The sequence below is a fragment of the Diabrotica undecimpunctata genome, chromosome 3 (genome assembly GCF_040954645.1).
Source record: "Diabrotica undecimpunctata isolate CICGRU chromosome 3, icDiaUnde3, whole genome shotgun sequence".
In the NCBI taxonomy this organism is placed as follows: domain Eukaryota; kingdom Metazoa; phylum Arthropoda; class Insecta; order Coleoptera; family Chrysomelidae; genus Diabrotica; species Diabrotica undecimpunctata.
This window is the reverse complement of record NC_092805.1, coordinates 107,760,683-107,815,326: the sequence shown is the minus strand read 5'-3', so window position 1 is coordinate 107,815,326 and position 54,644 is coordinate 107,760,683. Positions and strand designations below refer to the sequence as shown.

Sequence of the window (54,644 nt, the reverse complement as noted above, 5' to 3'; positions counted from 1 at the left end):
AATTAATAGCATCTCTCTTTACTGGTAGATTTACGTTTACATGTATTTTCTATATATATTGTGTATGTTGAAGGTATTTTTTTTTATCGATTTATTAGTTTATTTTATCGTCTATTTTTATATGTAGCCAATCAGGTGTTAATTGTTGGTACATTTTTTGTATTTTTTGATGCATTCAACCCTATATGTTGAAGCTAACAGTTTATCGTTTAATTTTTTTGTTTTGATTCAACCATTTGTTGAATTGTTGTTCAATATATTATTGTTTTTGTTTAACTAACGCATTTTATTTCTCTACTACCAACACGTTCCCTTTGCTATATTTCGACCAGATGGAAAGATCAGACTATATCAGTCTTATATGTAAGTGAGTGGACTATTTCCACTGAATATATTGTGCATTTATTATATAGTGTGTTGGCAATGTTTAACCAATAATTACACTTTCATATCTTTTACATATTTGGCCTTCAAAATATAGGTTGTTGGTTTTTATATTTCCTCGACATCTAAGGTTTCTTAGCTTTCCCCTTTTATTCACAAAAAGTTAAGTGGCGCCATTTTTCTATTTTTATATATGTACTACTTTTCTATGGTAACCTTTCATAATTTTTTTTCTATATATTTCTCTATCGATATATTTATCTATCCTATCTTATCGTATCTTTGATAATTTCTTCTGTTATACAACATACCGATATCAAAATCTAGTTTGAACCTACGACTCGCTCTCTACCAACAATCTGGCTGCCGTTCGCAGTATATCCATTGGTGACCTTTCTAACAACATCCAAAAAAGGTGACATATCCTATAAGAAAATGTAAAATTATAAATAACATTATATTTCATTGTACAAATGTATGCTTCTGTGTTGATTTTGATAAGAATGTATAAATACAATAAGTAAAATTATTAACAGAAAATGAAACATTTTTTTTAACTTGAACACACTGTATAGTTTTCCTCAGCAACATATTAATATTTGGTCCAATAATCATATTTTGGTCCAAATAACTTAATTCACCTTGCATAAGTTCGGATATTATAAATAAAGTAAAGCGTCCATATTACCAATGACTGGCCTAATTTAAATATCTCTTACCACTAAAATATCGACGTTAAAATACATTTATCCATTTACCTAGTCATCAGAAACAAGGCGGCAGGCGCACCGTTGTGTCGAGGTGTCCCCCACACAGACGCACTACGTCGTCCAACATGGCCGCCAACGACGTCGAAAGACGACGTCCTGAATAATAAAAATTGGAAACAGCTGTTTGTGTTGTATCGTGAGTATGGCGACCGATGGATGCAGTTTTACAGTGTTCGTGTTGTGCCAGGAAATAAGTGATTAGTTTTTTTTTGTTTTGGAAAAGACATGAGAAGGACACCGCAGAGTCAATCACAGGGACAATTGGAAAATAATGAAGAAGAATGTCCCAACACATCGTCACCGGTAAACTACCCGATTTTTTTACATATTTATATTATCGTTTTAATTTACTTTTACCCTAAATGTAGAGTAAAAAATATCAATATAAATAAATCAGTTTGCACAGATAAAACCAACAAAATCCTTTGTAATTAATTCCTGTTATTAAAATTTTATCTATGGTCTCCTTTAAATTTGCATTTCGGCTATCATTCTGCTATACGAAGTTTTATATATTTGTAAATGTTCTACCTTTTTGCAAAGTTTTACAAAAGAAATTACAATTCTCAACCTAGGTATATCCTCTGTATCACCATTAGTGATTATGGCAACTAATTTGTTACACAGTACTTAGCTATAACTATTCTTTATGCTTCATTATTATAATACATAAAAAACACTGCTCGAATGCAAAACAATGGAAATTACTATTATGTTAAATTTGTATAAGGAGTGCATAATGCTGTTTCAATATTAACATTAAAATATTGAACTTCTGGTTAAGTACTTATGAATAACACATGCATCCACTTATGAATTTATCGTTTTGAGTTTGAGAAAAAGAAAAAAAAAAAAAAAAAGAATGTAAAGGGAAACCTAGCGAAGACACATCCATAACAAGTTCAGAAAAAAACAAAAATAAGGCAAGATATTAAAATTGGTTAATTAAAAAACTTAATTTAAATAAAACTTTGGAGAAAAATAAAAATAAAAAGGGTACCTAGTAGGAAATAATAGGAAGTAAGTAATAGTGTAAATATGAAAAAGACATTCGAAAAATGAATAAAAGAACAATAAGGACGAAAAAATACTGGGAAATACTCGGATATAAAAATAATTTTTAATCCTCGTAGATGAAGGTAGCTTTTGTAGAATTTGTATGTGTAACTAATAATTATGAAACTAGTGACGTAATGTAAATAAACTTTAGTGTTTGGTAAACTGGTTTGTATTAAAAAGTGAAAGGTCAAAGTATAAATTCTTAACAATACAGTACTTAGAAATAAATAAATACCAGGTTCACACGTTTTTCTATCAAAGTGTTTTAATCCAATTGTTGAATATTTACTGCTCACCTTAATCTAGTAACTTATAGTATAAGGTATATTACTTATATACGATTGTTTAATGAACGAAAATTTGAAAAAGATTCAGTCTTCTTTATGCAGAATCCTGTATCAAACTGTTATATCTCACAGCCACGAATGTTGTCTTCTTTCTGGACCTTTTCTTCCTTCTTCTTTATCCATTAAAATCAATCTCAAGATCTCATACTTCTAACATCTCATTATATGTCCCAAATACGAAGATTTTCGTTGTTTACCAATTTGTAACAATTCACGCTTGGTTCTAGTTCTTTTCACCTCTTCCTACCCTAATAGCACACGTACGTACAGTGGACGTCTATGGTACGTCCCTCACGGACTTTAAGGACGTCCCTCGAACGTCCTCTTTGGTCCCAAAAACGTCCTATATTGGTCCGAATGTCGCTGTGCTAAACGTCCTATGGATGTCCATTTAACGTTCCGAACGGACGTTCGTTGGATGTACAGGGACGTTAACTGGAGCTTAATCGAACGTCTATAATGCGTCCGGTGGACTTACTTAACGGACTTTTCTGATGCCTCTCGGACGTCTATTTTAGCGCTGAGGATGTAAATTAGACGTCAACGCCATTGTATAAAGTACTAAAAGTGGCGTCATCCTGTGCATATTAAGAATGTATTTTGGGCAATAAAACATAAATGTTTAAAGGAACTTACATTTATTTATATTTATTTAATATTAACAAACGGAACAAATCCACTGTTAAAATTATACAATTCATTATAGAAATATAAAGTAATTTTGAGTAATAAAACATAAATGTTTAAAGGAACTTACATTTAGTATTATATATATTTATATTTATTAATAATAAATGGAACAAATTCACTGTTAACATAATACTAAAATGCAACATTATAGAAATATACACAAAATTACAGATAAAAATAAAATATACATGAATAAAATAAATACGTACACATTTATAAAAAGTATCATTTTACATTTTAGTGCTTCAAATAGTACCTAAAGCTATTGATACAGAAGTTTCAGACCATACCTATAATTGAACCATAATTAGTTCTGCGGTAAGGATCATGGAAAAGTAAATTCTGGCGCAGTGAATGGGGACGAATATGAAAACAAACTAGCTGAAGCAATTCAGGAGATTGGTTATTTTATGAACAAGCTTAAAAAGAGACACAACAAAAGAACCCAGATTCAAGAAATTGATCATACCAGAATAAGAATATGGTTTACACAATTTACAAGAACAGTAAATGCTTGTAGACAAGTCAGTATAAATCTAATCGACATTAATTATGTTTTTTAATGCAATTATAACATAATTAGTGTAAATTAGTAAATGTTGAACGACCAGACAGGAAACCATGCTGACCAGTATGAAGCTGATTCTTTAGATTTACTATCATAAAATCAGTCAGTAAAGCCTCGAAAATTTTAGGAATAGCAGAAAGAATTATAATGGAATAATAATTAGAAATCAATGATTTAAGGATGAAATCAATAAATAAATTGTGATGGAAAGTGACCCTCAGTCAGAGATTTATTAAAAATAAGCCATAGAGGCCTACATAAAAAGAATGCACAATTTATTAAAAATAAGTTAGGATATTCCATCTGGACCAAGACCTTTATTGATATTAAGACAATGTAAGCATCCTAGAATGTCACAAATTTTAATAGTTATGTTAGTTTGTCTGTTTTATTTTAGCAGTAGATAAATGTTTAGGTACCTATTTTTAATAAATAAAAATGTCTTAAACATTGACTGCTTCTTTGTGTTCACCAACCACACAATTTAACCATTACATAATTAATCATATTTGCAAATGCAACACGCAAATTTAATTTTACTTATATTTTTATTTCAGCATCTGCCCACTCTTTAGATCTCTTCAGATATTTCATTATTAAGTTTCAATTTCCTTCCCCATGGCAGTACTGGTTTTGGAATTTTTCCAAGCAGCATCCGAAAAAAAAATTAATGTACATTCATAAATTGAACAAACTAATTTCGGATTTAATTTATTATACTTTTATTATTGTAAATAAATCATCATTCAAAAACGTAAAATTAAACATATGAATTTCAAGTGCTGTAGTTTTAATGAATTTCGCCTGAACTAGAACAATACCAACCCAACCATTGGTATTTATTTCTAATGACCAAATGAGCAGTAATTAGACTTTGATATTTAAAAAACAAAAATAACAGTGTATAAATAAAATATACGGCCAACAACAAACCTTCATCTCATATCTCTAGCTGTGGTTCTTAAATCAATCTCCTAGCCAGATCTGAATATTTGTAGAGTTGGTAAATTTTGCCATCGGCTGTATGTAGCCACTTAAGCGATAGTGTAAATTCTTAAATGTACCTTAAATTTATTTATGTTTACAAGTCACAAGGCTTTTAAAATCATAGCTGTATATGTGTCTTCGAAAGCTTTATATTACTTTTTCCATAGCCAACTATATTTTCCGTAAATTTTATTGCGGATCAGCTTCTTAAGGCTTCTCCTTACAAATTCGTTTATGGACTTCTCACCAATTTTGGAAAGCTCACTATCCTAAAATATAAATCAACATGTAACAGTATTCAAACTACCACACAATCTTAATCGTCCATGCTTAATTATTTAAGCTTAAACTATCTAATAAAAAACAGCCTCTGTTACGAAATCCAATCAAACATTCATTTGCAAATTTTGGTTTCTCATAACCATGGTAAATGCCTATTAAACCTACAATTTTTTGGATATATAAACAAATTACACACACTAGGATAAAACTGACCACTAGAACTCTTTTTTAGTGGAATTTCGTCAACATTTACACAAATTTCTATAACATTGTTTTTTTGCGAAGATAGAAACACCTTTGAAATTTCAATCATATGGATCAGAGTATTTTTTTTAGACCAAAGTAGAAATATTGTCCAAAGAAAACGTCCTTAAATTTAAGTTTTCTGGATGAAACAAGAAGGGTTCTAGCTTAGATCAGGAACTTCTTTATGAATGTTTAATAAATCACCTAGTATTTTAAAGGACAAAGTCCAGTTGAATAATTTATTAGAAAAATTGGTAATAACTCCGAAATTCCATCTTCGGTAAAAACATCTCGATAAGGTTCTCCAGAATTCTCATTACATGACCCTTTAGACCCTTCCTCAGTTTCATTGAAAGAAGAGCTTTGTAAAGGATCTAAACCAGACTGGTTGTCCACGTGGTCCATTTGGATTATTTTAGGTACTTAATGATCAATTAACATGATGTTGATAAAAAGTTTAAATCGGGAGTATTGTAATCTGAACTATTTGAACTGAAACTCTCATCAAAATGATCAGTTAGGGATTCCGAAGAAAGGTTTGAAGAAGATGGGGTACTAGTGTAGTAAGGCGGAACGATGTCTGAGGAGATGAAACTTATATAAATGAATTCGGCTTCACTTACTGATGATTGTACAATGATTTTTATTCTCTGGAAAACGTTCTTTTTTATGTAATTTTCATTTAAAATATGTCTTATTTTTAAAAGCCACGTGTTCATCTTCGAAAAGATGTCTTCAAGATTCATCTTGTTGATAAAAGTTATATTTTCGCATTTAATTCTTTTATTACCGTAAATAATTTTTTATTCTATTAAAATATTTGTTATTTGATCCCATGATTGGTAAATGTTGGACGTCCAGAAAACGTCCGAGTACGGACGTCCAGAAAACGTCCATATTTAGTCCATCCGAAGTACGTCCCACTTCGTACGTCCCAAGTACGTTCGTTTAATGTCCAGGGACGTCAGGACCAAACCTGGACGTATTTTGGACGTCCGGAGAACGTCGTGTGTTACTAGGATAGTTTGTCATATGATCAACCCATGAGATACGCATTAGTTTAGGAACTGTAATTAATTTAAATGCTTCTATTCGATTGATTGATTTTAATTTGAGGGACCATGTTTCAGCCCTGTATGTTATTAAGGACCATATAGTAATATTTTACCATGCGGAGTCGTAATAAGTTAATTTTGCTAAGAATGTCAATTTTGGGTCCAAAAAAATCCCCTAAAAACCCCCCGTAAGTGTGGAAAAATGGAAAAAATCAATTTACCAAGAATTTGTACGTCGTAGAAAAAAATGTTTCCAATAAAAAGTGTAGCTGAGATAATTTTCAAAAAAATTGTTTATTAGCTTTTTTTCTGTAGAATGAACCGTTCCCTTAGAAACAACGCTTGAAGTGACCGTTTCTCCATCCAGAAAATAGAAAAGTTGAATGCCAACTCTTTTCATTCAACTGCCAACTGGCAATTTGACAACAGTTGGCATTCAACTTTCCTATTATCTGGATGTAGAAACACTCGCTCAAGTAAGGGCTTATATTCCCAATTGGCAATCTAACAGCATCGAGATACTGCCATACAATTTAATACCTTCAAATATGGTTACATCCATTTAAATTCAACCACTGTTTGATTCTTGGTTTATTTAGCAAGTACTAAAAAGTACACTGAAGATGGACTGATAAGTCCAAAAATGTTTTGAATTTTAAAAATTTAATTTTAATTAAATATACCAATTACAACAGAAGTGTTTTACTTCAATGTTTGTGTTTTTTAACTATATAGTATACAGCCAACTCCAGGCAATTATCCCTTTTTAAGAAAAGGGTTTTTGTTTTAAACCACGTTGATTCCCTTTCGAGGGTAAGCTGTTTTGTAAAAAAATGCGACTAATTATTTGAATGTGATACTTGGAAACTTGAAGAACACCCTTAAATGCATTTTGAAATACGTGTTCTTTGATGTCTTTCGTTTCCTTTATTTTTACAAAGTACTTGATAGCTAACGACTTTTTAGATCAACCTGATTTTTTTGCTCAAGATCTTGAAGATACACCGACAGACATATATTTTAAAATAAAGTTGTCTTGCGCAGTCTTCATTTTCAGATAATAAAATAGGGCATGGAAAGCTTTAATATCTTGCATTGAACAGCCATGTGTTTTTTCCATTGTTTTCTACGTTTTTCTTCCATTTTGTAGGATCGCTGCCACGGTGTCTTCATTTGCCTTGTCTCACGGGTTAACAAAATGATTATCCATACTGTTATTAAATATTGAATATTTTTTGTCAAAGATGTGTTTAAATGTCAACAGAACAAAACGTTTTCAAGTTGTTCGTGTGATGGATTATAATAATTGTTTAGTGACGCGTACGAAATACAAATTCTGAGTTTCTATTGGTCGCCGGGACAAAGTGAGCTTTGGAATGATAGACGCGATGGATAAGGCAAGTTATGGAATGATGCTTGGATTTTCTTGGGAGTTCTGGCCAGTTTCAAGTGACTTAACGTATATGTCGTTATTAATAGATCTTAATCATCTGCATCCTATTTTTTTAACAATAAAAGACCAGTTTTGGAATGGAGCCCCTCATATATTATACATTTAAAGTAGATAACTTTAGAATTATACTGTCAATATTTTTGAGTTGCGTTCCAGGGACGACTTTATTGGAAGATAGTTCATGCGATGGCAGACAGAAAGTGGAACGACTTCAAGTATGGAACGTCACAATACAACATTGGAGACCTTATGTTGTGATGGTTTCGTGCTCGTTTATCTTGACACTTAGTGAAACATACTTTAAGAACAGAGATTTCGACAAATCTCAGATATGAAAATATGCCTAGGATAACGAGCACAAAGTACAATGGAAAGATGCATCAATAATCATGAAATAAACATACATGAAAAAGAGAACAGTCAAAGAAGCAGCTCTCATCTACTTCTCAGAGCTTAGGTAGTCTATTTAACATTGATTGGTTGGGTTCTGCGTTGTATAGTGGATGGCATTAATCGAAGTTTTGTTGTCGTTCTTTGGGTAGTGAGGGTACGTTCATAACGGAGACCATCGCATGGTATCCTCGCCTAGATCATAGCACTGACAGTAAAGTGAACGCTCGCATTTAAAATAATGCTCTTATTTTACCTGTGATCGATACGATGGTCGGAGCGAGGCTCGTTGGTCGGCGCCTCGTAGTGTCGATCGTAGAGTAGGATCGAGGGTCGAAAAAATACTAAGCTGGAATACTATGGTCCGATACCTGGCTCGAGGCTGGGCGCTGCACTTTGACGGTGCTATCCTATGGTCCAAGCGAGGATCGGCGCCTCGTTATGATCGCACACTGAGAAACCTGCGGCTGTTGTATTAAGTAGGAGATTAAGTAGGATAAATTTCATAGTCCGATTATGATTGTTTCTGGTGGCGACTGTTTGTCTTGTATTGAGACAATGGTGCTTATGTGTTAAAGACATGTCCAAAGTTAGTGCGAGGTATCTAATTTTTTTTATATACCTACCAATTTTTTACAATTTGGATACCAGTTTATTACTATTTTATTCTTCTAAATGTGCCTATATTCTAGAGATGTTGGCGGCCACATTGACCCATCTTATTCTATTCACAGCAGCTCACAGCACTATTTTATTACAAAAGTATTTAGCGTCTTATATTTTAGTAGTGACAGATCTTATCACATAAGTTTATAAGAGCTTTTGGTCTTTAAACTGAATGACAAATAGCCCACAACAATATTTCAGATTATCGTACTTTGGAATCACACTGTATAAATAATGGCTTTTAAAATTTTTCGTATTCGAATATTTTCCCAATCAATATTAATTGCAGAATAATTTAAAAATATTTTTCCACTATCTGTTTTTCCGTTTTGTAATTAACCATAATTACTAAATTTCTTATCTTTACTAGTAAGTATTTTCATTTCAAAATAAATTCTGCTTTTTTGTGGTAACAGTCTATACAAATACACAGTTATTTGCATTTTTATTTAACCTTGAGAATTATTAATTTATAATACCTACCAATAAAAAATTACGGACATATTTTTATAACCTAAATAATTCTGACTTTGAACAATATCCTTCAACGATATGAAATGCCAAATCGATTTACATATTTATCTGTCGGTTAGAAAAACCGGAATCTTGTTCGCAATTATTTAAACAAATATTTCATTTGTATTGCACGTGAACATTTTTACTATAAAGTAACGTAGAAGAAGGTTGTAGGAAATAATATAGTGACAATTAAAAACCGATTTTATATTTTAAAAAAATGGTAAATGGAAACAAATGAATAAGACCAATGGCAAGAAGTACAATAAAATTTATTGACAAAAAACGACAGAAAACCAAAAAAAATGTAATGGCTAAATTAACATTTGATAAAACCTTTCATAGGAGAAATTTCTTAACCCTTTCAGTGACGCTACAAGATTTTTTTTTTTGGTGTTTGATTTATGGAATGTCCTTTTACAAGGACAACGTTACTTTAGGTAGTCACAGTAAAATCGCAAGAAAAAAGTTAAAAGTTAAATATATTGAATTATCACAAATGGTAATACACAATTATATTATTTTCCATGATACATATGAAAGCCATTGTTTCGCAGAACGTACGATGCAACTACAGTGATCGCTACACTGTCCAAATGGCCAAGTTCCTCAAAGGGCCACTCTGGAATGCCAAAGGGCTAACTCAACATGCCCAAGAAGTTAAAGTCTTCATAATCAACAATAACACTGCATAATGCTGAAGCCCACTTTACCACCTGCAGTTATTTCAAATGTTCTAATTATGTACCTATACTGCCTACCTCGACATAATATAAACAAACAACAATTTACAAAGTTCTTTAGATCTCTGGAAACAGATTCTTGACAAGGGGAGACTACAACGCTAAACATACACACTGGGGATCTAGACTCCTTTCTCTAAAATGAAGACAACTTTATATGTGTATACAAGACAACAATATTATTACGGGATCAAATATATCCACGAGTGGACCTACCTACTGGTCTACCGACAGAAATAAAGTACCATATCTGGGTTTACCAAACAACCACATTTTCTGGGTTTCTTTTTGTTATAATCTATCTTCTGACAATTCTTCTGGTTTAATAGAAGTAAGTTCAGAAATCCCTCATTGAACACCATCCCTTATATTAACAAACCAACAAATCCACAAACTGGTAACAATTCAGAGAATTACTATCTAATAAATTAGAACTAAATATCTCACGAAAAGAAACCTGGAAATTGACAATGCCACAGAATACCTTAACCAATCCATACAAGAAGCTGGGAATCTTCATGGGAATCAACGACCTTACTAATAAACTGCCTTACTCATGAACTACCCAATAAAATCAAACAATAAATTATTGAGAAACGAGTGTTAAGACATAGAATGGCAGCTGACGAGAGCACTACAAGACAAGGCCAATCTGAATATAGCTGCAGCATAGTTAAAAACGTTATTAAATAACCACAAAAACAATGGTATACATTCTTATCTCAGACATCTTTTACCTACATAAGTTATCGAGTATTCACTCTGGAAAGCAATCAGGCAAATAGAACGTCCTCACTTCTTCAATCCTCCAATCCGGATTGAAGATCGTATTAGGAGTAAAAAGCAATAAATAGTATTAATATAGATAAGGAAATCCAAATTTATCTAGAATCTCCCTATCAACTTTAACCTCCCGTAAAAAAATTGCATTAAACGAAGTCAGTAATATTATTCATACTTAATTAAACTTCAAAAAGCCCCCAGGGTATGACCCAATTACCGTAAGAATCATCTTAAAATAATTACCAAGAAAATCCCTACTTTACCTTACACAACTGTATACCGCCGTGTTAAGAACAGGATATTTGCATCTAGTTTGGAAATTATCCCAAATAATCTTAATTCCAAAACGCTGAAAATCCTCGGAGGAAATAAAGTCCTACAGACCTATTAGCCTGCTTCCCATTACGTCTAAAATATTGGAAAAACTGCTGTTATCCAGTAAAGCGCCAATTTTGAGGAACAAAAATATAATACCTTATCACCAGTTTGGCTTTAGTCCACAGCACACAACCCTGAACAAATTCATCGGGTTTACTAGCAAATACACTAATCACTGGGAAACAGAAAATATTGCTCCGGAAGCTTCACAGATATCTCCCAGGTAATTGAACAAAGTCTGGCATTCTTCTTCTTAGGGCGCCTATCCGTTCCGAACGTTGGCGATCATTCTGGCTATGATGACTTTGTCGGTTGCTATACGGAATAGCTGTGTTGAGGTCTTTCTATACTATGCTCTCAGGTTAGCAAGCCAGGATATTCTTCTTCGTCCCGGGGCCCTTTTCCTTTAATTTTACCTATTGGAGTAGCTCATATCTGCCTTGATTTCTCATTATATGTCCCAAGTACTGGAGCTTACGGCCCTTCACGATGTTGACCAAATCCGCAGTTGTGTTCATCCTTCGTAGTACTTCTTCATTTGTGACTTTATCTGTCCATGGGATCTTCAGGATCCTTCTGTATAACCATAGCTCAAAAGCCTGAAGTTTTTTTATCTGGCATAATGGCTTTTATACAAAATCAAAAAATCCTTTCCCGACAACATATCGATCGCACAAAAAAAAATTGTAGTAAATCGCATGCGACAATTTCAGTACCGACCTTTTTATCAAAAAGTTGAATATGGCGAAGATATTAAGCCAAAACGGTTGTCCTTTAAATTCAAGATGACGAACGCAACGGCGTAATTCAGTCGCAATTTTAACATTACACTACTAGTGACCCCCTAAAGGTTAGAATAATAAAATTGGGGATATCCCACCATGCAAGGTCAAATGTCATCCCGACTGTACTATTAAGACAAAATTTTTCATACGTCTTTCAGATGACGTCACCTCTAACTCCATCGCAGTGCGGCGACGGCATCGCAGGTGCGACCATTCTGCTGATTATCGAACACTGTTTTTCTTCTTCCTTCTTCCGTATGTAGGCTTTAAAGCCTGTTTTTTCTTCAATATTAGCCTCCGAAATTGTTTAAATTGTCGCACCATCTTTTTCTTGGTCTGCCAATATTTCTTCGTCTATTTGGTGACTTATTTCGTGCTATTCGTACTATCCTATCCTTTGCCATCCTACTGATATGTTCGTTCCACTCCTGTTTCCGTTTTGTCACTCATCCATTTATGTCTTCTATATTGCATGCTCTTCTTATGTTTTCGCTTCTCTCTCTCTATCCAACAGACTTTTCCCTGATATTCGTCGTAGTATTTTCATTTCTGGCGTTTCTAGTAGTCGTCACGTTTTAGATGTGTCAGGTCTTGTCTCCGCCGTGTATGTTAATATAGGTCTAATTGCTGCTTTATAAATTCTTGTTTTTGTATCTTGTCTTAGGTGTTTGTTCTTCCAGATTGTGTCATTAAGAGATCCCGCCGCTTTACTTCCTTTTAAGCTTTGTTGTCTTACTCATTCTTCAACATCTACGTAACTAATTATATCTATTCCCAAATATCTAAACATTGCTTCCTGCTTTATTATTTTCCCATCAATTTCGATTTTACATCGTAGTGGGTATTTAGATGTTGTCATACATTTTGTTTTTTTCTGCTGATATTATCATCTTGTATTTCTTAGCTGTTGTATTGAAGATGTGTGTTAATCTTTGGAGCTCGTCTTCTGTCTCAGCGATTAATGCGGCGTCGTATGCATAATATAATATTTGGGTTTCTTTGATCCCCATTCTCTAGCCATGACCTTTACGTACTCCTTGTATTATTTCGTCCATTATTATATTAAAGAGAAGTGGGCTTAACGAGTCACCCCGTCTGACTCCGCTTTGTACTGGTATATACTGTGTTATTTTTCCATTTATCTTTGCCTGTATTCGATTGTGGAAGTAGATGTTTTCGATGGTTTGTATAATATTGATTGGTATGTTTCTTTTATACAGTAGGTGTAAGACGACTTCGACTTGGATGCGATCGAAAGCCTTTGTCAGGTCTATAAAACATAGATATGCTGGTTTATTGTACTCGATGGCCTTTTCTGTGATTTGTCTTAGTACAAATACGGCGTCTACGCAGGATCTTCCGGATCTGAATCCTTGTTGTTCATCTGAAAGTTGTTAGTTTATTGATTTTGTTGGTTAACCCACTTATTATGTCCAAGAGCATAATAAGCGGGTGTTATGGCCTATAACGCCCTATTGTTTATAAATATTGAAAGTACAATTTTTTAATAAGTGAATATAAATAAATGATATAAATCCAACTGACAACTACATAATATAATTAACAAACGTCAAACTATCAACAACTGTCATAGACTCCTCCAGTAAAGACGTCTCAATTTTAGTATGCCTGCACAGGCATAAACACAAAAAACATTTTGATAACTTCTTAATAAAATTTCATATTTTAATTTTTCAAAATATGGAATTAAATTATTATAACTACATAACATTCTTTTGTAGAATTCCCATAAAACTGACAAAGTCTGGGAAGATCCGGTGATAGATATTTGACATTTTAACTATTTAGGTTTGATAGCCGCAGATGTTCATTTATGGTACTACTCCACTATGATAAATTTTCTGAATTTTTAAAAATATTTAGATTGTGAATATGATAACAAACTAGTATCACATAGAAGTTTGTATACACCGTAGGCATCAATAGATGTGTATACCCTCTTGCTAATCGGGCCAGAGGCCCCCGGGTTTGTAAGATAGTCGTTCTCGGGCATAAACATCTACTTAATGCCCTTGGTATGTAAATAAATATTTTTTCTCGTATTATGTGTATAAACGGAATTTTATTCAGAAATACGAATGATGCGAGCTAATCCGGAATGATTTTTCCTTTACTTGTCCAAAATATGAGACAAATAGGGCCACAGAGAAAAAAAGTTATTTAACAAAATTTGTTAACATTTTAACACGATCTTTTATATGCACCCAAGTGAATTTGCTTTTAAAATTTGTGTTTATTTTTTAGTCTCAAATCTTAGAAAGGGTTCAATCAGATAGGGTTACCGTTACAAAACCAGAAGAAGACAGACGACGTAGAACAATAATAGTAGAAAAGAAAAATGGATCTTTCGGGTTTACTCTCCAAAGCTACGGCATTCACTATAAGAAGGAGAAAGAAATTGAAATGATCACTTATGTGGATTATGTAGATTACGATGGACCAGCCTATAGAGCGGGAATGAGAGAAGGTGACGTAATTTTGTCCATAAATGGAACAGATATGGAGAAAGCCGATCACAAAACACTAGTCACTTATATTAAGAATTGTGATAATAGAATGAGGATGGTCGTACTTTTCGAAGACTGCGTAAGAAAGGTATGCATTTATATTTTTTTAATTCAACAAAACAGAAGATTTACTCAGTTCGTCGCTATATGTTCCAAAACTTTCTTTATGTTTCTGTTAGTTTCGATCTAGATTTGTTCCGATCTACAACCTTTCATTTTACTTTTCATTTTTCTGGCTCTTCGGTCTAAGCATTAGGACATTATTACACAAAAACAGATGATTTCGCTAGTAGTCAGGTAAGTCATCTAATTTTTTGGATACCTTCGTCTTCTTCTAGTGCCGACTTCACTAATGAAGGTTGGCCATACCATTGCAAATTCTTCTTTATCTTCTGCTTTGCTTAAGAGTTTGTGTTTCTGTGTTTGTCTGTGTTTGTTAATCCGGTTTAATCACGAATGTTTTTCAGCCAGGATATTTGTCGTCTACCAGGACCCCTTTTTTTTGGGATTTTACCCTTCATAATCAGCTGCAACAACTCGAACTTCTCATTTCTGAGTATGTGCGCCAAATATGCTGTCTTTCTCCTTTTAATGGTGATCAAAAGTTCTCTGTCTCTTCCCATTCTCTGCAACACCATTTCGGTCGTAATATGATCGGTCCATGGTATTTTCAAAATTCTTCTAAAATTCTTCTAAAAGCCACATCTCAAAAGTTTCCAGCTTTCTCATTAAGTCAACATTAACTGTCCAAGCTTCGGCACCATAAAGACGAATAGACTGAATATAACATTTTACCAACTGATATCGGATTTGTAGAGTCTTTGGTTACTCTGACATTTCCTCATATTCAAAAAGCTGCTCTTGATTGCTCTATTCTTGATCGAATTTTTGATTGTGGATTGTGTCCACTTGTTCAATATCTTAATTTTTTATCTGGTTGCTTGTGATGACTTTATCCCTTTTACTGATAACCATGGTTTTTGTTTTCCTTATGTTTATTGTTAAACCAAACTGTTCCCCAGTCTCACAAATGGTGTTTAGTAGCGTTTGCAGATCTTTCTCACTTTCAGCGATAGTGACTATATCGTCGGCATAACGAATGGTATTTATATTTTCACCATATATCTTGATTCCTTTCTGTACAATTCCCAAGTGCTTGTATAAATCACTATTCGTAATATGTATTCAATAGTAATGGTGAAAGTACATAGTCTTGTCGCACTCCTCTACTTATCTGTTGCGTATCCGTGCTATTTCCATTTGTTACCACAGCCTGTTAGTTCCAATACAGATTTCTCACTATGTTAATATCATTTTTGTCGTGTCCTTTTCGCTTTAGACATTCCATGAGAATGTTATCTTTAACTTTGTCAAAAAGCTTTCTCATAGTCGATAAACGCGACGAAAAGATTTTTTTGTTGGTCTCGACATGTTTGAGCAAGAGTTGTTAAACTATAGAGAGCTTCTACTTCATTACGAAAGTCAAACTGTCTGTTACTCATATCCGCTCCTTGTAGATTCCTTGCCGATTGTAATTATTCTTACCAAGCTATCTCTTCCTCTAATGGAAAAATAATTCATCCCAGATACCTAAGGTATTTAAAGGATTGAGTTCTTTTCCTGATATCGATTGCTGCGTGACTTGGTATGCTAGAGTATCTCCCAAAAATGTTTTCCTACGCATCTAAGTCGCTTCGCGAGCAGTACCTGATTCTGCATTATATTATAGAGATGTTCACTAAGACTCAGTTGATTTTCTCTAAAAAGTGTTCATTAGAATGACAGTAGTAGCAGTAGATGACAATATGTATTGTCTGTTATATTTATTACACAGATTATTGTTGTTAGATATCGTCACATACATAAGTATTGTTTCTCTAGTTTGTTAATTAACTAGTATGAGATCCAACTATTAAGTGTCCATGCTTGGTCTGTGAGTACACTACGGTTTCAGTATAATTGCAGTTTTCTTTTTCTCAATATCCAAGACATATTTATCATAAAGGAGATTCATGTTGGCTTTTCAGTTTGTTGCCTAGTTCTATGGAGTATCTTTTCTACTAGAAGTCGCCGTTCTTTATAATCAGTTCCAACAAATGCCTGGCAGCTCACGGTAAAATGTTGGATAGTTTCTTGAGCTCTTTGTCATCATTATCATTAACAGTCATGCCTGCATTTGCCGTTTTGCACATAATTCACATAATTTCTGGGAACACCTATTTCAGGAAACATCTTTCCTGATATTATCCATTAGTTTGATGCTGTCTTGTCATAGTCTTGATTAACTTCTTTGAAATGACGCTCATGCAGAAATTTTCCAATCTAGGTACGCATTTTTTCTTCCTTAGATAGTTTGTGTGCATTTCTTCATCCTTTACTTTAACATAATATGTTATGTTATCTACTGCGGAAATTGCGCGATGTAAATATACAGTGATAAGTGTCTTAAGAACCGGCAAAATAACGCAAAAGATAGAAAACATAATACGTTGTGAAATAAAAAGAGATGAAAGTAGTAGAGGTGGGAAATTATCGATAGAAACATCTAATTTACATTACATTACATTAGGACTATCGATAGTTTCCCACCTTTAGACGTTAGCTTATGAGCTAGTTGACTTCAGTCATATTATATAATATAACATTAACATTTTTTAAATTTCTCATAAAATAAAAACTGATTGAAGTCAATAAAGCAAATGTAAATAAACAGTTTAATTAGTAGTAATTTGATAATTAATTCTGTGTTGACGAATACAGAATACCAAGCTATGATAATACTGTATTGAGAAGAGTGTATGCGACGTCTCAAATCATAGTTTATTATTGATCAATACTTAAATTTTGGATAAAAAAATACTCCTACTTGAACTGTTTTTACTTACATTACGTGATACGTATTACTATGACTGAAGTCAACCAGCTCATAAGCTAACGTCTAAAGGTTGGAAACTTTTGATAGTTCTAATGTAATGTAAAGTAAATTATAGGTTTATATCGATAATTTCTCACCTCTACTACTTTCATCTCTTTTTATTTCACAACGTATTATGTTTTCTATCTTTTGCGTTATTTTGCCGGTTCTTAAGGCACTCATGGCTGTATATCTTAGCGTGCTTCTGAAAATAAGTTCTTAAATTAGAAACCTGTCTTTTTAGTTGCTCACCTATATCTAACGTCCCCTTCTTCCTACATACTGCGCTAATGTTGTTATTATATAATAATTATATAATTATTATAATTATATTAATATATTATATTAAAGGTTTGGATTATTACTATGTTATTATTTGATGAATGATTACCGTTTTAACCAGAAATTTTACATTTTCATGTGTTTCCAGGTTCGAGAAAAGTATTTTGTTTTTTGTCTGTAATAATCTCAGTTTACTTCTTTTCTCCCTATACGTGACCGAAAGTTGGCTACCTTACGACAATAGAATAGAATAGAAATATGCTTTATTGTCACTGAAAATTGTACACTTTTATGGACAAAGCTTACAAAAAGTCAAAAAAATAACAATAACAATTAAAATTTAATAAAACAATTTAATAATCGTGTACAGTTTATAGCAGTAGATGTATATTCAAGCTGTTGGCCGATCTGGCATTTTCTTTTCGCGCTTGTAGTTTAATCATTTAATTATGATCGGTTGTTATTTAGATGCCTCTGTACTTATAAACTTTGGTATGAAGCCTATTTACTTGTACTAGGTGCGCAAAAGTAATCACTCTATTTAAAAACGCTAAAACTTTTAAAAATGGCGCCAAATATCAATTCGGTGTTGACATTTGTGAACTAAACAAATGTAAACAAATCAACAAGCCATGAATTGGTATACTCCTACTTACGCAAGAAAGCGGAATAAGTGTTTCCATTTTTTTGCGCAACAATTCGTCTGTTGTTTTGGCGCAGCGTGAATTTCGTCGTAGATTTTCTGGCTGTCCGACCTAACCTAACCAACTGGACAAACACTGCAGCGTTTGGCTACTCGCCTTGAAGAGACCGGGACATCACGAGATGCTCCCAAGGCTGGACTGCCCCGGAGCAGCGGTTCTGCTAAGAATATCGCTGTTGTTGCCCAAGATGTCGAAGAGAAGGCTGGAACATCGACAAGAAAACACGCGATGTGCCAAAAAATTAGGCATTAGCCGACAGTCCCTATATGTTCCATGTTACCTTACAAAGCGCTGTTAGTGTGGGCAGCTGTTAGCTGTCCACCGCCAAACAGCCAACTCGAGCTATCCTGAATCTTAACGAAGAGAAGGACAATTTATCATCGAAAATTATTATGAGCGATGAGGCTTATTTCCATCTTAGCAGTTACGTACATAAACTAAATTATCGTTTCTGGGGCACCAAAATTCCGTGTATTACCCACGAAGAGCCATTACATCCGCTCAAAGTTACTGCAAGGGGTGTTGTTTCTGCTGGAGGAGTCATTGGGCCGTTTTTCTTTAAGAAAGCCGCATGCCGAGCCATGATTACTGATATTTTTTTCCTTCCGCAATTGGGATGAATTATGACTGGAGAACATGTGGTTCCAAAAGGATGGTGCAACATCGCACATTGGTCGAGCCACAAGCGATATTCTGAAGGAAGCATTCCCAGATCGCTTAATCTCTCAGTTAGGTGATTTGCACTAGCTGGCCAGATACACGATTTAACTATCCCAGACTTCTTTTATGACGTTTTTTAAAGAAGTGGGCTTACGTCAACAACTCTCAGACTCTTGAAGCCCTTAAGGAGAATATTCTGTCGTCCGAAATTCTGGTAAGAGAGATGAAAAATGCCATAAAACGGCCCCGTTTTATGTAGTATGATAGTATTTTCTCGACTTAATGAAATAAATTCTAATGGATAAAATAAACAAATTTCACAAGCAGAATAAAAGTTCTTTATTAAAAAAAATTACCGTAAAAAGACATCGGGTAATTACTTTTGCCCCACCTTGTATAAAGAAATGCCAATCTTATGATTTAAATTTCATGGGACTGCTAAACATTTTGTCTTCCATGTAGTTATCTTTTATTTGTCTTCCGCCTGCCTTGTTTTAGTGTTTATTACTTCTTATAGCCTAATTTACTTTCACGTTCTACAGGTTGAACTGCACATGCGATATATCCAGTTGCAAAGAATTCTTCAAAACAAAATGGAAGAGCTAGAACGTTTATGCATACGCGAACGTCAGCTGTTAGAAGGAAAATGGAAAACACATAGTCTTCCTGCAAGGAAAAAAGCCTCTCAAGCTAGTAACGGTGGTCCACCGACTCCCACACAGACAACATATTCCTACTGTAGACCGACAGTATCGACTGAAGACGTGGCAAAAGTTGCGCAGCAACAGAAACAAGTTACCCCACCCTTAGCTTTTGCTTATCAGTACCTAGACTCGCGTTATAGGTAAGGACTGTAGAAACGCGATTACGCATGCCTCTATCGAGCTTATTTTCTATATTTTCTACTTATTTACAACAAAAGGACACTTGATCGCACTGTATATTTATATTTGTGTTTTGTGAAAAGTACTTCGCTTGAATTAGCAAACTTTAGATTATTGTGTAATTATGTGATGGATTATACAGAGTTGGAAGAAATGAACATAGACCTTATACAGCTTGCAATGCAAAAAATGTTGAATACTCTATAATATCTACTACAATAATTTATAGACGTAGACAATTTTTTAAAAAATATTTGTATTTTTTTTTAATTTTGAAGAAAAAAAATTTTTGCAACAAGTTGAGATGTGGATAAAAAAGTCATATACATATATATATATATATATATATATATATATATATATATATATATATATATATATATATATATATATATATATATATATATATATATATATATATATATATATATATATATAAATATATATATATATATGTATTAATATATATATATATATATATATATATATATATATATATAAATATATATATATATATATATATACATATATATATATATATATATATATATATATATATATATATATATATATATATATATATACAATGTATATACAGAGGGACCAAAAGTCTGGAAACGCCCAATCGTCCCAATACATTTTTTGACTCAAACTATGTGCAACTAAATTTGATCATAATAATTAAAAGTTTACTTCTTCTTCGACTTCTTGGAGATCTTTATGAAGCTGCCTCTGGTTAATTTCCTGGGAGGTAGATTGCCAACTATCCCTCCATCTTTTAGGTGGTCTTGAACCGGGCATGTTGTTTTCTAGGGCAATTTTTGGGAGTCTATTCTCATCCATTCGTCTTACGTGACTGTACCACATCCTTTTAAGCTGCCTGTCCCATCTTACAATATCTTGAATTTTGCACTGCTTTCTAACGTTTGTATTTCTCACCCTGTCTCTTCTTGTTTTGTTCACTATTGTTTTTAGGATTTTCATTTCGGCAACCCTTAGCATCTGTTTCATTTTGTTGGTATCTTCGCGCACTTCTATGCCATATATCATGATCGGTCGTAAGCAAGTCTTGTGCATCCCGACAAAGCGGACGCTTTGTTGATCTGACTCCTTAGCTCCTTTACTGGGTCGTGTCTGGTTGATATATCTATGCCCAGATATCTGAATTGCATCACCTGTTCTATGGGGTTGTTCTCAACCACTAACTTACATCTGAGCGGATCTTTTGCTATTGTCATACATTTAGTTTTGTAGGTAGAAATGGTCATATTTAGTTTACGGCTTATTTGAAAGAACTGAAACAGCTGTCTCTGAAGATCATCTTCTGATTCGGCAATAATTGCTGCATCATCTGCGTAACACAGCATACCAATTCTTCTACTCTAACTTTGGTTACATTGTTGTTATTTAGGTTATGGACTATCTTTGTTATGTTGGTCGGCGTTTTATTTTCTAATAATATATTTAGAATGTCTCCCAGACGAACCCTGTCAAACGCCTTCGTCAGATCAATGAAGCAAATATACGCTGGCATGCCGAACTCTATAGCTTTTTCTTTTATTTGTTTTATTAGGAATACTGTATCTGTTATAGACCGCCGTCTTGTAAAACCTTGTTGTTCTTCAGCATTAGTGATTTGCCTTTCCAATTTGTCCTTAAGAATACTTGTGAAAAGTTTCATAGTTGTATTTAAGAGGGTTATTTCTCTGTAGTTTTGTGGGCCTTTTTTAAATATGGGGATTATGATGCTCTTATGCCATTCCTCTGGTGTTTCTGTGCCGTTTAAGATTTTGTTAAATAGTTGTGACAGTTTACTTGCAAGTTCAGGCCTCCCTATTTTAAGAGTTCATTGGGTATACCATCTGTTTCAGATGATTTTCTGTTTTTTAGCTTCCTAATGCTTGCTTCTACCTCTTCGTCATTGATTGTAGCACTTATATCTGCTTCGTATTCGTTTATATTCAGCGTTTCTTCAGCATCATATAGCTCCTTAAAATGCTGTTGCCATGTCTCTATAGGTACTCCCTTGGTCTGCACGAACTCGTTAACTGGTTTTTTTCTGTTCCGAAGCATTTTCCATACTTTCTTTTGGGCGCCATCTAGGTCGTAGTCCATGTCGCTGGTGAATTTAGCCCAATGTTCTCTTTTGATTGATTTTATTCTTGCGTTTACTTCGTTTCTTACTTGGACATATTCTGCGAGAGCTTCTTCGGATTGTGTGCTTTTATATCTCAGTAGCATTTGCGTTTTAATTCAGAGAGTACTTACATCTTGACAAAACCACGGTTTGGTGTGGTTTATCGCCCTCGTGTTAATTTTCCGCTTTCCAATTGCTTCTTCTGCTGCTTGGATGATGCATTTCCTGATTTTTTCCCAAGTATCTTCTAATCCCCATTCTGGTTGTAACGCGATCTCTTTTAGTTTGGTGGTAATCCTGTTCTCATAAAGGAGTTTTGTACTCTCTGATGATAGCGACTCTATATTGTGTTTTTTGATAACCATTGGGGGTTTTCTGTTTTGTTGCGGACGTTCTAGTAGCATCTTGCATAAGACAAGGTTGTGATCAGTCCCCAGGTTAGCAGATGTTAGGGCTCTGACAACAAGTACTTGTGACGGTGTTATCACTAGATTTGTGATTATAAAATTTATCATTGATCGCTGGCCTCGATTATTGTTAAAAGTGTATTTATGTTGGTCTTTATGAGGAAAGTATGTATTGTTGATTCTTATTTCATTTCTAGCGCAAAAGTCTTCGTTGTACTTTTGTTTTATACCTGGTATGACATCGTTTCCAATCCGTGCATTAAGATTCCCGAATACGATAATTTTGTTTTAGCATTATGTTATCTACGGTGTTTTGTAGTTGTGATAGAAATTTTTAGTTTCTGCTGTGGGCTTAGATATGTCTGGGGCATATGTGCTTATCAGGTGTGTTGTGATGTTACGCATTTTTATAGAGATTTTTAATAACATATCGTTGATGTATTCGATATCTTCGATGCTTTGTGTGTATTTATCGTGCAGCAAAATTCCGACTTCAGAATGTGCTCTTTCTTGTTTAGCTTTTCCGTTGTATATGAGTATAAACTCTCCGTATTTTGATGTTCCTTCGCCTTTTTTCTTTGTTTCGGAGATTGCGCAGATGTCTATATTCTGTTTCTTTATTTCTTTTATGATCTCCTGGTCTCTTCCGTTCCACGACGTTATGTTCCAGCACGCGATTCGTGTGATGGGGTGTTTAGGTTTTTGTTTACCAATTCGTTTTTCCGTTGTCATAGAGCGTGTCGTCATCTGATAGTTCCGTCCGGTATCCGAGGCTGTTCTGTGAGCCAGTATGGATTGTTTACGCCAGGTAGGTACCTCACCTTAGGGACCCTCCTCCTTTATCCGGGCTTGGGACCGCCAGTGTCATCCAATGAGCTACTCAATCCAACCATCAGACAACTCAGGCGGAGTTTACTACATTGCTATATTATGTCTACCTAATCAGGTAGACCTAACCTAACCTAATCAGGTGTTTAAAATGTTCTCCGTTCTCAGTATCCTTAACGACACACACAGTGGTATTTTACATAAAAAGCTGGCCAAAACGAAAATTTCAAAAACTAGCATTTCTGACCGATTCTTGTCCGCCAAGCAGGTAGTTATATGTAACGTCATCTGGTCCTATCCCCTTTCCAAAAAACCTAACAAAACAAATTTGACAGCTGTCACTTCCTAACACGTTATGGCTGCGTTTAGTTTTGGGATTTTATTACACTGTTTTGTATGATTTGCGATTTATTTATTTTTATAATTCAAGTGATTTTTGTAAAGAGGCAGTTATGAATATGCGAGAGGAAAGTAAGTGCTGAATATTGAACCATTTTTCTAGAACAGTACATTTCATAAAACTTCAATCATATATTCATAATATAATTTTTTGTATAATTTCCAATATAAACTAATATTTTTAGTTGCTCTCTACTCATCGATACTGCATACGAGTTATTTCATAGTAAAGATTAGATTATCTACTGTCATAAATAGTCTTGACGAGTTTTTACAAAATTAAATACAAACGAAAATACTATGAGGACCCATGGTACAATGAATGTGTATTCATTGTACCATGGTGAGGACCTAGTACAAGCTGATTCATAAATTTGTTATTAAACGCCATGCATCCAAATATAAAAAATATTTGAAAAAAATAGCATTTATGTTTTTTGACCTACACTTTAAATCTGAAATACCTTTAACATTCTAGAATTTCCGTTTATACCGGAAGTAACCATTATATGGATTAATTTTAAGGTTCTTCAATAATTTTTTGATTTTTTATTGAAATTATTTTTTTGCATTTTTATTATTTGTTGAATTCGCATTAATTTCTATATTTATAATTAATGGCATGATATTTATATATTTATATATTAAATTCAATTTTATACCTGAAAATGATTGAATATCTACCTCTTCCACATAGTTTCAGTAATAAAACTTATTTTAATAATGTAATAATAAATTAATATTCCAGGTAGATATTCAATGATTTTCAAGTATAAAATTTAAATTATATACCGATATAAATAGCATCCCATTAGTTTTAAATATAGGAATTAATGCGAATTCAAGCAATAATAAAAGTGCAAACAAATAATTCCAATGAAAAATAGAAAAACAATTGAAGAACGTTAAAAGTAATTAATACAATAGTTACTTCAGCACACGGCACTGGAAATTTTATTAATTGATGTTTATCTTCAGGACAACCTTAAAAAGAATAATATAAAATAAATAAATAAAGGCTTTTGCCACCAAAAAAATCAAAAAATACTAACAAAAAGACAACAGCCATCAAAAAAAAATTACAAAACCACAAAAACCTGGACACGAAGAGCCCACATCCTCGGACACCGAGTCACCGAACTGGGCGCAACACGGAGCGGAGACTCGAGGCCCGAGCAAGCAATTTCAGTTCGATGATACGTCACTAGAGAAAGCAGGAAAAGAGCGCGTCACACTATCCTGCATTGATTGGGTTAGGAGATCGTGTTGGAGTTCTTGTATTATGGACGAGGACTTCCACACGAAAAGCATTTTGCTGATAGTTGTGCCCCTATCGCACATCAGAGTGCTATAGGGGGGAAAGGGATGGCCTGAAGCATTGGAGCGCGGTGGAGTGACTCCTGTTTTTAACTCGAGTTAATACACCTCGCTCCAATGAATTGTTACACCCAAACGTAATTCTTATGGGTGAACATGTCTCACAGGCTGGGTTTACTTAAATGGCTTGCTTGCTTGCCGGTATAAATAGAAGGATTTTATTCAAAATTTTTATTCAAAATAGAAGTGTTAGAAGGTTCAAGGTAATTCAGATTTAAAATGTAGGTCAAAAAACATAAATGCTATTTTTTTAAAATATTTTTGTACATTTTAATACATTGTGTTTAATAACAAATTCATGCATTAGCTTGTACTACTCACAGTATTTTCGTTTATATTTTGAAAACTTTGAAAACTTTTTATGAAAGTAGATAGTCTAATCTTTATTATGAAATAAATCTTATGCAGTATCGATGAGTAGAGAGTAACTAAAAGTATTCGTTTATGTTGAAAATTATACAAAAACTTGGATTCATTTTGATTGAAGTTTTATAAGGGTATGTTTTAAAAAATGGTTCAATATTGAGTTTACTTTCCTTTGGCATATTCATAACTACCGCTATTACAAAAATTACTTGAATTATAAAAATAAAGAAATCACAAATCGTACAAAAAAAGTGTAGTAAAATCGCAAAGCTAAATGCAGCCAAAACATGTTAGGAAGTGACAGCTGTCAAATTTGTTTGGTTAGGATACATTTAATGAGAAATCAAATCAAGGAAGATACGACCTACTTCAATGCATTTTGCAAGGTAAAATTGAAGGAAAAAGGGCCCCAGGACGAAGAAGAATATACTGGCTTGCTAACCTGAGAGCATGGTGTAGAAAGACCTCAACACAGCTATTTCGTATAGCAACTGACAGGCACCCTAAGAAGAAGAAGGATATTTGGGAAGAGGATATTGCCAGATGACGTCACATATAACTACCTGCTTGGGAGACAAGAATCGGTCAGTAATGCTAATTTTTGAAATTTTAGTTTTGTCCAGTTTTTTATGTAAAATAGCACTCTGTGCGATGGTAAAATGTGTCTATTAAAATTTTCCATGTTTTTTCCAGAAATTAATATCTAGTCATCGAAAAATCTTTGCCATACTACCCAATCTACCAATCCGTCGGTCTTCCGGTATATCTCATGTAATACATGCATAACTAAGGAATGACTTACGTAATGTATTTGTGCAGCTCCGCGCAAGGATGTATGTGGATCTTCAACGAAACTCTGCATTTAATCTAAAGATTTATTATAATTTATAACAGTTTTTGATCTACCTGTTAGATTGTCATATTTTACTCGTCCAGTCTCTTCAAAGCACTTTATAATTTTTTGTATCGTCAAATGGTTTGGAAAAGTATCGTTAAACAAGTTATTCGCTCTTTTTCATTAAAACCATTGTAGAGCTTTTAAAAACACAAAAGCAACTGTCAGCTTTGATTATTAATACAATTTATTTTACAACAAACGTCAAGCTACTGTTAGTTCTATAAATTGATTTCAAAATCACATCATTATATATTTACTGAATTACTTCAAAACTATTTGGCACTGAAAAGTTTTATTTATTATGACCTTCGAGACTAGATAAAATACCCAGTGTTACATATGGTTCAACTCGTATTTAAGTGAGGATTTTAATAATAATACAAGATACATCATGAGTATTAGATTTAAAAAAACCAAAGTGACTAATGATATTAGAAAAATGGTAAATCTGGCAAATCGGAAGCATCAAATATTTGAAATCTCTAGATTACGGAATAAGTGTATTCCGGTTTTTGTACAATTCGGACCATCCATTTAAGAGATAATTATACCTTTCCAGAGTTTTTGTTCACTCTGTATATGTATGTACATATATTGTATCGTAAATCATTAGGTACCTGTCCCGAATCACACAATTACCATTTGCACATAATGATTAACTATTGAATTTGCACTTCTGTACGGTTGCATGCTAGTAGGATTAATAAAAAATTGTGATAACATATTTAAGATTTGTGATATAAGAGCTTCTTCTTTAATTTTAAATAAAGATATGAGCATTGCTTTGGCTTTAATTTTTGTGTTCCTTTTTATCACTTTTTCACTCTCTTATAAAATAAACTTTAGTTAACTTTTGAAATAAATGTTTAGAATGTCTAGTAAAACCACAAAGCTTTTCAAAGTTATTCTTAGATTGTCGCATGTTCGCTTCATAAAGAAAACGTAAGCAACTTCCATACTTATCTTTTGGTAATCCAAAGCTCATGGGCAGTTTTAATTTAGATACATTTTACATCCTTCGACAAGTAGCAGTGGAGAATACCTTCTAACCCTTGAACAGCCTCATTACAAAGATCAGCACAATCTGATTGTAAAAACGCCCTGTGATCAAAAACAAACTCGAGCTAGTCAGACCCGTATGGACAAACCAAAGAAGCCTCCCGTTCTATGTCAGCGGTATGCTGGCCAGCTGTGCAATCCATGCATGCAATCCGGATCCAACAACGGAGACAACAATAGGTACGATATTGATAAACATTTTTTTAATAGTTATGAAAATGGGTATCTTGAGTATTAGAAAACCAACTGCTGAGTAAAACCTAAGAGAATTTTAACTAACCTAACCAAACAACCTATCCCAACTTAAGAAACCATAATGCGTCCTTTATTTCCTCAGTTTTTAAGTAAATTCCTAATTCTACTTTCATTCACATCAATTTTTCCAAGGAATTAACAACCAGGTACATTTTAGCTTAGATGCTTACGACTTGGCTAGTCCTTGTTGTGATCCAAGATGTGTTCCCACTGGTAGAAGAAGATCGCGAAGCCAAAAAGAACAAAGAAAAAGAGACTCCAAGACTGAGGAAACCCAAACTGAACCACAACAACCTAGATCTCGACCACATTCCCAATCGTCACAAACCGGACCTGAGCCCCAAACTTTCACAGTTCCTAAACGGTAAATATGCTCGCAGTTAATATTATTTTGAATTATTTATTATAATTCTTTATTATTGCTTTAATTTATGACCCGTATTTCACAACTCTTATTTGCTCTTTTCTAAAACAGCTGCGTTCAACCTGTTTTTATCTTTTTTGGAGGTATTCAATTATAAATTATCGAATCCTTTTCTTAATTCTGTCATTTACTTCCATTGTCCTTCTTCCTCTACTTTCTCTATATTTTTCTTAATTCTGTCAATTACGGCCTTTACCACACCCATGTCAGATCCTCTGTTTTCTTTATAGCTCAGAGATCCTTAACCTATTTGATTCCACGACATTTTTTTTTCGATAATACAACATTTTTTTGAATGTTCTTGTTAAACCTGGGTTAAATACCAAAAATGTATTGTTATTTGACATAAAACATTGAATTGTTGGCAAAAGAGGGGTATACCCATACCAGTACAATGAGCCGATCGAGAGTCAAAAACATAAAACATCGTGTAAAAGTGAAAATGTTTTATTTTTTTACAATATAGGTACATACTTGGGTATATCCTGTATTATAATCTAACGAGTATAAAATTGTACAAAATAATCACGTTCCAAATACAGAGTTACTTTACACTTTATACAAGTCCAACGTACTTTTTGATGGCATCAGCGGCATCGAAGTTGTTTGTCTATTTTCTTTGGAAAATAACCGGTTTCATCCATTTTTAGGGTACAAATCCTGTTCATCGTTTTCTAGAATAAGTAAATTTCCCGAAAGTTCTTAAATAATGACGTTCTACATCTTATTGAGAAGCCAAACGATCCATTTCCTTATTTCCAGCTAATATCTGTAACCTCCACGAGTTAACAAGAGCCGAGTTGAGCATGTGAGTAAAAATGGGCCACCACCATTTCTTACCTTGCATACTGACTTAGTAGTTATTAACCGATTGGTCAAAGAGATCAACACTACGCATTGTATGCTGAGAAAAGTTTTAGTTGGGGTACATTAATTTTTCCTTTGGCAGCATAACACAAGTTTTACTTTTGAAATATGATGAAATGAAATCGTAATATGATGAAATTGTAAACACATTATTGTCCCTTTATTTTACAAAAAGTAGTAGACTTGTTTTGTCAAAGTGATATTCAAAATATCCACGATTATTCTTTTTCATTACAGTGAAAGCAGGCAAAGGACATTTTTTATCCGCTTTTCTCTTGCTGTGTCTGTTGCTCCAAAGCTCTGTTCTTTCAAAGTTTACATCAAATTGTAACTAGTAAAATAATACTTCGTTATCAGTTGGCACATCAACGATATCAAGCTCTTTTATAACAACTTGTGATCCTAAAGGCAACGGCGAGACTTTCGGTTTATCGACTGATGCTCCACAATATGTGTCAAAGTTGTAGCAATAACCAGTTGAACTACAAAGCATCCCGTTCTTGTATACAAATCTTACTGGCTTTCCCCGTATGTAGTGTTTATCGGAGTGACGTCTAAAATGCTTTATCATCGCTTCATCAATTGATAAGTCTTTGTGAATATGCCAATTTTTAAATTTTTTTATTTAGTTTGTTCATGGGAGGCCTCACTATACATTTTGTCCCTTGTATCAATTTGCAAATTATCTGCCAAATGTAGTTATTTTTTAATTTCTTGGAAAGGGTTCCTTGTATTAGCCACAAGGGTAACCTGACGAATCTCATCTAAACACCAATAATTACGTTCTCGTGGCAATCCATCGTACCCAGTAAAAAGTAAAATATCCACAAATATCTTTATCCTTTCCTGCGTTACATGAAATTCATAATTGCTATTTTAAACCGCATATAAATTTGTCTGCTCTGTAATATATTTAATAATTTCATTGTCGAAAAATTTCTTAAATAGTTCAATAGGAGATTTACCTCGTATTTACTTTTTCATATCATCCAGGCGACCCTTGTAATCTGTTATAGATGTGAAACTAATATCAGTAATTTCTTACCTCCAGTCAGATTCTTTGGTTTTATTTTGACCCTTCAGTAAATTTTCTTTTTTAATGGCAAGGAGAAGATTGTCTTCTTCGTCGCTGTCAGAGTCATCACTTATGTAATGAACCTCTATTTATCCGGGAACATCATTCGGAAAGCTTTGGGTCTGAAGATTATCCTCATCTATGCCCTCATTGTCAGTTTGATAGTCAACTTCAGGAGGAATAACTACCAACGTTACATCTTTATGAGTGGAAGTCGCTAGGTCATAGGAAGCTAAAGCGAGTATTTTATAACGTTTTCCATAAAATCCAATGGGACCCATAGGCGGCAATTCTTGAAAATTGATTCCTCTTGAAAATTATAGTGGAAGTGATGATTTTCTGGGGTACATTGAAATAACAAACGCCATGTTTCGTTCGATAGCAACGACTTCATCTTTATTTCAATAACCAATATTGAATACTATTCAATAAGCTACTGGTAATTACACTCTTCTTAATGGGATCATAGAGCCTATAACTCTTAACATTTTGACCATAACCAACCAAGAACATCTTGTCTGCCTTTTTGTCAAACTTCTGCCTTTGTTTCTTTGGGTATATGAACCATTGCCTCACTACCAAAGATTCGAAAATGACTCACATCTGGCTTTTTACCATAGAAGAGTTTATATGGTGTTCTACCTTCAAGACCTCTGACCACAGATCTGTTCCTTAAGTATGCAGCAGTGTTGATGCCTTCAGTCCAAAACTGTTTAGAAAAATCTGCATCGAATAGTAAGCACCTCGCCTTCTCCACCAGGGTACGGTTCATTCTCTCCGAAGTACCATTCTGCTCTGGGGTGTAAGGATTTGTTTTTTGATGTGTTATACCATTACTACTTAAAAAAGATTCAAAGTCAGCACTACAAAATACTCCTCCGTTGTCAGACCTAAAACATTTCATTTCGTGTCCTTTTTGGTTCTCAACTAGCAATTTAAATTTCTTAAACTTATCTAGAGCTTAACTTTTGTATTTTAAAAAATAAACAAAAACCGTCTTACTCAAGTAGTCATCTTCAAGAACCAAAAAATATCTAGATCCTCCGATGGACATCATCTCCATGGGACCACACAAATCACCATGCACAACCTCGAGCAGCACTATTTCCACTACTCTTGAATGGCAACCGAGTCTGCTTTCCCTCACAGCACACTTGACACAGATTATGCAAACTTGCCTGCCCTTTATAGTTCAAGCCCTCAACTGCTCCGTCCCTCATTATACCCAAATCTCTAAAGTTGATGTGACCAAAACGTCTATGCCACAAATCACAACAGTCCTGAGCATACATAGAGAACGCCACTGGCTGAGACTTGACAAAATTAAGTCTATAAACTTGATTAATTAAATCAGCTGTAGCCACACTTGTACCTTTACTATTAAAAATCTCACAACCCTTCTGGTTAAAAACAACCTTGTTACCATTTAAAATCAACTGGCTAACTGACAGTAAATTGGTTGTAATATTGGGTACACAATGAACATTTTTAACTACAATGTCAAAGTTTTTATTGCTACTTACTGTAGTTAACTCTACTTCTCCAGCACACAACACTGGCATTTTTTCATTGTTGGCTACTAAAATTCCTTTGAACTGTATATCCTGGAATGCATTTTTTATCCAGTCATGTCTTGACGTTAAATGTACACTTGCTCCAGAGTCAATATACCAATCTGAATTGTTAAATTCGCCATTTAAAAAGACCGTACTAAAAGCACTCTTATCCTCCGGTTTTCTCTGCTGTTTTCGAAAACTCTCAAAATCCCTTTTCAAAACTGGGCACTTCTTTTTGTAATGACCTATTTGTTTACATCCAAAACAAATCACATGTTCTTTATTGTCATTTTTAACACTGCCACCGCAGTCTTTGGGATGTTTTCGGAACTTGCCTTGACTGGCAAAAGCACTACCAGTAGATTTCTCGCTACCCGCGTTCCTACCAGTTCCATCTTTCTGCATATCAATTAACTTGGACTTTATTGCATCCCCTGTAATTTGAATTCCAGAGTGTTCCAGAGCCATTATCATTGGGGTGAATCTGTTTGGCAATCCTGCAAGCAACAATGAACCAATCCACTCACTAGTAATTTCGAATCCACTCCGAGTTAATTTCTGGGCTGTTTCAATCATCTGCCCTATATAATTCTCCATACTGTCACAATTATCCAACCGCAAACTTATGAGAATCCTAAGTAAATCAATTTTTCGTGTAAAACTTTTCTCACCATACAGTTTTTTTAATGTTATCCACACATCCAACGCCGTTGCCGCCTCTCGAATATGCACATAAATGGATGGATCAATGGATAAACAAAGCTTTGCCCTCGCTTTATTCTGCGTGTCTGCATTTGTTTCACCATTTTGTTCCAGGCATTTCAATAATCCATCAAGCACAAAAACGTTTTCAATCGCAAAAGACCAATCATGATAGTTCTCGCGACCCATTAATTTTGGCACACTGGCTAAATAATTCGTAGCCGCCATTTTCAGTCCACAAAATAAACTGCGAATTTCACTCGACCCTACGAGACTACGTTACCAAAAAAACTCACAACTGATACCTTCAGGTTATAGAACTTTAAAATTGAATGCTGGGCGCATAACCTCTTAAAAATTATAGTAGAAGTGAGGATTTTCTGGGGTCCATTGAAATAACAAACGCCATGTTTCGTTCGATAGCAACGACTTCATCTTTATTTCAATAAGCAATATTGGCAACACGCCATACATCGAGTGTTTACAAAAGTTATACAAAGATGGAGCTACATGTATTAAAATACCTTTTTTTGATACATCACAACAATTCCGATACAAATATTGAATTGAAATAATAAAAAAACCAAATAAACATATTTGATCTCATACTTACCCACTATACTCAAATGAGTATGTGTCTATTTTGTAACATAAAAACAACAATAATAAAAAACTTATACTGTATAAATTAACATTACTAGTACTTACCCCTCCAACAATAAAAGTTAAAAAAATTTTTTAAATAATATCAAAATCACAAAATAGCAAACACTTCAGTGATCCAACAGAAATATGGAGGTTAGCTTCTAATTACTGCGGCAATGGTTAGGAAGAAGAGCGCAACCTAGGGCATAATTTGTAAAAATCTAGTAGAACACTTTCTAATAGTACACACTTTTGCAAAATGTGTCACTACTAGGTAATTTTTTCTGCTGTACTCGGACGAGTACAGTGGGACCAAATGAGTTAAGTTACGATAACTTATTTTAAGATAACGTATTTAGACTACTTGTAACCTATTTTTAAGGTAGTACTATAATAGAGTTTTCTAAAAAATATATAAAAATCTACAAGCTCAAAAAAACGAAAAATTCTTGCCCTAAACAATAAAGATTAACAAATAGAATACGACCAAGAACATATTAAAAAAAAAACAGAAGAATTTTATAGAGAATTCTATAAAACAAATTTATGACATCCAAATATCGAAGACAAACTTTTAATGTAGGGTCGACAGATATTCAAAAAATCAATATAAATGAAATTAGTGACGCTCTCACTCAAAAAAAAAATAATAAAACACCAAGTAAGTATAATGCCATAACCACAATCAAATGATAGAGAAATGTGGAGAAATATTATTTAAGAAATTTACGTTCTTTCAATATTAGCCCTAGACAATTATAATTAGCATCTATCTCATCGTGTTCTGGATCTACAAAGCCTAGTTCAAGAAAAAATGAAAGCTGGAGGAATAACTAAACCGAAAAAAGTTTCCTGCTACAAGCGAAAAGGCAAAAATCTGTGAAGAAAGTGACTAAGGCGAAAATAAAAACACCAACCAAAGCGAAGAAATCAAATAAAGGCAGTCCTACGAAAAAACCAAAGGCACCTAAACCAAAGACTGCCAAGTCTACCGCAAGTTCACCAAAAGGCTAGAAAATCTTCTGCTCCTAAGAAAAAGTATATAGGCTAATTAATATCTTCGAATTATTAAAACAAATGTAAGTTTTTATAAAAAGTATTACATTATTTAATTAAAATTATATATAATATAAAATACCACAAATTGTAATTGTGATATTGAGTAAAATAAATGTAATTGAAGATCATTTTCTTCTTTCTTTTTAGTACGTGGTCTTTAAAATGAGTTCCTATAAAAATTTAGGTGGATGTGAACAACTAAAACGAAAAGCAGATGGAGATAAAGTGACAAAACAAATGAAAAGAACGTTGGAAATTTGGAACGTTGGTTTTTTTACTAAAGATGGGAAAACAATTACAACAATCGTCATCATTTTCACAAATTTCACCTGTTTAAACTCCAGAAACATCATTTGTGCCCGAAACTATTCTGCAAAAATACCAGCATAAAAATCAAGCAATTCCTATTGTGAAGATAAAATAAAAGAAGAAAATATATATATATATATATATATATATATATATATATATATATATATATATATATATATATATATATATATATATATATATATATATATAATAATAAGCGCGTCTTCTACAGCTGGCGCCGCTTCTCGCATTCTAATTTCCAGCGTTTTCTGTCGAAGCAATCTTCAGTTGTTAGATCTCTGGCGGTCATTGCATCGTCGAAATCGTCTCTCCAGGATCGTCTTGGTCTACCTCGTTTTCTTCTAGTTGGCGGAGTCAATTCTTCTATTTTTTTTGGTCATCTATTTTCAGGCATTCTCTGAAGGTGTCCATACCAGTTAAGTCTTTTGGCTTCGATTGTGTCTATTATGTCTAGATCGATTTCCATTTCTCTCCGAATATCTTCGTTTCTCACCCTATCAAGTCTAGTTAGCTGGCAACATCGTCTCCAGTAGTTCATTTCCATGGCCTTAATTTTTGATTTGTTTCTTTGGTTTATTTCCCAGAGTTCGGCGCCGTACAGCCCAATACTTTCTATTATTGTTTTATAGATTCTTCTTTTATTTTCTTTTGTTATTTTTTTTATTCCATAATAGTCCGTGTAGCTGTCTGGTGGCTGATCTTGCTTGGCCAATCCTGGAGTGTATTTCTTCGCTACTTCCTGCTTTTGATGTTATTTGGACTCCCAAGTATTTAAAATTGTCTGTTGGTTTTATAGTTCCCATTTCGATTTGTAGGCTTTCTGGTTTTTCTCCTACAACTAAGTACTCAGTTTTTTGTATATTAATTGTGAGGCCCCATTTGGTATACTCATCTTCCAGTTTTCTAAGCATGTAGCCTACATCACTCTCGTCTTCAGCTAGAATGGCTTGGTCGTCAGCGAAGTGTATCGTGTACAATCTATCATCTCCGATTGGGATGCCCATATTGCAGCACTTTCTTCTTCACACTGAGAATGCCTCATTTAGATATATTTTGAAGAGTGTAGGTGCTATGCAGCAGCCTTGCTTTAGGCCCTTACTAATAGGAATTTCTCTAGTTAATCTATTTCCAGTTTTAATGTTTGCCGTCATATTTTTGTAGAGCTGTTGTAGTGCTTGTATATTTTTTTGTGCTTATTCCTAGTTTTTCCATTGCTACCCAAAGCATTGAAAGTGGTACACTATCGTATGTCTTTGTCAGATCTATAAAGACTATATGAGTTGAAAGGTTGTGGGCTAATCTTTTCTCGATAACTTGCTTTAGAGAGAATATACTGTCCATACAGGATCTGCCTGCACGAAAGCCATTCTGTTCTTCAACATCTGTCATCTCTTTTTCAATTTTGTTTTTTATTATTTTTCTATACAGCCTTGAGAGTGAATTTATGACACTTAGCCCCCTGTAGTTTGAACAATTCTTTCTATCTCCTTTTTTGTAGATGTTGTTAATATGTGCTTTTGTCCACTCCGGTGGTAAGTCGTGTCCATTATAGAATAAGGTGAAGACATACGCAAGTAATTCCCGTAATACTTATGGGCTATGTTTTAATAATTCATTTGGTATACCTTGTGGTCCGCATGACTTCCGATTTTTTAGAGTTTGTATTGCATTCTCGACTTCCTGTACTGTTATTTCATCGTCTTCACTGAATTCCAGTTCATATGTTGTTGTACTGATGTTCGTGAATTGAGGTCTTGTTTCAGTCAAAAGTTGTGAATAGTGTTCGATCCAAGATCTTTCTTCTATTAAATCTATTCTACTCGTTTGTTTTCTGTTTGTTCTCAGATTTTTTACCGTTTTCCATGCTTCTCTTGATCTTGTTGACCCTATATATTTGTTGAGTTCTTCGCATTTACTTTCCCAGGAAATATTTTTTGCTTTAGTTACTAAATTTTTCACTTCTCTGTTTGATCTTCCATATGTTCGTCTATCATCTGGATCATTTGTTTGTAGCCACTTTTGATATGCTTGTTTCGTGTTGTGTACTGCATTGGCGATGTCATTTGTCCACCACAATGGACTATTCTTTTTGTTCTTTTGGATTGTGCCGAGCGCTTCGTAATCTGCTTCATTGATTTTATTGATTATCTCTTTATAGGTATTCTGGGCTGAGGAGTAGATCAGGTTTGCCAATTTTTGGCTGAGTCGCAGCTTATATAAGAATGATGTCGAGTCGTTTTGCAGTGCATCAATATTTTATTTAGGTAGATTCGATTCCAGGGGTTTTGATTGAGCTAGTTGGTTGTCATTTTGATGTAGTAGCCGAGGTCGATACTGTAGGTAACATTTTGATCTTACCATATAGTGGTCAGTTCCGCACTCCGGTCCCTTAATACTCTTATGTCTTCAACTTGTATGTGTGTTTCTTGTTTTGTGATGACATAATCGATAATTGACTTTGTGTTTCTCGTTGGTTAAACCCAGGTGTACTTATGTATGTTTTTATGTTGGTAGAATCCATTTAGGATTTTTAGAGAGTGCTGTTTACAGAATTCAATTAAGTGTTCCCCATTTTCATTTGTTTTAGAGAAGATAAGAAGAAAATATAAATTTAAAATCATCACGAAGTAATAATGAAACTAAGAGTTTTATAAACGACATTGCATTATTGCCAGATACTTAACAGACGCCAAGGGAGAGTATTATATAAAAAATCTACTAAAATCAATAAATGAATCTTTGGAATCATCTTCTATTCGGTGTAACGAAGGGTCAAAACAAATCACAAGAACATTAACTATTGCCTTCTTCTTCTGAACATTGAATTGCGGGGAAAAAGTTAAATGAGATTGGTTGGATTATAGTGAAATCAACAATTTACTGTACTATTAGGCTTGTAAATTATTTTCCAAGCAAACAACGCTAATGACAAAACCGACGAATGATTGAAAAAATGCATATAAAAAATTGTCAGAACATGGAAACTTTACTAATCACATTATCTGCTGTGATTTAACATTAAATTTAAAACAATTTTTATGATAGTGATGTTAGTGACTCTTCAATAGAGGAATAAAAATGTTATGAACAAGATTTAAACCTGGCAGAACTAAAAAAAAGTATTACAATTTAAAACTTTTATAAGTAAGGAAAATATTATTTTGCCTATATTCATGTGGTCATTTATTAAGAAAAATAATATTATTGCCACGTTCCCAAATTTAAACACAATTCTGAGAATTTATTTAACCAACGTAACCGAGATGAATACTCAACGGTCGCTTCAAGCGTTGTTTGTAAGAGAACGGTTCATTTTACACAAAAAAATGCTTATAAACATTTTCGTTTAAAATTATCTCAGCTACATTTTTTATTTAAAATATTTTTTTCTACGGTGTACAGATTCTGTGTAAATCGATTTTTTTGGGTTTTTATCCCCCCCGAGATGGGGAGCATCTATTTTGTGGTCCAAAAATTAATATTCTCGGCAACATTTAGTTTGTTCGTATGGTTTTTAGAGGTTCAGTGGCATTTTCGTCTCTGACGACTGGAGTATTCAATATTCTATCCATCTTAATATATGCTCTCTTATTTTCACATTTTCGATTTTCTTCAATCGATGTCAAATTGGTAAAATAAAACAATGGTGAATGCTTCTAATAAACTTTTACTTTTTGTTGTTTGGCAATACGGAAAATTATCTTTTGAGAGAGAAGAAGTAAGAAGAGTTAAGAAATAATAAAAACGTTTCTTAATATTTTCTCAAAATGTCGGTGATACAATCATAATTAATATGCTTGACTAGAAGCCTTTGTATAGAAACACGGTCATGCGTAGAATAGTTGACAGACTAGGTTTGATGACTTGCAAAATTTTAATTGCTATTAATCTAAAATCTAAATTGAAATTCTTCTTTTTCGGCAAAAAAAGCACTTACGCTTGTTTGATGACTTTATGGAATGTTATTACTAAATCTTTGGCGCGGTTGGTCGATACTTCTTCTATCATTTGGTGATTTTTCCTTTGATATCTTGACAAATCTAGTATCCTTTATTGTACATATGTGATTATTACATACTTTTGTTCTGTTCACTGCACTACGCTCCACTCCACTCCGCTTCACTCCACTCCACAAAACTCCACACCAGTCGTTAGTTCTTTATTACATTTTCTTCTAATCTTCTTATTTCGCGTTCAATATTCCAACATACTGTAATTCTTCTCAGTATTCTCATCTCTACCGTCTCGACAACTTCTGTGCTTTGGCTGTATCGAGTTTTGCTTTTGATGCATACATCATTATTGATCTTGTAGTGATTGATCTCATACTATAAATTCTTGATTTCATTCCAGTATTAATGTGTTAGTTTCGGCGTTCTCTTTCTCGCGTTAGTTATTCTCGTTGAATTCATTCTAAGCGTCTTAGCGACCTAAGCTTCTTCTTTAGATTTTAATTTGACAGATTTTGATCACTTTTGCAATCTTATACTTTTCAAGATTTTCGATAAATCTATTTTTGCCACACTAACATAATTTTCAGTTTTCTTCTAATTTTCCTTAGACTCTCTTTTAAATCTTTTAATTTGTCATATAAAACATATTAGCCAATTACATTTTCCAAATTATTTGAGGGCTGTCTTTAGTATTTCAACGTTACGTTTCTATTTTCTTAGATTATTTTTTCTTACTTTTTAACACCCAATATTCTCTTGTGACTATCCTCTATTCTATAATTTAGGTTGTAGGCTAGCATAACATAAATATGTCATTATTTTATATTACTATCAATATAAAAATAATATTTCTCACTGTCTGAAAAATTACATACAAATAATATATTTTATTTTTTAGATATTTCCGTATCGGAACAGGCCTAACAAGTCAGTGTAGTTTACATTCCTGCACTTCGAGTGAAGTTAGCAATATAGTCCCGACAACTTTGGGAGGCGAGAGTTCTGCCAATAGCTATACTACGTCTCTCAGTACTGATACCCTCTATTGGGACGGATCCTGTGATACTACTTCTAGACAACTCAGCCTAAAATCAAAACATGACCAGCAGAGGTATTCGCAACAACCTCAACAATATGAGACTATCTATATACAGTACAATCAGGTAGAGTATCTATTTTTAGTGTTTAGCTGTTTTACTGTGAACTTTTTTTATTGCTATTTTTTACTGTGAAGTAGACTACTTCAAGCCCCAGCAACAAGCGTTACTACTTGACTTGACAATGGCAAGTGAGAACTTGCCGAAACCTTGTCAAAATAATGATTTTTCTCAAAACCAAAATTATTTAAGGCGTAGTCTAACCTGGAAAACCACAGACAGTAGATATATACAAACATTAGATATATATACAATATATATATATATATATATATATATATATATATATATAATATATATATTTATATATATACATATATATATATATATATATATATATATATATATATATATATATATATATATATATATATGTATATATATATTACTTAAGGTTCTTCTCTAATGTATTAGATTGGGAATTGCGTCGGTCATCCAAAATTCTTGACTCGTTTGTCTGACTGATCAGCGGCATTAAGACAAAATAATTAAATCACCTCGTAAATGTAAATGATAAACTGTTGCATTTTCAGGTTAAACCCAAATCTTGGGACAACTTGGCAACCAAAGCATTCGGAGGTTACGGTTTTGGTTATGGATATCTAGACACCTCATCCAAGTGTGGACAAAAAGCTGGCCGGGCTCAGCCCCCAACTAAATGCCAAGGCACCCAATATATTAAAATGGAGAAGCAGCCAATAGCTTGCAACAGCAATGCTGTGCAGCTACAATACACACCACATTCCCATCGAAGGTAATACTTAGAATCTTTCTTTAACAATAAGTAAATTTAAAGTTTTATTTTTTAGATATATACAACCAACAAAATCTACAGAAAGCCTTCTATCCGTTCCAAAATATTCATCTGAAGCTTTATCGGACTCAAGTATCTCTTGTGAGTGTTTGGAGAATCCCTCTCCTGGTCCAGAGTCTTCAGAAAATCGATTTTTTCAAAGTCCTCGTCAAAGCATTATAAGTCCAACTGATCCAAATTTTGGATACTATAGTGCTAGAAGAACATCTAGGGGCGACTATACGAAAAGTGTAGTCACAACTAGCTCTGAAGCTACTCGGCTGTAGTTGATTTTATATGTGGTACATTTTTGGCACACAAATATGTTATATATTAGTAACAAGACAAGAAAAGTAAATAGCTAAAAAATATTCCTATTAGGACAACTGACATTTACATTCTTATTTTGTACAAGATTTAAGTTTTATAATAAATTATCGTTTATCTTGAAAAGAAAAATGTTACATTGAAATATGTCGCTTGAATTGACATACAAGAACTGTTCTGTAAATTTTTGGTATAAAACGTACTGTGGTATTGGAGGGATGATGAAGGTTTATTAACTATTTGTTACTCTTCCATTTAACACTATATTTATTTATATTCACTATGTTTAACGACTGTATTTACATTATCAGCCGGAACATATAAACAATAACTCAATACGCCGACCTACGTTTAGTGTTGTCAGAGCTGAAAGTATCTTTAGTAAAAAGATAAAAAAAGTATCTAAGATACTAAAAGTATCTTAGATACTTTTATTTAAGATACTTTTTGGTTCATTTAAAAGTTACTTTTACTTTAGATACTTCTTAAAAGTATCTAGTATCTTTTATCTTTAAAAGTATCTTTAGATACTAAAAGTATCTTAGATACAAAAAAGTATCTTAGATAAAAAAAAAGTATCTTAGATACTCAGGACCTGAGAAATAGATACTTTTCATGATCCGACAAGCTTCAACCTGTCGCGCCGGCCGTAGCTGGAGAGACGACTTCTTTGAATTTGATATTAACTCCGAATACTCCGATCTTCAACCGCAAAACGAAAACACTGGCTATACTGATTTAGATTATAAACGACAAGCTGAGCTGCAACTATTACAATATTTGGCCGATTCTGAAACCAACATACGAATGTTAAAAAAATATAATATTATAGAACAATTATTTAAAAAGTTCAATACGCCATTACCTTCTTCTGCAGCTGTTGAAAGAATGTTTTCTTTTGCAACTTTTATTAATTCACCCCGACGTCATGCCTTGTCTGATCATACTTTTAAAAATTTAGTTTTACTAAAAGCTAGTGGTTATACTAACTATATAGTTATTAGCTACCAAAATTACTTATTTACTTACTATTTTTTATATTTTATCCTATTCTGTTTAAAAATTTAATTATGTTGAATGTTCTGTTTTTAATGCATAATGGATCTTATGCTGTTTTTAACACACGAATTTATGTTTATTTTATATTGTTTTGAAAATTTAATGTTGGATTTTTGTTTTCAATACATAGTTATAAGTTTGTAATAACTTAACGTCTTTTATTTCTTATAAGCCCAAAGCCCAAAGTATACCATTTCAAAGTACCTGCTGGCTTAAACTAAAATTGTATGATAATTTAAAGGGTTAAAATAATGTTTTTAAAACAAAAGTATCGACAATCTACTGTAGAGTAGTAGAGTACCGAGTACCTTTTTATTATACCCTAAAAGTATCTTAGTTACTACAAAAGTATCTAAGTATCTTAGATACTAGAAAAGCATCTAAGTATCTTTGATACATAAAAGTATCTTACATACTTAAAAGTATCTTAGATACTTAAAAGTATCTTAGATACTCAAAAGTATCTTAGATACTTAAAAGTATCTAAGATATTTTTACTCTAAATACTTTTCCGGTATTTTGTATCTTTAGATACTTTCACAAAAAAGTATCTTAGATACTTAGTATCTTAAGATACTTTTTGCCTCAAGTATCTTAAAAGTATCTAGATACTTTTAAAAAGTATCTTTTACAGCTCTGAGTGTTGTGAAACAATATTCTAATATATCTACGATCCGATATGTACCGTATTTATATGTACCTATAAGTATCTAAAAATCTGTGTCATTTCAATTTTAGCTTAGATGTTATTGTTTAATGAAAGGAAGCCACTGTCTAGGTCACCAATACGTACTTTCAACTCGGGTCAATGGATTAATTATTGTTAAACATATTAATAGTGAATTCTTTCTATTATAATTTAGAAATATTTACTGTTTTCATACTAGGGGTTAAAACTCTACCACACTACCTATACATTTTGTTATTTACAAAAAAATGAGTGCAGAGTCTAGATAGACATGAGAGTCAGTGGCGCACCCAGAATTTGTCTTAGGGGGGGGTTTTGAAATTTTTTTATGCTACCTCTATTTTGAGTCCCTAAAATTTGGGTTTTAGTTTAATTTAAAGTACTAAAGGATAGCAGTGCCAAAGATTCAGGTATCTATTATCCTGCCTACCAACTAAAACCACTCTCTACTCCAACTCTCTACTTACGGTACGTAGGCACGTACCGTACTCCGAAAGAGGTGGGGAGGCCACTGTAAGACTGACGACACTCACTTTTTGGAACACTCACTTCTCTTATCTAAATCTGATCTATTGTTCTGAAGCTATTTTCTTGTGGTATTTTAAAGTAATTACTATTTTAATGGGAATAAGCCACGATTGAAGGTTAAAATAAGTTGATTGACGTTTGACATTAATCCAACTTGTAAATACAATACATTTTGGAGACGGCTATCGCTGTATTCCCGTTCTTCTCCGCCAATCCTGCCGATTTAAGGCATGCTCCTCCTCCAAACCTTTTGATTCCACCGCTCTTACTTCTAATTCCTTCATTCCATGATCGTCAAGTTCTATCTCTTTTTTTTCTTCCAGGGGGCTTCCATTTGTGAAGTTTTTGGAGCCAACGTTCGTCAGGCATTCTCAATAGATGTCCAAACAATTTTGAACCTCTTCTTTCTATTCTGTCAATGACCGTTTCTGTAGCATTCATGTTATTTCTTATATATTCGTTGGTCTTCCTTTCCTGCTTTGATGTTCTAGCACGTTTTCTCAAATAATCAATTTCAACTGCTAACAATCTTTTCTTCAGGTCTGTATTAATTGTCCATACTTCAGAGCCATAACAAAGAACTGATTCAAACATGGTTTGCCCTATTTTTTTTTGTTCCTTTTAATGATTAATTCGGTATTTAATTTCGGTTTGTCCCAAGTCGTTCTTAGCAATGAGTGCACTTAAATATTTAGATTTTTCCACTTGTTTGATTTCCACGTCCTCGTCGATCAACACTTCAAACCTTGCATCTGAATTGATAACTAAATATTCTGTTTTCTTCATGCTGACTTGTAACCCACATTTTACATATTCTCTATATAGAGTTCTATTCTGTGAATGACCGTTTCTGTAGCATTCATGTTATTTCTTTTAGATTCGTTGGTCTTCCTTTCCTACCTTGATGTTCTAGCACTTCTTCTCAAATAACCCATTTCAACTGCCAACAATCTTCTCTTCAGGTCTGCATTAATTGTTCATACTTCAGAGCCATAACAAAGAACTGATTCAACCATGGTTTGCCCTATTCTTTTTTTGTTCCTTTTGGAAATGTGGTGATCCCACCATAAGGAGTTCAGACATCCTACAATTTTACGTCCATGATTGATTCGTGTTTAATTTCGGTTTCTTCCAAGCCGTTCTTAGCAATGAGTGGACCTAAATATTTAAATTTTTCCACTTGTTTGATTTCCACGTTTTAATAAATATTCTATTTTAGTAAATATTCTGTTTTCTTCATGCTGACTTGTAACCTCCTTTTTAAATATTCTCTCTATAGACGCTTTATCATAAATTCTAGATCATAAGAATTTTGAGCTAGGATGACTTACGCAAAGTTCAGGGAGAACAGTACGTCATTTCCTATGGGGATTCCCATTCCCTGGCAGTGGTTTTTCCAATTTTGGAGGGCTACCTCAATATATAAATTAAACAGTAAGGGTGACATACTGCATTCTTGTTTTAATTTAGTCCTTTAGTTACTTTTATTGGCTCTGATAGTCTATATCCGATTTTTAGGTAAGTAGTGTTATCCGTGTATACTTCTGTGATTATTCCTAAAAGTTATGGACAATGTCGAGTTGTTGTTAAGCTTGCCACAATTTAACTCTTGCAACTGTATTATATGCCTTTTCTAGGTCGATGAAGGCTAGATGTACTTCGGTACCAACCGCTATTCTTTTTTCTATTAATTGTTGGAGTACAAACAAGTTATCAGTGCAAGATCAAAGATCAAAAATTTAAACGTCAATAAACTTATTTTAACCTTCACTTGCGACTTCTTTCCATTAAAATAGTAATTAGATCTTATTTCTGTCGTTAGCTCGGTTGGTGTTTCTCTTCTTCTTCTCTTTTTTTAATGACTACTCGGATGTAATTGTGAACACTATTTCATCCCTCCGTATTTCCCGTGATCTTCACGATCATCTCTCTTACAGTCACAGGGTTCATACCTATTTCTTTATACATTCTGTTTTTCTCCACTGTACATCTATTACACTTCAGTATTGTGTGAGTAACAATGTCGGAATATTCGCAGTATAGGCATTTATCTGTATCTGTCTTTCTGAAAACAGACAATCTACCCAGTCCCTTAGGCTCGGGATCAGCATCTTTGTCCACTGAGCAACATCTTCCTTGTTGTTCCACTCTTCTTGCCATCTTTCCATTGATTTTTTCCTTTCTTCTCTTTTTTATAGCTGTTGTCAAATACTTTCTTCTGCCATAGAGATGTCTCTTTTCTACTGCTAACACATGCAGAGGAACACAATCCGTGATAGTCCACAAGGCCGGCGCAGATACAGTCCTGTAGACTCATTCCGTCTACTTTTTCATAAACCTAATATTAGGTATCTATATCTAAATATAATGAAAAATATTATTAATTATTGTCTATTTACACAATAATTATTGTGTTCTACATATTTAAAGTGGTAATTTAATTATTCAATCAGTGTTTTGGATTTTTTGTATTGTGTGTGAAAGACAAGTTACATTTTCCTACTATTCTTTATATATTGTTTACTTTATATGCCCTGGGGGGGGGGGTTTAACCCCCAAAACCCCCCTGGGTGCGCCACAGATGAGAGTAGTTTACCAGTTTTATACACTAGAGCGGACCTATTTTGAGGTGCATGTGAGAGGTGGCATTCTGATATTTGCAGAAAAATTTGTTTGATAACTTCAATATTCAAAATTGACTATCCTCCCTCTTAAATCAAATCAGAAATATTAATAAAAAAATTTAAATTTTTAAACATGATTAAAAACATCGTTTTTTCTACTTTCCTTGCTTATAACTTTAAAACAATTAATTTTTGAGCAAATTCGTAATAAAATAAAATACCTATAATTGAGAAATTATAGTAAAATAGTTTTGCTAATAAATTAATGCTAGGAGATAGAGTTCCAGTTGTGATTTAAAGAGCCGAAACAAAGCCGAGTTGCATTTACAGGGCACAACATTGGAAACACTGGAGACAACTGAGGGAGAAATGTGTTCACCAGTAGACGCTACAGGTTGCCTGATGATGAACACTTTACAGAAACCTATTTTAAAGACAATACAGCTTTTTATTCTTACGGTGTTTATCCGTTCCGGATGTTGGCGATCAGCATGGCTATCCCAACTTTGTAACGAAAAAGCTAGCAAAATTAGATGGTTAAAGGCTGATCGTTCCCCAAGACTTAACAAAAAGCACGTTGCTCAAGTCGGGAGCTTTATTGAGGGTGGTTAAGGATATGATTAATAGAACAGTAACAGATCAAAAACAGATAGATAAATAAGAAGAAGATAATAAATAGATAATAATTAGATAACGAAATATACCAGTTTGACAAAAGAAAACAAGAAAGACTGAGTAAGCTAAACTGCAAAATAAAGAGGGCCCTATAACTCTTAACCAGGGTCATAAAGGACACAAAATCGTCAGAAAATGTATCAAAGAATTATCAAAGCAAAATTATAAGAAAATAAAAAAAAAATTAAATTTATCAACACAACAAAATGACAATTAAATGAATATTCGACTACAAACTGAATCGAATTTAAAAACGCTTTTGTTCCTGTGCTAAAGCCAAGAGAAAGAAAACGGTGATTGGCTTTTAAAGCCCTGAAAACAGTTATTACTATTTAAATGGGAATAAGCCATAATTAAAGGTTAAATTAATTTTATTGACGTTTCAATTTCCACTTCGGAAATCGTTTTTAAAATACAAACATTGGTAAATTTCAGAAAAAGAATAGAAAACAATTGGATTCTCCAGATGTATGCGATAATAAGAAGGTATTTTACCACCTTCGGTAAAAATATTGACAAAGGAGGCTGACCTCGTATCGAAATTGAAAAGGAATCCTAGTGGAACTCTATGGAAGATAAATAATTCTTTCTGTTTATCGAATAAATGAACGATAGATTGATAAATCCTACCACATAAAATGAAAGTTTCATTACAACTAAACAAACACGAGATATTGGCCATAAATAAAGACATAATAAGCCATTTCGACGGACAACTAAGAACTGAGACTGATATTGGATTTTGATATCTCTTTTATAACTTTTTTTATGAAAAAGTAGTTTTTAAGTTCTGAGATTTCTTTAAAAATTTAGTTGGAAAAGGGGAACTTTTCAACTAAACATATGGACGTATTCAGAGCGATAAAAAATATAAAATTTTCGAAAATTTCGTCGCTGGTTAATCGTGTTGGTAAATAATTGGTCTATAGGATGAAGAAATAACTTGTTACACGAAATCTCTTCACACGTTCTTTATTGTACTCGCTCTTATGGAAACATATGGAAACATACTGCCTGTATAAAATTGTAACGGCTTTGCCCAGAGCTTACAGTGTTGTCATCTGGGCAAATAAAAGATTATGACTAAGGATCTACATAATAATACCTTAGAATAAAATATTTTTAAGTAAGTCCCCGTTCAAGGTTACCTGCATAATAGATAATAAATATAAATAAAGTCTTATGTATCAATACTATCACTAACACTCTCTTGCTGCATTGGCAACGGACGAACATTACGAATATCAGTTTTATTGTTTGTTTCTACTTCTGCCTCTCTTGAAAGTTTATCTTTACTGAAATGCAAGCTAATAATATGCCAGAAAGACCATCTACATTTTGCTTGTTGATAACTACGAATTAACACCAAAGTTCCAATCTTCAGATGAAGCGAATATTCTTTCCATTTGTATTGACGTTGTAGTTGAGAAACGTATTCTTGCATATAACGATTCCAAAATTACAAATAAATCCAATTGTTAATACATCGTGTCGAATCGTTTTGTAGTTGGGGACCCTGCCTATAGGAATAGTGCCCAAGTCAGTGTCGTGAATGGTAGTAATAGGACGACCAATTAGGAAATGGGAACGAGTAATTGGCATTAGGTCAGGTGGGTCATTAGCGAGTCCAAACGTAGGGCTAGAATTCAAGCCTCCCTTGATGTGAATTAGCGGAGAATTGAAATCCTCGTAGATCAGTTGTTTGTCGAGTAACATCCTCTTTAAATGGTGTTTCATGTTTTTGACTTCCGCCTCCCAAAAGCTTCCAAAAGCTGGCAAATATTAATATTCCTTTATAAACGGTAAATTATATTACTGAAAATTTTCAGAACAATTCTTAAATAAATCGTCAAATTGCTACGAATGGCAAGTATAGTGTAGATTTGGTGTTAATATCAGATTTAGAGTTGATATAGGAAGCATTTAAAGAAGAAAGAATTAGAAAAGACTTAAAGTTAATAATTGTGCAAACCGAACTGAAAAGAAATTTTCTGAAATGCCCCTTAATGTAAAATTTGGTAAAAAAAACGTGACTTTTAAGTGGTTTAACTAGTTATTACATATTATTTTATTATTTTTTTTGGTAAGATATCTTTTTCAATATAGTTATACCACTGATTAATATGAGTTTATAAAAATGCATATTTTTATATAATTCTATGTGGTGTGCGCATCTGTGATTATAAATTTTATTATTTCCATTTTATTTTATTAAACATTTAGCATACAATTTAAGTTTTAGTTCAAACATGCTAAAGATTAGGCACTATTACTTTTACACTTACAAATAAACGTAAACAATTGAATAGTAGACTTAGATAAGGAGCTATGTACCAAAAAGCAAATTCTTCAAGGGAATTCAAAGCACATAAAAGTCAAAAAGGTTTTAAATATAAAAAAAGTTCCCTGCTATGGTAGTATCTTAATTCACGGTTGTCTTAGCAAAGGAATGTCTAGTGGAGCTCTAAACAGTGATTGTGGGTTCAAACCAGTCAAACCTCTTTTAATTGTTCGACCAAGAGTGTTTGCGTTTTACCGGTCCTCTATTGCATTCTATCTTTCGTTCGAATATAGTTCCAAAAAAAAGGTTTGCTCTACTATTTCTTATTACCTGGTCAAGTTATGAAGTTTTGTCTTTTTCATGTTAAAAATCAACTCTCTTTCTTTATTGAGCCTTTGAACAATCTCCTCATTCCAAATCATCCGTTTAAGGTATTTTGAAGAGTCTTCTATAAATCCACATTTTAAAGGCTTCTAAGTACCATCGTTTCGCAGCCATATAAAAGAACTGGGTAAATCTAGAAGTGAACGAAATATAAGCGAAAATTGATAGTGAATGACTGGTTACATAATATATATCTTATTTTATTAAATACTAAGCTTGCCTGTTGTATTCGAGATCTAACATCCTAATAAGGATCCAAGTCCGATGAGAGCCAGGAACCATGGTATATAAACTTGTTCAGTTCACAATGTCTATGCATTAGCGAATTAATTAGTTTAAAAATTGTTAAATAGCAATAATAGCAGTGCCATCTGCATACAGTAAGTTGTAAGTAGTATAGTATATATAACTAAATAAATTAGCCATATAAAACAGGTAGTTTCACGAAAACATGGTAAAAACATTTAAACAGTATAGGTATATGTTTTAAATAACAAAGGTTTATTACAGTGAATATTTAAAGATAAAGGATAAAGTACAAATGGATAGGTGACTAATTAAACAAAATATTTTAGGGTCGAATATGAGATAAAGGAACAAGTCTACAATATAACAACCGCTTTCACTAGCTGACAGCTACAACCTATTAGAAGCTGACAGCTGACAAAAAGTAGAACGTGTCAGTAATTTTAAACATCTAGGCAGCTGCTGAAGACTTTGATGAAGAGATAGTAACACGGATTAAAATTTCACGTAAGGTATTTATGAAATGGAAACCAGTTCTGTGTAAATGAGAATAGAAATCTGTCATTAAATCTTAGTAAAATGGTTTTGAGGTGTTATGTTTGGCCCATCCTCTTTTATGATTGCGAGACATGGACTTTAAAAGCAACAGCGTTGAATAAATTAGAATCGTTTGAATTGTGGTGTTATTGTCGGATTCTAAGAATATCGTGGGTGTCGCACACTTTCCATGAGAGTGTTCTCAGAATAATGGACATTGAACGTCAGCTGCTGAATACAAAAAAGTGACGAAAAACGAAGTATTTTGGACAAATAATTAGAGTACCCAAATACCATTTACTACACCTTATCATACAGGAAAAAGTGGAAGACAAAAGATGGATAAGGTGTAAAAAGCTATCTTGGCTACGCAATATTAGACAATGGTGTCACATGACAACTGAAGGACTATTTCGCGCAGCAGTTGCTTCGAAGAACTTGTAAATATGATGATAGTTAATATTTAATCACAGACGTGGCATTTAAAGAAAATATAATATATAGTCGGTTCACTCAGTTTTGGAATATTTTGACAGAATAAGTGCTAGACATATCCAACAAAAAAATTTCTACCTAAACTCCTACACCTTAATACTAGCTGAGATTTTACTGATGCAGATCTTTTTAATTACTTATTTACCTACTCCGTGGCGGTACAACCCTTCGTGGGATTTAGCCGACTTGACAAAATGCTTCCATTCCTCTCTTTTCATATATCATGACTAAAAAACACAAATAAACCTTAAACCTTTGGTTTAGTTGATTTAGTTTTATTGTATTACAATTAATATTGGCTATAAGTACCTACGTATGCGTGGTTATATACTAACTTCCAGCCACTTTCAATTTAAAGTTAAAATTTTACGTAATTGGACAAAACATGACTTACTAAATTTACCAGCTAGTTACAATTTACTGAACACAGAATACTGAATTTTGTCTTTGACTCTTCCCTTGATCAGGATGTTTGCCATTACTTTTTTATCAATCAAACGCATTATTATGCGTTTAGATGCAGAGAGTAAAAAATTGTTATTATATTGTTTAAAATGTAAGATTTCAAAATTAAACATACCTCAAGTTCTGGTTGCTTTTTCTTCAAGAAAGTTATTTCTTGAAGGAAGCACATTATTTACTGAAAACCCAAATTTTTGTTGGAGCTTAAACTTAATTTCAATTTCATATTTATGTTAAGTGTAAATGTAGAGTTATAATCCTTTTCTATATTCATTTTATTGTTTATATCACGCAACATTGTACAAGAAATGCTTCCTAGAGAATAAACACTGCTAAATTAATTATATAGGTCATTATTTACAAAACAAAGTAATAATGAGGTTATTTTCAAAAAGACATGAAGCATATTTAATATTTTTTTTTAAGAAAAATGATTTTTTTCTGCTTTTGGTACGTAGCCCCTTATTTATTTGTTTCTCAATCATACCTTGTATTCTAAAACATTTTTATCGAGATGCGAAGAGAGTTATATTTGTAAGTTACAGGTAAAGAATTATTAAGACTGGTTGGGTGGTTGCAATCTTTTTGGTGAGATGCTTTAGTACTCAATATTTTAAGAAGAAAGTTATAGAAAGTCATATACATAATATACAGTTGTATTTCTCACTTCCAAATAAACTGGTTTGTTAGAACCTATATACCGACTGTTAGTTAAATTTTTCTAGGACCTTAAAAAATTTAGAGTAAAAGGTGTATGTAATCTTACTGATGTAATAGTGCAATGTTGAAGTCGCTGAAATTGTAGTTGGTTTTATTTGAAAATAATTTTTGTGGTGGGATTTCATTCTATTTTCATTTTTCTTTTTAAATTTTCTAATGTGTTTTCAAATCTTCTACTACTTTTCCTTATTCCCTATTATTGTGTTTTACATTCTCAGCGATGTGTAGTGTTTTTCTTTACCTATTCTCTTATTTATTTTCTCAAATGTATCTTCAGAAATGTGGAAAGATTTCAGAAATGCCATAGAAACCTCTGTAGAAAGAACCAGAACCGAAAAAAAAGATCATCAAAAGAAGTCACTGGATGACAAACAGAACGCTGCAACTTCTCGAAGAGCGAAGGAGAATCAAATCTCTCATATATCAAAACGACAGCAACAAAAACGAATTAGCAAGGTTAAAGAGAGAAATTAAAAGAGCATGTAGGGATGATAAAAATAAACATATAAATGAAGAATGCGAAGAACTAGAGAGACATGCAAACCGGTATGAATCCCATGAGCTATATAACAAAGTCCGATATCTATCCAGGGAATTTAAACCAATCACACAAACAGTAATGGATCAAAACCAACATATTATAAATGACGAGAAAGGGATTGCAGAGGTATGGAGAAAATATTGTCAAAGTCTATATGCAGCTGATCCCCAGAATGCAAATCACGATGAGTTCACTGCAGAGAGACAACCAAACATTATAAAGTCAGAGGTAGAAAAGACAATCAAAAAGTTGAAAAATAGAAAATCTCCTGGCGCAGACCAGATCACCGCAGAAGTTTTAAAAGAGACTGGAGGTGTCGGAGTAAATGTTATGCATATGATCTGCAAAAAGATTTGGGAAACCGGAGAGTGGCCCAACGACTGGACAACATCCACTTTCATCCCTATATTCAAAAAAGAAACTCCACTAGATTGCAGCATATACAGAACGGTAACCCTAATATCCCATGCAAGCAAGGTTCTACTTCATGTAATACATGAAAGACTAAAAGCTTTTCTATTGCCTCAGATATCAGAAGAACAAGCGGGATTTGTCCCAGGAAAAGGCACAAGAGAGCACATCCTTAATGTCAGACAGCTAATTGAAAAAACTTATGAATTCAATATTCCTATGCTTATGTGCTTTGTGGATTACACAAAGGCCTTCGATAAAGTCAAATGGCAGCAGTTATGGTTCATACTAGCGGAAATGGGAACATTCCACCACTTAATTCAACTAATCAGAAGTCTATATGAAAATAATAAGTGCACAGTAAAAATAAACACCACTCATTCCGATCATTTCAGAACAGAGGCAGGTGTTAGGCAGGGAGCTATAATCTCGCCAACTCTGTTTAATATCTACAGCGAACACATTATGCGAAAGATACTAGACGGATGGAAGGGCGGAATATCAGTAGGAGGTCAAAAAATCAATAACTTGAGATATGCAGATGACACTTTAATAATCGCGGCAAATCAAGAAGAAATGGAAGACATAATGAGACGTCTGGATGAAAAAAGCAAAACATATGGACTACAGCTAAATAGGAGTAAGACAAAGATCATGATCGTAGACAGAGCTCGGAATAATCTTTAACACATTAAAGAAATTGGGGGCTTTAAAGTAGTAACTAGTTTCATATACCTAGGGTCCCTAATAACCATAGCAATACACACAAAACTAAGGTTGGTAAGGGCGCTCATTTTTCCCATAGCGACATATGCATCCGAAACGTGGACATTAAAGAAAGCAGATAAAAATAAACTGGACACTTTTAAAATGTGGGTATACCGCCGCATGTTGAGAATATCCTGGATTGATCATCGCACTAACGTATCGATATTAGAGCAACTTAAAGTAAAGGATAGATTGCTCAAATAAATACAACAGAGATATTTGTAGTATTTTGGACACATTGCTAGAAGAACAGGTACGGTGGAAAAACTGATAGTCGAGGGTAGAGTTGAAGGAAAAAGACCTAGGGGAAAATCTCCAAGATGTTGGGTAGATCAAACAAAACTACTGATTAACCAAGGGTTACATGAAGCCAAACAACTAGCCCAGGACAGAGAAGGATGGAGAGAAATCGTGCAAAAACTGTAAAGGCCTGATGGTGTCACCACATACCAAAAGAGATTAGGACTGAGGAGGAGAGGAGGATCTTCAGTCTTTCTCCGGCCCTCTAACCTTCTTCTTAAATGACTTGTCTTTTTAATTCTCATTATGTATCCACACATTATCCTCTATGCATTGGTCTGACTATATTCTTATTTTACATCTTCTGTCTTTTGATTCTTACATTGCTTTCGTTTTTTCTTGTTTTGTCCTATACTTTTTTTTTATATTATCTTTGTTTTATAGATTTTTAGTTTTTTATTTTTATTTTATTCCAAGTTTTTTAATAATTCTTGCTATAAGGTTGTTTTTGAATCATATCTTAATATTGTTCGGATTGTAGTTAAGTAAGTTTTATTTCTTTTTATTTAGAGCATCTTTTATGTTATAAATCGATGCCATTGTGTTAGTGGTGTAAGATCTGTTGATTGTAAATGCTGTAAGAAGATGACTATATGAATTATTTAGAAAATTGTCCGATAGAGAATATAGAAACTTATTACTGTAACAAGAAAACTTGGTGGTTCTCTTAACATGGCTCTTTACACTGCAACAACTTATTAGACCAGGGAACTAACAATTTTCCCATAACACTCGTTGATACAGGTATCTGACAGCTCCTTTTGATAGATTTGGTAATAAGAATATGTAATAAACACAATGTACAAAAGATTAAACGTCATTATTTACTTATAAACAATATATAAACAATGTAAGATCGCTATTTCATTTTAAATACTAAAGGTTGTAACGATTATTTTGCCTACCACATAGGGGATTATTATAGGGGGTTGAAAATTGGGGACAGAAAATATTGGGGTGGAGATAGGGCAAGCAAAATAAATCTAAACTTTTGCGAACGGCTACTCAGGGTTAATTTGGAGAACTGGGTCGTGGATAAGTGGATGGCAAGCTTGGATTGGGGCAACTACAAAAAGTAAATCAAAAGGGTACTTACATAAATCTCCTGGAACAAAACACAATACAAGAAGGTTCTCAAGCTATTTAAAATGGACGCCGCTTTGAAGAATCTTCCTGCTGAAAGAAAGAAAAGGTTCATCCTTCCTAAAAATACAAAAAAGGGGTTAGGGAGATA

At 33.4% G+C, this 54,644-nt stretch overlaps 1 protein-coding gene across 2 annotated transcripts; it reads left to right on the top strand.

The window, feature by feature from the left end:
- Nucleotides 1-1,147: 1,147 nt before the first annotated feature.
- On the top strand, nt 1,148-42,215 carry ssp6 (PDZ domain-containing short spindle 6). 2 transcript variants are annotated; one of them, XM_072526532.1, is made up of 8 exons: nt 1,148-1,457; nt 14,368-14,718; nt 19,733-20,034; nt 27,489-27,725; nt 27,958-28,164; nt 39,313-39,577; nt 40,105-40,325; nt 40,381-42,215. In XM_072526532.1, the coding sequence occupies exons 1-8, from the start codon at nt 1,380-1,382 to the stop codon at nt 40,649-40,651; spliced, it is 1,932 nt and encodes a 643-aa protein (XP_072382633.1). In that variant the 5' UTR covers nt 1,148-1,379; the 3' UTR covers nt 40,652-42,215. The 2 variants fall into 2 exon arrangements, with proteins under 2 accessions (XP_072382633.1, XP_072382634.1); XM_072526533.1 differs by lacking the exon at nt 27,958-28,164.
- The last annotated feature ends 12,429 nt before the right edge of the window (nt 42,216-54,644 follow it).

Bases quoted from the DNA above. Each gene is read 5' to 3' on its own strand.
- ssp6 (XM_072526532.1), top strand. From the start codon at position 1,380: ATGAGAAGGACACCGCAGAGTCAATCACAGGGACAATTGGAAAATAAT. The intron at 1,458-14,367 runs GTAAACTACCCG...TTTATTTTTTAG, and splicing joins GTCCCAACACATCGTCACCG to TCTCAAATCTTAGAAAGGGT. The intron at 40,326-40,380 runs GTAATACTTAGA...TTTATTTTTTAG, and splicing joins ACACCACATTCCCATCGAAG to ATATATACAACCAACAAAAT.